This window comes from Halichoeres trimaculatus, unplaced genomic scaffold (genome assembly GCF_033239565.1).
Source record: "Halichoeres trimaculatus isolate MK-OKI-2021-1 unplaced genomic scaffold, fHalTri1.1 fHalTri1_scaffold_20, whole genome shotgun sequence".
NCBI classification, from domain to species: Eukaryota; Metazoa; Chordata; class Actinopteri; order Labriformes; family Labridae; genus Halichoeres; species Halichoeres trimaculatus.
Genome location: NW_027437198.1, coordinates 28262362 through 28333646, shown reverse-complemented (window position 1 = coordinate 28333646; position 71285 = coordinate 28262362). Strand labels below are relative to the sequence as shown.

General features: G+C 43.8%; 3 protein-coding genes across 3 annotated transcripts in view; all 3 read left to right on the top strand.

Annotated features, from left to right (window-relative positions):
- LOC141809644 (protein kinase C beta type-like) overlaps nucleotides 1–6028 on the top strand; it is an 88583-nt gene extending 82555 nt beyond the window's left edge. Inside the window, exon 17 of the mRNA XM_074696762.1 lies at nucleotides 4867–6028. Coding sequence (XP_074552863.1) covers nucleotides 4867–5019 — 153 coding nt within the window. The 3' untranslated portion in view covers nucleotides 5020–6028. The remainder of the gene's footprint in view (nucleotides 1–4866) is intronic.
- A 9352-nt stretch (nucleotides 6029–15380) lies between these two features.
- On the top strand, nucleotides 15381–34745 carry cacng3b (calcium channel, voltage-dependent, gamma subunit 3b). The gene is made up of 4 exons (XM_074696763.1): nucleotides 15381–16682; nucleotides 27836–27919; nucleotides 29551–29691; nucleotides 32288–34745. The coding sequence occupies exons 1-4, from the start codon at nucleotides 16466–16468 to the stop codon at nucleotides 32788–32790; spliced, it is 945 nt and encodes a 314-aa protein (XP_074552864.1). The 5' UTR covers nucleotides 15381–16465; the 3' UTR covers nucleotides 32791–34745.
- Nucleotides 34746–50572: 15827 nt separating this feature from the next.
- LOC141809404 (uncharacterized) lies at nucleotides 50573–69458 on the top strand. Its single transcript, XM_074696397.1, has 19 exons — nucleotides 50573–51124; nucleotides 52729–52837; nucleotides 54386–54437; nucleotides 57587–57631; nucleotides 57733–57815; nucleotides 57916–58006; nucleotides 59014–59153; nucleotides 59255–59427; nucleotides 59504–59607; nucleotides 59724–59900; nucleotides 59984–60132; nucleotides 61355–61436; nucleotides 61525–61570; nucleotides 61660–61927; nucleotides 62090–62206; nucleotides 62323–62457; nucleotides 64312–66390; nucleotides 68000–68075; nucleotides 68228–69458. Exons 1-19 carry the CDS (start codon nucleotides 50959–50961, stop codon nucleotides 69062–69064), a joined length of 4929 nt encoding a protein of 1642 aa, XP_074552498.1. The 5' UTR covers nucleotides 50573–50958; the 3' UTR covers nucleotides 69065–69458.
- Nucleotides 69459–71285: the final 1827 nt, after the last annotated feature.

The window sequence follows — 71285 nt, the reverse complement described above, 5'->3', positions numbered from 1 at the left end:
CCACTTGGTGGAAACGGGGTTTCAGAGACCCCTGCACCAGACGGCGGTTGTTCTCACGTCGAGCGTTTTTTACATTTACATTTCTGAGGGAAACAGCCAGGACATAAAAAGTTTCTTTAGGTGTTTAGTACAAGTTTATCTAAAAATAAAAAAGACTGCATCAAACCAGAACGTGGAGACCTGCTCTGACAGACTTGGACTGACTCGGGGTTGTGGGTCAGAACGGGTTAAGCTTGTCGTCCACTTCCTGTTTCACCTGAGGTCTGAAGCGCTCTGTCAGAGGACCTTAAAGTCCACCTTGTTGACGCCTCCCTGTTCCTCCTTATGCAGCTGAATTTATGCTAATGAGGAGCAGCAGCAGGAGCACAGCAGCAGCAGCAGCAGCAGGAGCACAGCGTTCCAGCACAGCGTTGTATAAAGTTTGCATGGCGTGGATGTAATAGCCATGTACACAGTAAGCCGCAGCGCTGCTGGAGTGTGTGTGATAATTAATTCCAAATGTTGCGGCCCCCAAATTAAAGCCAGTGGCTTCAGCACAAAGCCGCCTGCGCTTATCAGCCCCAAACAGGTCAGCGCTCGATAGCTCCCTTCATTCAGCCCCTCTCCTCCTCTCCTCCTCACCTCCTCTCTCCTCTGTAGCGCTCACTCCCTCCCCACTCCCTGGGCTGACATCGTCTCCCACTAATCCTCTCGTTACTGAAAAGAGATGGGCTGAAAGAGAGGCCGAGGTGGGGGAGTGACGCAGAGGAGGAGAGGGGAGGAGGAGGAGGAGGAGGAGGGAGGACTAAATTAAAGACTTACAGTCGTGCTCCTCCATTAAACCTCTGGAGCTGGCAGACCAGGAAATAATTGTTTTCTCCACCTCGTGTTTGCTCGGCGGTTGGAGCTTTCTATCCACACATCTACACCCAGGGCCCCTGATCTCTATCTGCCCCCCCCCCGTCCTCCCCCGTCCTCCCTCTGCCCATCTCTGTCCCTCTGCCTCACAGCGCTCACTGCAATCCAAGCGTGTGGAGATGGAGCACATGATGAGCTGGCCTACATGGCTGCCAGCTGTGTGTGTGTGTGAGAGAGTGTGTGTTTATGGGACACAGAGATAATGTGTGTGTTTTGGGTGATAAATATCTGTGTGTGTGATATTCAGCCGTGAGTTAAACAGTGTTGATATGAACGCACACACACTCATCTTTCAGCTCGATCCTGGACTTACAGTCAGTTACGCTGGATTCAATCAGCCTGATGGAGAAATAATTAGACTGAAGGTTTTCAACCTGCAGATATTAGCTTTAAAAAATATTATTAAAATAAAGATTTTTTTTTTTTTTAACAAGTTTTACAGCCCTGGGAAGATAAAGAAATCTACAAAAAGACTAATATGGAAGAAAACACAGATTTTAATTCAGTGTGGATGGATTCATGTTTACAGGCTTGATATGTGGCTAGACATCAGCAAGCGACAAAAAATGATGAGTGAAGCAATATTATCAATAAATGTTACCAAATTCAAGTATTTTAGGAAATTGTTCAAATATTTGCAGATTTATTTCATATTTCAATTTTTTTGATGTTTGCAAATTTTTTGATTTTTTGTATTGTTCCAATTTAAAATATTTTTTTAATTTAAAAAAATCTAAAATTTTTGCAATTTTTGCAATTTTTAATTTTTTATTTATTTATTAATTTTTGTATATTTTTGAAATCTTATTTATTAATTTTTGCAATTTATTGAAAGTTTCGTTTTTGTTTTTTTTCCATTAGGTTTCACATTTTTAAAAAATGTATGCATTTTAAAAATCTAAAATTTTCCATTTTTTTTCAAATTTTATTTATTTCTTAATTTTAGCAATTTTTGCAATTTATTGTAATTTTCATTTTTGGTTGTTTTTTATTTTATTTTTTTCCCATTAAGTTTCACATTTTTTTAATTTATGCATTTTTTAAATTAAAAAAAAAGGAAAAGAAAAATAACAAGACATCACATGCACAGTTTCAAAACTTCAAAATTAACTTTTTGTTTTGATGTATTTTTTAACTGGATTTTAACCATGTTTAGAAATTTATACACCTTATATTTTTTGTGGAGATAAAGTAGATTTTGTGGCTCTGAATGACTTTAATCCAGGTGAGCTGAGGTAAAACTGCTCCTATGAAAGTAAAGGTTGCAGACCCCTGAATTAACAGCTGACGTCAGGATGATTTGAGAAGATGAGGGTTTTGAAACTGCGCTAAACGACAACACATCTCAGCTAACAGCTGCTAACAGCTGCTAACAGCTGCTAACAGCTGCTAACAGTCTTGGTGTAGCTTAGCGCTCCTGACCCAACATACACAGGTTTCTCAGGTTTCTTGGGTTTGGAGACGACCACTCTGGCTCTACATGCAGTTTTTGGATCCTAATGTCAAAGTTAACCCATCACAGTCCTGTGAGAGCTCCACCCTTCTCCTGGAGTAAGGTGGGGTAGATGTGGGCCAGCGGTGGATGGAGGGAGCTCCTGACAGGCGGGTGAAGGTAGGAGACTCTGAAACCCTCTCCTGTCCCTCCCTGTCCCTCTCTGACCTGAGTCTGGATCCTCCTCCTGGTCCTGTCTGCTTCTGTTTCTCCTCCATGGTTCCTCCTCCATGGTTTCTCCTCCATGGTTCCTCCTCCATGGTTTCTCCTCCATGGTTTCTCCTCCATGGTTCCTCCTCTATGGTTTCTCTCAGATGCTCTGACCTTATGGATGTGTTTGAGTGTTTTATAGTTGTGAGGTTACACTCTGTGTCTGTGACGGCTCCTCTTTAAAGTGACGTGAGTGTTCATGTGGGAAACTCGTACCCAGTTCATCCCTACCTGAGTCAGACCTGATCCTTCTGATCCTGCAAAGACCGGTGCAGGGTTTTATTTACAGACACACCAAACCCTCTCTGTGTCAGTCGGTTAAAGTTTGAACGACGTCGTCTTGACTCTGTCTGCATCAGCTGGTTGATGGGATCACCAAACTCTGGTTCATCTGACGCTGCCTTTGAAGGACCCACCAGCAGCCAAACGTGGCGTACAGAGATACCAGCTCCTCCCACTCTCACACACCGAGTCTTAACCATGACATCACCCAGCGAGCACGCTCAGCACGCTCAGCACGCTCAGCACGCTCAGCACGCTCAGCACGCTCAGCACGCTCAGCACGCTCAGAGTTAAACCTCCAGCTCCAGCGTCAGGGAATCCAACGTGCCCCTCCCCCACCCCCTCCAACACACACACACACACACACACACACACACACACACACACACACACACTCCTCCATTTTTAACACTCTGCTCTCTTCTTGCCTCCATCCATCCATACACCCACCAAGCCAAGCAGTGCATTAACAATGCCCTGCCCCAGAGAAACCCTCCACTACCACTGACACACACACACACATACACACACACACACACACACACACACACACACACACACACACACACGCACACACACACACACACACACACACACACAGCTTTTCCTCACCTCCTACACACAGTCACAGTTTCCTGAGTGTCTCCGTCTCTTCGCTGAGTCTTAGCATCTGTTTTCCATCCTCCTGCCTCTGTCTCCTCCTCTCCTCTCCTCCTCTCCTCCTTCCTCCGAAGTTTATTCACCATCATGTGTTTTAAAGCCTCATATTGTGGGACATTTGTTTTTTTATGATCAGTATCTTTTCACTGAGACGGATTATAAAAATCATAAACAGAGACGACCGTGTAAGACGAAGGTGCTGCGACCGTTAGCGTGACTTACCAGTCCTGATTCTTCTTTTTTATTATTTTTTTAGTACTTGCGTTGAGAAACATATTAAGGCCTCTGTAACATCCTGCTCTCCTGTCAGGTCAGGTGTGGGATGTCTTGTACCTGTCAGAGAAGACGAGGGGGGGCTGTGAAAATATCCTGGTGTTCACTTCACAGACTTTGCGAAAAAGAGACAAGAAGGAAACACAAACGTCTGTTTCTGTTTCACTTATTACAGATCAATGACAGGAAGCTATGATTGTCCTAGCTTAGCTTTAGCTTTAGCTTTGTCCCTTCTTCCCCTTGGTCTCTGATTTAAGGGCCAAGCGGAATGAGTAAAAAGTCAACTTTAAGAAACGAGACGCCACTCGATCCCCGCTACGTCATCAGCCCTGGATGCTAGCTGGCTGTCGTGGTCAGAGCGACAGTTTCTTCTCTTCCAAAGCGAACGTTTTCTTACAAAGTGATGATAAACTGACGTCAGATCAGGGCGACACATTCACAGCAAACAGACTTTACTACCATTAACTGGATTACATGGGTGATGAGACAGCTAAGCTATGAAAAGTGAGCGTTAAGCTAACGGTAAGATTCTCCAGAGCTTCTGAATACTGTAAAGTTAGCTTATCATAGCTTATGAAGCTAATTATGTTATGCTTCATTGGAGTGAAGTCTGCTGTGAAAGTTTCAAGTTGGTCTGACAGCGTTGTTGCTAATGTTAGCAATAGCCATCAGAATAGCAGCGTTAGCTAGATTGTTTCAACGAGTGATTTCAAAATACAACCAACGTCAAAACATGGCTAATGTTTACAGAGAGGAGCAGAGATTGGGTATGTGATAAAAAATATCTAGACCATGGGAAATTTGCACCCCAAATCAGCCTTTTCAAAGCCTCTATGCTAAGCTAACTAGCCGCTCAGTCCATCACATGTGTAAATGATCCATCCAACGAACCAGTAAACCTCTGTTGAAGCTCGTGTTCGTCTCTACGCAGACGATTCTCTGCTATCAGTGAAATAACCTTTTCTCTTCTCCTCCTTCTTCACCATCCATCACATCCACCTCACACACCGCCCCTCCCCCCTCCATCATAACCCCATGAACTCCACCTGCAGAGGAACCGCCGCGACACCTGCAACTTCGACAAGGAGTTCACCAAGATGACCACGGACCTGACGCCGACGGACAAGCTGGTCATCATGAACCTGGACCAGGACGACTTCCTGGGCTTCTCCTACACCAACCCGGCCTACGTGGCTCCTAATTAACCCACAGCTGATCCCGCTGATGGACTGAACAGGCAGATAGGAAGGCAAACTAGCACTTAAACTGTACTCTGTGTTTGTTAACGTCTGTGTCCTTCAGAGGGTTTGTCCAACACAAGCACAACATCAGGTATCACTCATCAAACTGTCAAACTGGACCAGACGCTGAAGACTTCAAATTAACCAATCAAACGAGGCCAGTGGACAGGTGGAGGCTGCTCCAACCGCTGACGATTCATCATTTCCTTACAGCACGATGACAAAGACGGCCCTGACGCCAAACACACCTGTCCACCCCCTCGTTACGAAGCGTTATCTGCTCATTTTCATGATTCTTCATGGTGTCATTTCAAGTTTAGCTGCATCATGTGACCTCAAACTAAATTATTTTAGTCAAGAAACAAAAAAGTGGACTTTAACTTCACACAAGCAGAAGTTAAAGAGGGGTATTGTGCTTTTTAGACTTTATTCTGTCCCTCTGGGGCCCCCGTAGAAGCTTAACGTGATTTACAGCTCCACAAAAACAGATTTTTCTCACGCTTTGTTTCAGCTGCTGTCCCTTTAAGGCTTCCCTCTTCATAAACCCCCTTCCCTCTGATTGGCCAGCCTTCTGGAGGCCTGTTAAGGGTGTAACTTAGGACAAACCTTAGTGTTTGAGGCCCGCTCCTCCAGCATGTCATGAACCAGTCAGGAAAAAAACTCAGGAATGGGAGCAGCTTTTAATTTTAGTCTTTAAAGAGCAAAACAAGGAGCGATGGGACCAAACCAAACAAGAGCTGCTTTAAGTTTAGCGCAGACCTTTGGCTAGCAAGTGGACCAAACTGAGAAATGCTGCTTTGTTGCTAGCACGCCTGGTTCAGACGTTAAACTGTGTGAATGTGTCAGTGAGAGGTTGGACGTCCTGGAGCTTAAAGTGGCGTCAGGACGAGCGCTGTCCTCTGCAGCTGTTAGTGAAGACATGCTGAGCGTGCAGCTAGCATCACAGCTAGCATCACAGCTAGCATCACAGCTAGCATCACAGCACTGCCTGTTTAAACCGTCATGAGTTTCACTGTAACTCTGCTGCTCGCTCCACGCCCAGCAGTCAGAGCGACGTGCTTCATGAGCTAACGCAGCTTCCTCCTCCGCCGCCTCTCACACCCTCTGCTCTCGCCGTCATTTGTGTTTTTGTTTTGGCTCCAACTGGTTTTTCTGACAAGGCCGGCTACGACGCGGTGTCAAAACACACACCCACACACACAGCACAGGTGCGCTGAGTAAATGAGGAGCTGCTTTGACAACCCCCGAGTGAGCCGTCCCCAAACCGCCGCCATGAGTAATGAGCCGCGCTGCTCCTCTCAATAACTGATCTTAAAGTCTTCCCCCGACCCCCTATGGGGCTGTGTGTGTGTGTGTGTGTGTGTGTGTGTGTGTGTGTGTGTGTGTGTGTGTGTGTGTGTGTGTGTGTGTGTGTGTGTGTGTGTGTGTGTGTGTGTGTGTGTGGTTTGTCAGGCATCACTGGCTCGAGCCAATTACTTCAAATTCAGCTCAAATTCAACCAATCTGCCTTCCAGCTTCAAACCACATTACATAGGCTTTAATGCCAACACGCTTTGTGTGCTGTACTCACACTCACACACACACACTCACACACACACACACACACACACACACACACACACACACACACACACGTGCAGCCATACCGTCCAATCCATGACTGAGGGTTGGAATTATGAGGTGAAGCGTAACAAGGCGGACAATGACTGTGAAATGTTCGCTCCTGGAGGCACAGAAGACATATACTGTAGGTCCATTACACAGACCCCCCCCCTGCAAACAGCCCACATGGTTTCTATATACGGCACATATATGTGCATGTTTATACTTCCTGTATGTGTGCAGAAAAACACACCACATCCCTACTTACTTATTCACCTTTAGAGGAAACTGCTCTCCCTCATTTGGACGTTTATTCTGAGATTTAAAGTCAAACCTGTGGTTTTTGACCTGTGTGTTGTTCCTGTAGATCAGGGGTCTGCAACCTTTACCATCAAAGGAGCCACTTTGCTTCATCTCATCTGGATTAAAGTCACTTCAGAGCCACAAAACCGACCTTAAAATAACACAGAAGATCAAATTATATAGGTGGTAAAAAATAATGCATAGATATGTAAAAAAGAAGTTATTTGAATCAATAAAGTCATGGAACAAAAAGAAAAAAAAATGAATTTAATAGAATATATATTGGTAATGTAGCTCAACATCATTTTTGTCATTTTTGAAAACTCGCAAAAATTTCAAAATTTCAGATTTAAATTTTTTTGAAATTTTGAAATCTAAAAAAATCTGCAAAAATTCAAAAAATTTGCATAAGTTTAAACAAATTGCAAAAAAAAAAAATGAATTAAAAAAATCTGCATTTTTTTAAATTATAAACAATACTTGAATTTGATGACATAAATATATATAAATTCTAATGCTTAACTCATCGATCTGTTTGTTGTTCGTTAATGTTTTGCCACATATTAATCATGAATATTAAGCTGGCATGTTGGCAGTTAAAAAAAAGGTCACATAGAATTAAAATCTGTATTTTAAAATAAAAATTTGAAATTATCTGTAAACAAATCATTTTATACTTTGAATCTTTTTTTCTTTTTTTTCTTTAAATTTTGGAAATCTAAAAAATGACTAAATAAAAAAAAATGCAAAAATTAAAAAATTATTCAAATGTTTTGAAATGCCAAAAATTTGGAAAAATCTTAACAAGAAAAAATTTAAACAATCTGCAAAAATTTCAAACAATTTTTAAAAAATACTTGAATTTAATAACATTTATTGGTAATATTGCTACACTATTGCTATACACTATCATGTATATTAAGCTGCCATGTTGTCAGTTAAATGAATCCATCCACACAGAATTAAAATCAGTATTTTCTTCCAGATTAGTCTTTTTGTAGATGTAGTTATCTTCCCAGGGCTGTAAAACTTGAGGTTAGCCACAGGTGCATGGAAAGTTGGTGGGCTGTTGATGTTGTAGGAGGTGAAGTAGAGCGGTGGCAGGCTTTATTGACAGATGGGATGAAGATTTAGTTCAACTAAATGTTAACACAGGATTTTATTTAGTGTCAGTGTCTTTAATCATTGATACCCTCTGGAAGAAAAATAACAACTCTTTATTTCAATCATGTTTTTTAAAGCAACAAGGAGCCACTGGTTGCAGACCTCTGCTGTTAATGTTGTAAATATCTCTAAATGTTGACCACGCTTACTTTAACATCTGCTGTAGGATTAGGAAACGCTTAGGAAATTAAAAGCAGTCAACAGCTGATTTGGAGCAAACTGAGCAGTTTAACCTGAGGTCTGTGGCCTGTTATTGTGCAGTGATCAGTCCATTAACACCTCCACACTGTGCTTGGTTAAACACTAACTCTTTGTATCATCCTAAGTCACAGTTCTGCTGATCTTTCTTCCTTCTCTTTGGTTTCTCTTCGTAAACAAACTGGAAACGAACTTGTTGGACTTTCTTTGATCCTCAGTCTGTGGATCCAGGAACCAGGAACCTCTCAGCTGTTCGGTACCAGTGATGACCTGTTCTGTATCCACAGTAACACAGTTCCCCCATCATCTTTTAGAGTTAAAGTCCTCCATCAGGACCGTTAGGAGTTAATCTATGCATGCATGTGATGATCTTTATTTCTCTTTATGGTCTGGATCCAGATCTCATGGATGGTCTTAGTGAGGTGTTGTTGATGGACTCTTCTTTATTAGACATTATTAGAGTTTATGTTGTAGATTAAAGTCTGTTTCATGTTGTTATTATCTTCTTATGATATTATAGGAGAGCTGTGTTCACTCTGTCAGTCTTCCATCTCTGTATGAACGATGTTTAGAGCTGAAAAAATCAGTCAGCTGCGATAGAAACGTGTCAAACAGCTTGGTTTGAATGTCCGTCAAGTTTTGGGCCCAAAGTGATGTGTCCTCCCTCCTTCACTCCTTCTCTCCTTCCTTCCATTTTTGCGACCTTTCTCTGACGGCGCCTTTTCATCCATCATTTGATTTTCCTCTCTGACCTTTTCCTCTCCTCCATCTTCTCACTCAGCGTCCTCGTTGTCTTCTTCTCACCTCATTTTCCTTCCTGTGACCTTTACCCCTCTCAATAATCACAGCCCGTCCTCTCTGCTGTTTCCTCCTCTCTGCTCTCTGAGCTCCTTTTCCTCCTGTTTCTACCTGTTTCTACCTGTTTCTACCTGTTTCTACCTGTTTCTACCTGTTTCTACCTGTTTCTGTTGGGCTTCATTTCTCTCCTGATTTGTTCCTCACTGTTTCCCGTCGCGTCGGCCTCTTTCCTGCTGAAACATGAAGCTTTCTTAAGGCTGACGTCAAACTGTAAATAGAAAAGTAATCAGTGCTTTGTTTTGATTTGCTCTTGAACTTCTGCTTCTCTTCAGACGAGCTTTGTGCCAAACAAACCTTAGTTGAGCATCTTTGTGAGGATAATTCCTCCGAGCAGAGATTCTGCAGAAACGTATAGGAGTGTGTTTTGTGAGATAGTCGCTGATAAGACGATGTGTATCGTGGTGTTTCTCTGACTGTAGAAGAATAAATGTTTCAGTTCAATCTGCTTCTTGTGTTTTCCTTCAGCTCCGAGCACAGAGTGGAGATAAGTCTGGAGCTGGATACGGTTACAGAGCTGAGACTGGACCAAAGCTGCTGGGCCAGAGGTCAAAGAGCGGGCAGTTAGCGACTATCAACGGCTCCACGCTGAGTCTGATGTTTCTGAGGAAGAGAAAGGGATGGACTGAAGGAGACAAGATGAAGGGAAGGAGACAGGATAATGGGAAGGAGACAGAGATGAGGGCAGGAGAAAGGATGGAGGCAAGGAAACAAGATGAACTGAAGGAGACAAGATGAAGGAAAGGAGATGGGGAGGAGACGGGGTGAAGGGAAGGAGACAGGATGAAGAGAAGGAGACGGGATAGAGGGAAGGAGACAGGATGAAGAGAAGGAGACGGGATAGAGGATAGGAGAAAGGATGGAGGCAAGGAGACAGGGTAAAGGAAGAGGGGCAGGATAGAGGGAAGGACACAGGATGGAGGGAAGGAGACAGGATAGAGGGAAGGAGACGGGGTAAATGGTAGGAGATGGGGAAAAGAAGGAGAAGGGATGAAGGGAAGGAGACAGGATGGAGGGAAGGCGACGGGATAAAGAGAAGGAGATGAGATGTAGATAGGAGACAAGATGAGGGGAAGGAGATGGGATGAAGGGAGTCAGCTCTGTGTTTATTCAGGGATCTGACATTTCAACTTTGTCCAGCCCAGCTCATAAACAAAGACTAAAATGAAGGATTAAATTTGAAAAAAGAAAATTGATTTCTAAACAAAAAATCCTGATACTACAGTACAACAATTTTAACTCTGTCTGTGTGGCTGCTCCGTCATATCACAGCTTTTACGTGGCCATCCTGTTTCTGACAGAGGCGGAGCTGTGACACATAAATTCAGTGTAGAGAAAATCAAGCAGGACAGGAAGTTGTGACCGGAAACTGTCTAAAGACACCCAGAGACTTTCAAAATAAAACAACCAAACCGTGTCAGAATCAGTTTGTATTTATCTTGACTACAACAACAAACAGACGTAATGAGCGGAGCCAGACCAGGAGTCAGCAGGTTTAAGATGAAGACTTATCAATGGAGGGGGAAGGTGGGGTCTGTCAAACGCAGTCGGACTGCAGACAGATCTGGTGGATTTGAGCCGTAAGGTCTGGTTCCCCTCATGGGACACCCCATCCCACCCTGTGGACACGCCCCTGCTGCTGCTTCCTCTCTCATCTCGGAGTCCTTCCCTTCACCGAGCGCTCTCTGTTGCTCAAAGAAACCAGCCTGAGGCTGTATCTATGGATGCTGAAGTCATAAATCACAGTTTTGACGTTTTATCACCACGCCAGATTCATGCCTCATCACCATATGTCCTCGCTCTGCCCGGAGACGTCCCCATCTGCCGAACCACCCCGACACAAACAAACACAAACACAGACGCACACACAGAGGAGAGGAACAGACGAACTGTTAGCATCGTAAAGCTACACATGGTCTGATGATGCTAACACCTGTCCCTGAGGCGTGGGCCTCCTCGCTCCTGCTCCTCTCTGCAGAGTGTCAGTCAGTCAGTCAGCTCCTCTTCCTCCAAACACTTCAGCTACTCCTCATTTCCTCTCACTTCTTCCTCTCCTCTCCTCCTCCTCCTCCTCCTCCTCCTCCTCCCTTCAGTCTCTGAGAACTGGCCAGAGGCATGAGAAGGTTCCAGCTCACTGAGCAGAAGCCCTGCAGTCCTCCTCCTCCTCCTCCTCCTCCTCTATTCAAGACCCAGCCTGTCCCTCTCTCCTCATCCTCTTGTTTCACAGCCAACATCCGAGGGAAGAGGAGGAGAGAGGAGGAGAGAGGGAAATACAGAAAAGGAAGGAAACAGAGAGTTAGAGGGAAAGAGCAAACACAGATACTCCAGCTTTAAACACACACACACTGACTGTTTGGAGAAGTTTAAACTGGGTGGACTCAGTGAGGTGAAGTCAGCGCAGCGTGTAAAGAGTTAAAACAGTCATCATCAGTAGAGAGGGGGATGAAGAGCGAGCTGTGACTGATTCCTTCATCTTCTTTTTCTGCTGCAGACGTTTCTGGCTCAGGTGGCCAAACCCGGGCCCGGGCCACCATCAGACCTTAGCTCCGGCCCTGGAAATGATCCTGATCTCACTTTAACACAGAGAAACTCTTGAAATGTCATTTCTTGAACTCAGGGTTTCCCCTCCTCTCTCCTCTGATGGTGCTTCATTTCTTTCATCCTTCAACACCTTCCTCCTGCTCCTCATCCTTCCCTCCCTTATCTATCCTCCCTCACCTCCTCCCCCTCTTCCTCTCCTGTCCTCCCGCGCTGTCACTCCTCCTCCCTCCCTGCCTCCTGTCTCTCAGCCGAGGTGAAACGCTGTACTTCTCTTCCTGAAGTCATTTCTATGTTAATGAGTCTCCTTGTGAGATAATGCAGGCGGCAAAGGCCTCGGACACACACACACACACACACACACACACACACACACACACACACACACACACACACACACACACACACACACACACACACACACACACACACACACACACAGGCAGAGCTAGTGAGGAGGATGATAGGACCTGTCACTGCTTCCTCTGTTGATCTGTTCATGCAATTATTTCATTATAAACTGTAATCCTCTCCCTGCTCCGACTGCCTCCTCTCTGTTTGTTTTCGATCACTTTCATTCTTCGGTTTCATTCGTAGTCCGTTCCACAAACTCCAGTTTGGAGCGACCCACTGCCCCGTCAATCAGCACATCATCCACCCCGTCTTTCAATTATTTACAGCCGGAGAGTCAAGCTGTTGAACTGCCAGGTATTAATGCGCTGCACTGAAGCAGACTAACACCTCACTGTGCTCACAGTGTGCTCCCTCTGAAAACCTGAAAACCACAACGTCTCTGTGTGTGCAAGAGAATCTGTCCTTACCCACATCTACAAACACGCAGAGTTTAGAGATTAGTCTTTATTAACACTGAACAGAGGTACAGAGTATGTCAGGATAATGAAACTGGGGCACAGCTCTCCTCTTTGTGCAAAAAGTGTATATAGCAGGGGCGGCATCATGGGTGGGCCCAAGGGTCCCAGGCCCACCCACTTTCTGGCAGGCTGACCTCAAACTTCTCTTTAAAAAGATATTTATCTATTTTTAGATCAGTTTTAAATAAGAATACTAAGAAAAATCACTTTACACTTGTGTTATTGTTAGATGCCCTGTCTTTATAAAACGAGCGAAGTCAGGTTTTCTTTTCCCCTTTTGGTAAAAAATAAAGACTCATTCAGCCTCATGTTATACTTATCTGAGAATAATTTTGGGAAAGACTGAAGACTGTGGTTAATGTTGCTGCTCTTACAGCCTTTAATACATGGAGAGTTGAGGCAGTACAGCCCATCGGTGCGTCTGATGCACGAAAATTTTATTAGATATTAAAGAATCAAAAAGCAAACAAATATGCTTTAAGATATACATAGTACCAGTTAGTAGTTATTTACTTACTTTTTTAATTCAAAGCCCATTCAAAATTGAAATCCTGGCTCTGCCCTGTTATACGGCGGCGCTATATACAAATTAAATGACTATAAACAGACACTTTGCTGAGGACAAGTTCAAGTGAAGCATTGTTCAGGACCGGCCCTTGATATAGGCGATCTAGGCGGCCGCCTAGGACGCCATTGGCTGGTGGGGGCGTGAATAAATATTGGTTTGGTGTTCATTTGCTGGCGTGAACTAAAAGAGGAGGAGGGATGTCTGACCGATGCCGACTTGGCCCTTTTGTTGCTGGACTTGTAAGAACTTGTTGATTATTTACCATCTGTTTACAGCATTCTTGAGAAAGTACCAGTATGTAGTTTTGTTTAGACCTATTTAAAGTGTGTGATGTCACCAGCTCGTGGTCGTCTTTACTTTTATTCACTTCATCGCTTCAACAGGACGAGCGCAGGGGCGACTTCACAGTAATAAAACCAGTTGAATTTAGTGATTTTAAACATCGTCATTTAGTCTAAATTAAATAAATGACCTCGTCGCTATCCATCCTGCAAACAGCCACTGTAGACAGAAGAAAACTTCTGAGTGAAGGCCTGGCTTCTGTGATTCTCCTACAAAACAAATGCACGCGACCGGCACATCTGTACCTTTACGGCAGTATGCACGTGCTAGCGCTCATGGGTAGTTGAGTTCTCTTTCCTGTCAAGCGGGGATCTTTTGCACTAAACTTGGAAGTGTTATTTGTTTTTATTTATTTTTATTATGGTTCGAAATATTCCAATGATGTGCATTTTTTTGCTAATTGCACCGTTTCGACAAGTTTTAAGATTTGCTGTATTGTTTTTATTTTCACAAAAGTTCTGTTTGTAAGGTTTAAGTGCGCATTGAAGTGATAAAGAATGTATATATGTTTATCTTCACAATTTATTATGTATTTGTTTTATTGTATGGAAGTTAGTGTGTTTGCCATGGAGGGCGGTGGGTGGTGCGGTTTTGTCTTTCGCCTAGGGCGCCTGTTGAGCTAGGGCCGGCCCTGGTCACAGTTATTGAGCAAAGGATGATTTATTGCACACATCCGTTTTTAGACAATGATTTCTTGTTTTTTTGCTTATTGCTCCTGACCCATGGTTGAAGGATACAGGATCGTGGCCTTGTAAAAATCTGTCTCTGAGTCTGTTTCCTGTATAAGTGAAATATTTGAGGTTTAACTTCCTGATGGGGTGAAAAGCTGTCAGCCAATAACTTAACTAAATAAAGGTTAGAGCAGAGGAAACAGCATCTATCCCTCCCTGCAGGCCTCTCAGCCAATCAGCTCTATTAGTCTCCAGGGAGGGGGCGGGGCTTCCGTTCATCGCTGTTTAAACAGGCGTTCCAAACCGCTCGAGCTGCGGCACACACGCACGTGAGCACACATGTTCCTATACGTCACTGTGCTTATACACTGTGACGTCTCGAGAACGTGCACACACGCTCGCGCGCACGCTCCCTCACCCGCAGACCGCCTTCAGTGGGAGCCTCGCTGGAGTGGACTCATTAAAAACGCTCCGTGGCTCTTTAAGCGGCGGCTCCGCGGCTCTTCCGGGCGCGATGCTTCATGCTCCGCTTCTCTCTGCCTCCAATCAGCGCGGAGCAGGAGCTGGGAGCGGAGCAGGGAGGCGAACAGGAGGGAGAAGCTCAGCTCCTGATCAGCACCGCGGACAGCTCCTCCTGCTCTGCGGAGGCCCCGAGCTGCAGCTCCGCGCTGACTGCATCAGGCTGAGAGGAGCTGTCAGGGTTTCACTTCACATATAATGATGTTTTAACACTTCCACCTCTTTAAACCCGGGTCAGTGAACTGAAGCTGCTCCAGCGGCCACAGCCCAGCATCTGTGACGTCACTAACATCAAAGTTTCGCCTCTCATGTTGTAACTGTGTGTGTGTGTGTGTGTGTGTGTGTGTGTGTGTGTGTGTGTGTGTGTGTGTGTGTGTGTGTGTGTGTGTGTGTGTGTGTGTGTGATGAGACAGGAAGCTCTACAGATGATCTCCTCTCCAGCCTCAGCCTCTCATGCTCCTCACTGCTCCTCACTGCTGCTGCTGCTGCGGTGGTGGGCGGGACCTGACGCAGTGGCCTCACATGATTGGCTCCAGATGTGCGCTGTCACCCACGCGCCCAGTCCGAGCAGAGCAGCTCGGCTGTGGGCGGAGCTAGAGGAGACGCGCGGTTAGTTTTAGTTTGTGTTGGTTGGACCGAGAGGAGGAGGAGGAGGACTTCGGGAGGGAGGAGGAGAGGAGAGGAGGGGGTGGAGGAGGAGGAGGCGACGGCTGTCATTTTTTTCATTTGTACCAACGGGCACGTTTCTCGGGAGCAGATCCAGGCGGGTGTAGCTGCACAGGCTCCGTCAGCAGCAGGTTTATCGGACGGAGCGTCCGGGTGGGGGCAGAGGGACGGAGACGATCCGTTTCTGGACGAGGACTCTGATCTATACCCGCGGTTTCTGCAGGTTGGACTGAGAAAGGTGAGTTTATCAGAGGAGGGAGGAGGAGACACATGTCAGAGAGCGAACAGCTGGAGCAGAGGAGACACGACGGAGCTCATCCAGCGTCTGTCGGAGCTGAGGAATGGGCTTCACCCCGCACCGTCCGCGCCTTCAGTGAACCCGGGAGGACACATCTGGACCGTCTCCGGCGCTGCTCGGAACCAGACTGTCGAAGGAGATCCTCCTCTGGTCCAGGCACCCCGCGGTGAGTGACTAGAACCACATCAGAACCCCTTCCCTCAACCAGACCAGACCAGACTAGACCAGACCCCCTTTCTGCTGCTCTTTAAAGATGGAGTCCCTCCTCACAGACCCTGGCTGCTAACGCGGAGCAGATTAGTGAGGGGGCTGTTTGGGGAAGGAACTAGGAGGGAAGGGAGGAAGGAAGAGAGGAGGAACGAGGAGGATCTGTGGTGGATCACGGCTCACCCTGGGACTCGGTCGTGGCAGCAGGGGGCTGAGGTGGAATGAGGCTTCACCGTGACTGTGGGCTCTGAGTGGGCAGTGTCAGGCTGAGCACAACCGGTGGTCGGTGAACCCCGCGGTGTGAGGGTGGTGGTGTTTTTGGTGGTGGTGGTGGTGAAAACCGGTTTTTGATGCGCGAGAAAGTGACGCGCCGCCCTCCCACCTTCCTGCCCTTTGCCACGAGCCTCGCGTCAGCTCCACGGACACGCTGAGCCGGGTCCACTCCCCGTGAACCCTCCACCTTCACCTGCTCTGCTCCCATCCCTCATCCCAAATGGCTCCCTGCTGAAGCGCCCCTCTTTGGCCAAGTCTCGCGGGATATTGAGGAAATTTGAGGGAGAATCTGAAGACAGTCGTGCAAAGACCAGGTCCACCCGGAGCCGCCTATATGAAGATGCTGATGTGTGACCGCGGCGTCCAGATGCTCGTGACGACGGTGGGCGCGTTCGCCGCCTTCAGCCTCATGACCATCGCCGTCGGGACGGACTACTGGCTGTACTCGCGCGGGGTCTGCCGCGTGAAGAGCAGCAACGACAACGACACGAGCCGCAAGAACGAGGAGGTGATGACGCACTCCGGCCTCTGGCGAACCTGCTGTCTGGAAGGTACGTGATCAGTCTGCCTGCCTGTCTGTCTGTCGCTCCGTGTGTGTGTGTGTGTGTGTGTGTGTGTGTGTGTGTGTGTGTGTGTGTGTGTGTGTGTGTGTGTGTGTGTGTGTGTGTGTGTGTGTTCATACGAGTGCTGTGCGCGTGCGTGAACACATCTCTCTCCATGTTTATGAGGCTGTCTGTTTAACTCAGGACTCTGCAACCGTTTTTCCTCAGCTCACCTGGATTAAATTCATTCAGGAGCCACAAAATCTGCTTTATCTTCAAAACAAAGACGAAAAAGTACAAAAAAAAAACTGTAAACATAGTACAACTCGTGAAAAAGTATCGAAACTAGAAGTTTTTTGTGTTTATAAAATTGTGCATGTGATGTCTTGTTTTTTTTTATATTTCATAAGTTTGCAGATATAAAAAAAAATCAAAATAATTGTCTATCATGCATTTCTTAAATTTGCAAAATTTATTAAATTTTGGTCAAATTTCGCAAATTAAAAAAAAAAAAGATATTGAACATGTGATAAAAAAATAAAAAATTCCCCAAATTATGAAATTTAAAAATTTGCCAGATTGTCTTAATTTGCCCAAAAAAATGCAAAAAAAATGAATTCAAAGAATTAGCAAAAATTTTCGAAATTCAAAACATTTTGAATTTTTTATAAATTTAAAACAAATTTATTTAAAAATTTCAAAAAAAATAAAAATGTCAAAAATAATTTAAGCTCTATTGACAGATGTGATGCATTTTTAGTTTAACAAAATGTTAAGTCATGATTTTATTTAGTGTCAATGTTATCAATCATCAGTACCCTCTGTAAGAAAAACATTAATTCTTTATTTTAATAATATTTTTTAAAGCTACAAGGAGCCACTGCAAAGGGCCGCATGAGGCTCCAGAGCCACAGGTTGAAGACCCCTGGTTTAACTCTCTCTGTTTTCCTCGTGTGCTCTACACACACACACACACACACACACACACACACACACACACACACACACACACATACTCACATTATTTTGTTCCCAGTGTCTGCCTCTATCTGTCTGACACCAGAAGAGCACTGGCGCTGAGCCCAGTGTGTGTGTGTGTGTGTGTGTGTGTGTCCTTCCCTGAGTTCACTGTTGCCTCTGTTCCTCTGCAACACAATAAAGCTGAATATTAATTAATGTGATGTTGTTGTCGACACACTCCGTAGCTGAAGGCACAAATAAAGCTCCAACAGGCTCCAACACACACACACATGGGCAGAAACACACACACATGGGCAGAAACACACACACACGGGCAGCTGGCAGCGCCATCAGTCAGAGCAACACTAACCAGTACCTGGAGCTGCTCTGTGTTTCTGGGAAGTCTCTGCTCCGTGTTGGGGAGTCGGCCTCTCGTCTGAAGCCATCTTGTTGTCCTGCAGCTAACGCCTGAAGACTCAGAGTCAGGGCGAGTGTGAGGCGTGTGTGTGGACACCAACAGCTGAGATACACCCAATGGTTTCTGGAAGAGCTGCTGAATTACACCCTGGGTGAAGTCAGGATGTCAGAGAGGCCTGATCAGAGGAGATCTTTCTCTTCCTGGTGTTAAACGTTGGATTAATGATGGTCTCTGTGAAGAGCAAACGCTGTCTGCAGATTGGACCGGGTGGAGTTCAGCAAACGTCCAATCAGACGGTCTGACACTACCTCAGCTCCAAATGTTGGAGTGTCCTTTAGTGAGCTACTTAACCCCAACCTGCCCCAGGTGTCTAATCCAGATTCACACATCAGTCTCTGGTGTCAGGATCAGAATCAGGATCAGGATTAGACTTTATTCACCAGGTGCCTTCAAGAATACAAGAAATCTGACTCTGGTTTGAACTGCTCTATCTTGGGACAACTATTGTGATTAAACAATAAATATTACAAAAATAGAAAAAAAAGAGCTTAAGTGGTGAGAAAAAGATGATAATAACTTTGTACAGAGGAGATTAGAAAATAAATACACCTCAGAGTTAAAATAGTGCACTGAATAAGACGTCAAAGAAATGTTCAGTTTGCAATAAAAAATGAAAAAATATAATAAAATGAAAATAAATGAGTGTGTGTGTGTGTGTGTGTGAGAGAGTCATGTGACCTATGAGAGCTTCATTTAAAGAACTCTAACAGGTGTGGTGGGCGGAGCTTGTTTGAATTGGATGGTTTCTGTTTATGCTGCAGGTGAAGTGATCTGAATCTGATGTGAGTCCTTATCTGCTTTGTTCCTGACAGCGTGAACACTCTCAAATAATGAACTGAATCAGATACGTATCAGATTTTTTTAAGTCGACAATCGTCTGATATCTGGTACCTGGCAATCCATACCTGTACTCAGCGGTACCAATTTTCAGTACTTTTGTGTGTTTATGTGGTAATAAATTTTAATTGGTTCAATTATAAAATCTTAATTTTTAAAATTTTTTTACATATTTTTTCCTAACATATAACCCTGTAATGCTCTGTTGATGTCCAGTAGGAAAATCTCCTATTCTCCTATGCATATTTAGTTTAACAAAATGTTAAGTCATGATTTTATTTAGTGTCAGTGTCTTCAATCATCAATGCCCTCTGTAAGGAAAATAAAAATTCTTTATTTTAATAATATTTTTTAAGCTACAAGGAGCCACTGCAAAGGAGTCAAAGGGCCACATGAGGCCCCAGAGCCACAGGTTGAGCACCCCTGGGGTAACAGGTTTAGACTTCAGCAAATGTGGTGATTTAATCTGAGCCACATTCACCTGAGCAGTCCAGGAAAATGTCTGATTTTAAGATATTCAAAGACAAAATGAGGTCAACAAGTCAAAAAATCTGTCGACTGAGTTTCCGTCAGAGACGCTGAGCGTTCACCTGTAGCTCTGTGACCTCCTGCTCAGGCCCGGTCTGCACAGCTCTGGGTTAACCCTGTGATCCCTGGTCCTGTCTGATGATCAGAGAGTGTGTTGGATGGTAACACCGTGTGTATCTGTTCGTTTGGGGTCAGGAGGTTTTTAGGTCCAGTGCAGACTGACATCTCTGTGAATCGAGACTTTATTCTCGGTGGATTTTGTCGTCTCTGAGCCTCTTTCCTGCTGAGGATCACGTCGGCTGCAGGGACAATCATTAGTGAGCGTTGTGACAGAGGTTTGGGTGCAGATCCAGGTTACACAGCGTGGAGGACGCTTCATGGACAGAGCAAAGCATGGAGGAGAGGCACCGTCCAGTTTTTAGATCTTAGAGCATGAAAGACGTGAGGTAGTCTTTGGTTTCAGGCCTGAGAGGTTTTCCAGGGGATAAATGTTGTGAAATATTTCAGATCACTTCCTCAGGTAAAGCTCGTCCCTTCAAAATAAGATTTAAGACAAAGATGAAAAATTTCTCCGTCCTTCATTCGGCTGTAAAACACAACGCAGTGTGAACGATTCGACTTTGATCCTGAAAACCCTCTGCTTTAAAAACTCTGTTTTCAATTAAAAAAGAAACATGGCCTGGAGGAGGAGCATGTGTGAGTGTGTGTGTGTGTGTGTGTGTGTGTGTGTGTGCAGCCAGACATAACCATCTCATTCTGGGGGGCATAGAAGGCTATTACAGGGCCAGATGGTACAGGTATAAGCTTTATTGAACACACAGTCTCATTTACACACACACACACACACACACACACACACACACACACACACACACACACACACACACACACACACACACACACACACACACACACAGACCTATAATTGAATGAATAAATAGACAAATTCGAGGATATTCCCAAGCCACCAAATAAGCACAGCTGCAGGAGCAGCACGCCAAGTTAACACAATGTCAGCACAATGTCAGAACATGCACACACACACACACACACACACACACACACACACACGGAGGGAGAATTAGTCCTGGTTCCTGACTCGGTCCGTCTTATCCCCTTCGCTCTCTGCTTGTCACGGCTCCATAATTCATAAACGCCTCATAAAGCGACAGGAAATGGATGTCTCCGGCTCGTCATGTGGCTCCACATCAGAGAGCAGCAGAGTGAGGGGTGGGGGGGGTGGGGTGGGGGGGGCGTCATGTATGCAGGGTTCGTACGAGAAAATGTACAGAGCGTGTAAGGAGCAGGGAGGCGTGAGGGATGAGCAGCATGTTCGATGGAGGCAGTTAGTCTGCGTGGACGGACGGGCAGACAGAGATAGGAGTGAGACCAGGGGTGTTCAATCTGTGGCTCTGGGGCCTCATGCGGCCCTTTGACTCCTCTGCAGTGGCTCCTTGTAGCTTTAAAAAATATTATTAAAATAAAGAATTTTTGTTTTTCTTACAAAGGGCACTGATGGTTGAAGACATTAACACTAAATAAAATCATAACTTAACATTGTGTTAAACAAAATATGCATCACATCTGTCAATAAAGCTTTACATTTTTTTGACATTTTTAAAATCAAAAATTTTTAAATTTATGAAAAGAAATTCAAAATGATTTGATTTTTTTTAAAATTTTTGCTAATTCTTTGAATTCCTTTTTTTTGCAAATTTTTTCTTTATTGCAAATTCAGACAATTTGGCAAATTTTTAAATTTCATAATTTGGGGATTTTTTTTCACATTTTAAATATCTTTTTTTTAAGTTTGCAAAATTTGAAAAAAAAAATTAAATTTTGCAAATTTAAGAAAAGCATGATATTACACTTTATTTTGATTTTTTTAATATATCTGCAAATTTATTAAGTATAAAAAAAGACATCACATGTACAATTTTATAAACACCAAAAAATTCTAGTTTCGATAATAAGAGTTTTACTTTGTTTACAATTTTTCATTTTTTCGTCTTCGTTGAAGATAAAGTAGATTTTGTGGCTCCTGAATGAATTTAATCCTGGTGAGCTGAGGAAAAACGGCTCCTATGAAAGTAAAAGTTGCAGACTTCTGAGTTAGACTCTGAGAATCATCCTGAAAAACTGTTTTTACACAGCTCGTTGTTTAAAGCTGAAGTCAGAGAAAGCTCAGGTTTTACCTCCATGATGTGCTGCTGTGACCACGTGTCCATGAGGCCACGCCCCCTCAGCCTGAGGCGAGCTCAGCTTCATCCTTAGATCTCCATGGTCCATGGTCCTGCAGCAACAAACCGTTTCCACGCTGTCGGGGATTTCTCACGTGCAACAGATCGGTTGTTGTGAGGCTGGGCAGGTGAACCGCGGCGTGATAAATGAGCATGAAGGAGCGAGGAAATGAGGAGAGAAGGAGAGGAGGATGGAGACGCAGCATGAATGAAGAGGGAGCAGAGAGTGGGGGGGAGTGGTTGGAAAGTGATGGATGAGCCGTGCACGGCCTCTGTTTCAGGTGAATCTCTGGGGAGAGTTTGACCGCGGCGAGGATCTAAATGATCACCTGGTAATAGAGAGGAGGAGCAGGCTCTGAGTGCAGGGGGGTCGCCCAGGTGGCTGCAGGAGGAGGAGGAGGAGGAGGAGGTTAACAGAAGCATGTGAACACCTCTGTCAGAGATTAAAGACTGATTCCCATTGGTTAGCTGACTGCATGCTGCATGGCGAGGTGGTGGTTGGCGTGCAGCCTCACAGGAAGAAGGTCAGCAGGTCAAATTACAAGGCGACGCACCGCGTGATCCTACGTCCCTAGCTGAAGGCTGTCTCTGATTGGCTGTTGCCATCCTCAGTGAAAACCTGTGGTGTAATCATCCTGATTAATATCAAACACATCTGAAATTACGGGGGCAGTTCTGATGAGTCTGTGAGCCGATCTCCATCAGGATGGGAGCGCACAGCGCAGCTCTGTGCTGCACGGAGCCAAACCTGGAGTCCTGGTCCAGGTTTGAGCCCCGTCTGAGTTTAGTGGGCGTCAGCTAAGAGGGATGAAAGTGAAGTCAAAGTCAAAGTTTGTCTGGTTGATCTGAAACGGGTTAAAGCTGGAGGCTGAGGCTGCACATCAACGTGTTCAGACGAGAGTTTGATGCAGATTAACGTCGCTGTGCAGAGAGGGATCAGTGACCGGGGAGACGAGGAGACCTGGACAGAAACAAAGAAACGTTTGGAGGAGAAGAAGAAAGAGCTGATGGAAAGAGAGCAGACTGACAGAGAGGAGGAAAAGAAAAGAGAGGAGGAGGAGGAGAGGAGGAGGAGGAGGAGGAGGAGCAACCAAGCAGAACCTGTCCACTTCTCTCTCATCAGCCATTACTGTGGAAACCAGCCTCTTCCTCTCCTCAGTCCTCCTTTCCTCACACCCCTCTCCCTATCCTGTGTGTGTGTGCGTGCGTGTGTGTGTGTGTGTGTGTGTGTGTGTGTGTGTGTGTTTTCTCTCTTTTTTGGGGTTAGTTAGATAATAAACATCTGAAGTTTAATTTCTTAGACTGATAAAATAACAATTATGGTCATGTTTTGTGCGATATTAGATTTTGGTTACACCAAGTTAAATTTATCAGTTTCACCGACTGACCATGACTTTAACCAAATCATTTTTGTGCAGCATCAGTTTAATGTCAGAGTAGTTTAAGAGACAAACTTGATGAACTTTATTTTTTTGTAGTTAAGTGTCTGTTAAACTCTGCATCTGACTTTTATTATTTCAAACACGATAAAATTCAAAAGTTGTTTTTAATCAGAGATAACTGTGAATATCAAAATGTTGTGATATCGTGACCCAAGTATTGTGATGTGTATCTTAACATGAGGCTCTTACCAATACTTACTCCAGATGTGTGTGTGTGTGTGTGTGTGTGTGTGTGTGTGTGTGTGTGTGTGTGTGTGTGTGTGTGTGTGTGTGTGTGTGTGTGTGTGTGTGTATGTGTGTGTGTGTGTGTGTGTGTGTGTGTGTGTGTGTGTGTGTGTGTGTGTGTGTATCTGTGTGTGTGTGTGTGTGTGTGTGTGTGTGTGTGTGTGTGTGTGTGTGTGTGTGTGGGAGCGATCAAGGACACACAGCTGACTCCTCCTGTCCAGCTCTGACTTGTTGATTTGTGTTGATCGCTGTGTTTCTGTCTTTGTCTCCTTTTTACCCTTGGTTTGAGGCGTTTTCTGTTTCTGCTGAAAAGTTCAGATTTTTAGTTTCTACATCTGCAGCTCGACCTCGCTCTGCCTCTCTCTACCTCACTTCCTGTTTCAGTTACAGTCCGTGTTCAGAGCGTCGTTAATCTGAGCTGCAGGTTTTCTGCTGTTGGAGTGTGTGTGTGTGTATGTGTGTGTGAGTGTGTATGTGTGTGTGAGGCTCTCATTTACAATGCTTTGTTTGGTCTTGTGTGCCCAGTGTGTGGTGTGTTTAGTGTGAGTGTGTGTGGTGTGTGTGTGTGTGTGTGTGTGTGTGTGTGTGTGTGTGTGTGTGTGGTGTGTGTGTGTGTGAGTCACCGGCTTCTCTTTGATGAGATCATAGGCTGGTTGTGACACTTGACATGAGTGTGTGTGACAGCCCCTGACTCACACACTGATGCAGCATAGAAAGATAGCTGTTCAGAGCCGCGTGTACACCTGCACACACACACACACACACACACACACACCCCTGTGTATCAGGCTGCAGCAGAGGAAGTGGGGCAGTGTGTGTTTGCAGGCTGACAGGTTTACAGACCCTGTTTCATCTGCTCAGACTCCACTGGTCCTCTTCCTCCTCCTCTTCCTCCTCCTGCTCTGGCTTTGGGACTTTGGGTTTGGAAACAGTTTGGATCCATCGACGCTCCACGTTAATACGACAGGAGCTCTGTCCTTTAGTTCCTATAACACGACCTGTAGAGGAAAGATATCAAACAGGAGAGTTTGACCTCAGAGGAGCAGAGAGGAGGAGCAGAGAGGAGACGCACAGAGGAGACGCACAGAGGAGACGCACAGAGTGACCGTGGAGCGTTTGTTGCTGTCAGACTGTGAGCGTGTGCCTCTGTAATAAAGTTAAAGCGTGTTTTGACCCGTAGCTCTCAGGTTAAAGGTCAAATTTGTCCATGTGACCCAGAGTCATTTTCATCTATTTTTTCCAAGGAGCTCCTCCTCCTCCTCCTCCACCTCCTGGTCAGGCTCGGCTCATCGTGTCCGTTTGTTGTTGTAGTCGAGTTAAACTCAGTCTTATTTAAACAGTTTGTTTTATTTTGACAGTCAGAGATCTGTGTGTAGGTGGTCTGAGCTCTATCTCCAAACATCTGTAACTCTGGATCACTCAAAACCAACTTTTTCAAAATAAAAGTCCTGTAACACATGACTCTAACATCAGCCATCCCCTGTACGTCATACAGGATTATTGTGTTATCAGTGTAGCTTTCACAGCTACGTCCACAGTTTAACTCTGAACAGGCGTCTTTAAGATTTTTATTTCCTTCCTTTAAGCAGCATCGACTCACAAACACACAGTAAGAGCTGCAGGACAAGACACAACAAAATAAATCATTATCAAAACAAAACGAAAACACAAGACAAGTCAAAATGACAAACTCCACGAGTTAATAACAGTTAAAATTTCACACACATAACTGCTAAAATATCCAGCAAACAAAACCTCAAGATTAACGTTATTCCCTCAAATCACAAATGACTTGATGGGCGTGGAAAGTCCCCAGAAAACAAACAAACAAACAAACAAACAAACAAACAAGCAGAGCTAATTCAGACGGCATCAGATACGAGCTAAAGAGAAGCTACTCTGCCGTAGCTTCCTGGGTTAGCTTAGTGACAACAACGAGCATCAGACACAACATAAACAAAGTGGTTCCTTCTTCCTCGCTCAGCTGGGAGCTCTCTGAGGTCATGTCCACATGAAGTTGAGTATTTCCAGAAACAAAAATATCCCTCCTCGTTTATTTTTGAAGATACTTCCATCCACACGCAGCGGGTAAATCCGCCGGTTAGCGTGTCTTGAGGCACGCCAAACCGATAATGAGCAGCATTTTTCAGACATGTAACCTGTGTCAGCCAATCAGAATGAGCCCCATCGTTCAGCTGTGACGTTTAAGATCTGAAAACTCTGTTTACCGGTGTCTGCACGAAACCATGAAACCAGAGTTTTACAAAATCTTCTCTTTGGCCGGATTTTTTATAAAACACTGTTTTCGGTGACGTACTGCGGTTTAATGTGGACGACAGGCGTAAAGGTATAAAGATATGTGCGTTTTCCTAAATACCTGCTACGTGTGGACATGGCTTTACTGAAAGATTCACCTCAAACATCACCGTGTACCACCTGGCAGGACGTACCTATGAGCATTGTTTTATCTCATTTCCTGTGTACCCACACTGAAATGAGCCTTTAAAATAAAAGCCCAACTTTGTTTCATCAATACGGAAACAAAACGATAAACAAACAAGAGAAATAAACAACCATAGAGCAAAACATCACGACTAACACCTTTAATACCAAACAACAAACACCTGCTCATTACAGTCAGACTGATTATTACTGACAGAAAACCTCCGTCTGCAGCGTGAAGGTCTGATTTACACTGAGAAACTTTGGGGTCAAGATGATCCGGATCAGGATCCCCCACTGACCCTCTTTCCTCAGGACTGAATCAGTGATTTTAAACCAGGAGCAGATATGAAGAGTGACAGGATGAAAAAGCAGAAACTCTTTAAATTCATGGTAAAAATTGACAGATTGTGCCTTTATTAGAATCAGATATTTCACACTTTAAACGTCGTCTCTGTCAGAGTTCAGTCTGTCCCTGCTCTGCATGAGCTGCTGAGTCAATTTATGAATGAGTGTGTGTGTGTGTGTGTGTGTGTGTGTGTGTGTGTGTGTGTGTGAACCTCTTCATATGTAAATCAGCAATTAGCGAGCAGTCGTCGTTGTTCGCCTCGTTCCTCTGATTCTCCTGCGTCGTTTCACCACCAAACGCTTTCAACCAGCACTTCCTCCTCTTCATCCTCTTCATCCTCTTCATCTCACTCTGCCTCCTCTTCCCTTCATCCCCACAGAGTGCACACACACACACACACACACACACACACACACACACACACACACTCACACACACCTCTCATACATCCCCTGTGGTGTTGACCATGTGTGAGAAGGACTGAATGATGGGCTGGCATAGAGTGTACACACACCAACAGATGTGTGTGTGTGTGTGTGTGTGTGTGTGTGTGTGTGTGTGTGTGTGTGTGTGTGTGTGTGTGTGTGTGTGTGTGTGTGTGTGTGTGTGTGTGTGTGTGTGTGTTGGAGGATTCTTACTAAGGAGGATGACTCACTCTCTCTCTCTGACACACAGCACACTCGTGGGAGACTGCATCCTTGTCAATACAACCAAACACACACACACACACACACACACACACACACACACACACACACACACACACACACTGATTGAAGGAGTAAAGATAGAAAAGGCTTTTACTTACACACATGGTTAGTGGTGTTTATTTATCAGTAAATGAGCTCTCATGATGTGTGAACGCCTGATGTTTGTAGCTGAGGTAAGTGTGTTTATGTGTGTGTGTGTGTGTGTGTGTGTGTTCACGTCCTGGTTAGGGATGGGTACCTTTCACATTTGAAACATACAGTACTGATACCCTATACCAGGCAATCAGTACCGGTACTTTTTTGTGTTCTTGTGGTAAAAAATATCAGTTTGTTGAATTTAAAAAAAAAGTATATTATTTTTTTCCATTTAACACATTTGTTACTCAATATATAAGCTTGTAATGCTGTATTTATGTCCAGCGTGGAAAATTGCCTTTTCTTCCTCTCCCTCACAGTCACAAGGATGCGTTCAGGTACCCAAACATGATACCTTTTGATTTTATGTGAATCATTACCTGGTGCTTTTGACAGGATTCAGTCGGTGCCTATAAAAGTACCTAATTCGGTACCCATCCCTAATCCTGGTACAGTGTGTGTTCACATCCTGGTACGAAGTTTGTTCAGTGTTGTGTGTTCTGGCACCATCAGACAAAAACTATGAATATTTGACATCGATCCCTAAAAAAAGAAGATTCATCCTAATGTGAAACCGTCAGTGTTGACAGCTCTCTGCTCACGGTTCAACCTTGTCTCCTTAAAATATGATCTTTACACACACACACACACACACACACACACACACACACACACACACACACACACACACTGTTCCTGTATACTAACAGCAGGTCTGTCTCTAAAGAACCATGGTCGGTCTCTGAGACAGAGCAGATTTGATTCTGCAGAAGGTGATGAGTGAAATGTCTCTGACTTCCTGTTTGTCTCCTGCAGGAACGTTCAGAGGAGTGTGTAAGAAGATCGATCACTTCCCAGAGGACGCAGACTACGAGGCCGATGCTGCTGAATACCTGCTCCGTAAGTCTGAAAACAACACAAGCACAACATCAGTTTTCTGTTTTTTACTCTCTTTTTACTTTATTTAGTTAGTGAGTTATTTTTTTTTTGCATAAGCATCAGACTTTCTTAATCTTATTTAACTTCTATATTTGAAGTAAACTGTTCCTCCAGGCTGTGTGGTTTTGTATGTGTGAATTAAAGTTATTGAGTTATTGCTCTGATGATTCCTTTCATTTATTCTTTTTATCTTTTTTTATTCACTTTCTCATCTCTCATCCCTTTGTTTCCTTATTTATTCTTTATTTACTTATTTATTTATTTTTTTGTATTGGTTGTTTTTCAATGTAATTTAGCCTCTGTTATCCTCACTGTGACCTTCTCTGTTATATTTGTTAACTTCATGATTTACCAGTGTCAGGATGCTCTTATTCATTTTAACAGCAGGAAAAACTTTTGTTGTTTGGATGCCAAAAAATTAAACACAAAGAAAACGGTGGATTATGAGTATGAAATAAAAAAAAGATTTTTCTTAGATTAGAAAAGAAGCTTTCATGATGAGAGTGGCTGTGAGTTTGGTTTTCTGTCTTGTGTGACTCTAGTGGACGTTAAACGCTGCTCATCTGTCTGATTAGCTGCAGAATTAGCATGATATGCTAACAAACAAACAAACAGGAGCTCTTAGAGCTGAGGCAGGTGAAAACAGGGACAGGGTTAAACAGAGAGCCGGTGATGTTTCTAGAAAGAGTCATAAGACTCAGGATGAGAGGGAGGAAGAGGAGGAAGAGGAGGAGGAGGAGGGAGGAAGAGGAGGAGGGGTGGCTCTGTTTTTCTCTGACAGTAAACGGCGTACAGAAGGACGGAGCCAGAAACAGATAGAAGAAAATGTTGGAGGGGGGGTTCATCTTTTTCTGTGCTCCACTGAACACAGAGCAACATCCCCAGAGGCAGCCAATCACAGCTCAGGCCTCTGAGCCGGCCAGCCAATGGGACGCAGGGACCTAGTGACCACCATTGCACACAGCCCAAGGGTGTGGGCCATGGGGGAGGGGCTTACACGCTAGGCCACACAACGCCGCTGGTCGCAGCAGCTGACATGTCGAGCTCGCAGCGTTCAGAAACGACAGAAACGAAGACGCCGCTCGGATGTTTCCGTGGCGCCGGCTCCAGCAGCAGCTGAGGAAGTCAGAGCGGCTCAGCTCGACAGCCTGTTTGCAAATATCCTCCAATATGTTCTCACATCAGTCACACAGACGGGCCCTGACAGCGCCTCACTCCCACTGCAGCCGCGCTCCCATTTCATCAGCTCGCCATTATTTCCCTCACATATGTGTCAGCGTGGCTCTCCATCTGCCTCGCTTCCTCTCCACCCCTCCACCCATCCCTCCATCCTCCTCCTCCTCTCTGAATGCTTCACCGTGTTCAGGCCCAGCCGAGCGTGCAGACACACTTTGTGTTTGTGTGTTTCTCGTGTGAGCTGACACACTTTCCAGCGCTGAGGATCAGAGTCAGACTTTAACCTTCGTGTTCTGGCGTTTAGCTGCACACCTTAGCCACGCTAACGTCATGCTACGTTACGTGCTAACGTGTCCGGTGTTAACTCCAGGCCGTGCTGAGCTGGAGGAGTGACTGCGTCTCCTCTCTGTGTGCAGGAGCTGTGCGAGCCTCCAGCATCTTCCCCATCATGAGCGTGGGTCTGCTGTTCCTGGGCGGGCTCTGCGTGGCCGCCAGCGAGTTCTACCGCAGCCGCCACAACGTCATCCTCAGCGCAGGGATCTTCTTCGTCTCAGCAGGTAAGTCTGACCTTCTTACTCTGAGAGGAAAATGTCTTTAAGATCTAACCTGAGCCACAGTCACCTGAGCAGGCCTGAAAAATGAAAAGTTTCTTGTATTAAAACATTTTTCTAGTTTCAAGCAAATTTTCGAGCAAATTTCTCTTCTTCCATTGGCAGATTTTTTTACTCAGACCTCATTTTGTCTTTAAATAACTTGAAACAAGACATTTTTCTGGACTGGTCAGGTGACTGTGGCTCAGATTGAGTATAATAAGACATTTTTAACTGAAATAAGACAAAAATACTTGCTAAGATTTGAGTTTTTTGCAGCAGAGCTACAAAATCTGCCAGAAACAGAAGGAGAGTCACTGAAACACAGTCGAGCTCGTCCTTTTCTCCCAACTTGTGATGTCAGCTGATGACGTCCGTGAAGTTACCTGGAGCCTGTCCTATGAAGCTGGATTAGCTCTTAGAGAGATAACTTCCTGGATAAGTTTCGGGTTTTCCGTTCTATGAATGTGGATCTCTTTTTATCCAGACGTGTTGCCACGGTAACTGATGCTGAACGCCATACCTAGTCTGGAGCAGGTAAAGTTCCAGGATAAGAGCTGGCCCCAGGAGTGTTTCAAACATCACACACACTCACCCAGGAGACCCAGCTGGTGGTGATTTAGAGGCCGTTTACACAACAACGGTTTGGGGATGAAACACAAACTTAAAAACGGCCTCCAGAGTGGACTTTTATCTCAAACGCTGCAGACACCGTTGCCGTGTCAACAGTAAGCCGAGGTTTTCAGTGGAAGCGCTGACGTCATGATCGTGCTCGATGATCACCAACACACCAGATGATCGGCCCAACTCTACTTCAGAGGAGATCTACCAAAAGCTGCTTCAGGATGAGACAGTTATAGCGCCACCTACAGGCCTGGCATGCTCACTACAGCGTTTTCAGTCCCTCAGAGTTTCTGTGTAAACGCAGGTTTTTTTCTCTGATTTTTTGCGTTTTGGGATGAATCGTTGCCATAGAAACGGGGCCTGAGCTTGTGTCTGGGTACCGCTACCCCACCCACAGATCTCCTCTGATGCACAGCCTCAGTAGCCTCCATGACGGCCTTTCTCCTCCAGTGAGACCCAGCTTGTTCCCTGCAGAGGGACTGGCCTGTAGACCCTCTGTACCCTGTACCCCCCTTAGTGGGGTGACGTCTCGCTCTCCACCGGTTGCGTTGGCACTCCTCCTCCAGCTCCTCCTCCTTCCTCCTTGATGCGGTCTCACTGAGCTCCAGGAGAACGATCTGACGAGGTGGTTTTGGTGTTCCTAACTCTAACCCTAACCGAGTCCTGATGGTGATGGTCTTCCTGACTGGCTGAGGTTGAATCCAGATGGTGTTTGCAGTGGACCTGAAGACCTGGTCCTGAGCAGAGCCCCTCACCAGGATCAGGATCAGGATACGCCTCAGGTCCCTCTCCTCTGTCCCTCTGCAGCTCCTGTCCCGGGTCATGTTGATCTCTGAGCGTGTGTTACGTTGATTAACTTCCCCTTCAGTGAGGAAACGTCCACATCAGACGACTCACTGCTCGACACTCCTGACCCACAGGGGGCGCAGGGACGCCCGCTGCTCAGGCGTGTGTGTCTATGAAGCCACGGCACCACCTCAAACAGAGGACGGGTGGCGCTCAAATATTTGTGTAAGGAGCCCGTCAGGAGTCTACAGCTCACAGAAGAGCGGGCGCCATGTGCCAGAGCGAGGAGACACAGCGGCTCATGAATCAATCAGGCAGACACGGCAGCGAGCGTGAATACACACACACACCCTCACACACCATCTATCACATGCATGCTGACACATAATTACATGTAAACACACACTCGTGCTCCTTCCCCTCGCTGTAATTGCTGTTTAGTGGGATGTGTAGGGTCCCATCGGGTTTTGTCGTGGATTTATGGATCCAAATTGGTAATTATTCACCCGGCAGTGTGGGCTGCTCCTGCTTAATTACAGCCCGCTAATTCTTCCTGTTCTGTGGCTCCAGCACGCCGCACGAGCCCGGACGCTTCCCGGACGCTTCCCGGACTAATGATATGGATAAGAGAGCCCAGCTGAACGCTCTGACTCTGCTCCTCCTCCTCCTCCTCCTCCTCCTCCTCCTCCTCTTCTCTGATACTTCACTGACTCCTCTGGCTGTCCCTCATTTCTCCTCCACACGCTTTGTTTCCTGCGCTTTGATTTAGACCGGCTTCAGGTCAAACCGGTGATGAGGCACAGAGTCAGAGCTGAGCTGGGCTCCATGATCACCTCCTCCTCCTCCTCCTCCTCCTCCTCCTCTGTCTGTCTCCACATTTAGAGGAGTAGGATCCTCCCATCGTTCCCAGGTTACAGGATCCTGAACGTTAGCATCTTTTGATTGTTGCTAGCTCACGTCTCTGAGGGTCTCTGATGGTCTGTGGTGGTCTGTGGTGGTCTCAGGTGGTCTCTGATGGTCTGTGGTGGTCTCAGACGGTCTGTGGTGGTCTCAGACGGTCTGTGGTGGTCTCTGATGGTCTCTGATGGTCTCTGATGGTCTCTGATGGTCTCTGATGGTCTCTGATGGTCTCCTCTCTCCTCTCCTCCCTCAGGGCTCAGTAACATCATCGGGATCATCGTCTACATCTCGGCCAACTCAGGGGACCCGGGTCAGAGCGACAGCAAGAAGTCCTACTCCTACGGCTGGTCCTTCTACTTTGGCGCCCTGTCCTTCATCATGGCGGAGATGGTCGGCGTGCTGGCCGTGCACATGTTCATCGAGAAGCACCGCAAGCTACGGGCGAAATCCCGCACGGAGCTCATCAAGAAGTCCGCCTTCAGCCGCATCCCGTCTTACCGCTACCGCTTCCGGCGCCGCTCCAGCGTGCGTTCCTCCGAAGCCCCCAGCCGCGACACCTCCCCGCTGGGGAAAGGCGGCTACACGGGGCCCGCCGCCTCCGAGATGCCCATGTACACGCTGAACCCGCGCGAAGCAGGAAGCAAACCCGGCGGCGGCGTGGGCGGCCTGCTCAACTCGGAGAGGGAGTTCCTCCAGAGCAGCACGCTCACCAAGGACTACGACAAGGACTCCAACCGCAGGACCACGCCCGTGTGAGAGGTGGGGAATCAGCCAATCAGCCAATCAGAGAGGAGGACGGTGATGACGGGGACACACAGGGTCACGGGGAGGGGGCGGGGTTTGATAAACCATGACTGTGAACTGTGAACTTTTAGCCTTTGAACTGTTCATGCTGAGCCCTGTGAGGGTGGTGTAGGGCGGGCGTAGCAGGGCGTAGCAGGGCGTAGCAGGGCGTAGCAGGGCGTAGCAGGGCGTAGCAGGGCGGGCTCAGATGGAGAAGTTGTTCCCGGCTCCACAGAGCCACATATCACTGTAACGGTTCCTGAAAACCCGGGAAGAGGGAACTTTTTATTTCACTCATGAATCGTCCTCTCGGAGACGCAGAGCTCAGCGTGAGTGGTTTCCTGCTCGGGGCAACTTCTCCTGAAATCTAAAAATAATGTGAACTAAAGGGAGAGGAGGGAAAAGGTGGGAGGCTCTGTGACCTTTGACCTCTGACCTCTGACCTTTGAGCATCAGCAGAGTTGTGTTAGTGCAGGGAAGCGGTCTCTGAAGCCCCTTTCACACATGGACTCCTGACGTTTCCCAGACCGTCTCTGATGTTTGGAGTCCCGGTCTGAGCTGAAGTCCTGGGTTTTGAGGAGCTATAGGGAGGGGGGGTTTACGGGTCAGACCAGGGCGGGGTCAGAGAATCCCTGATCCGTTGGCGCCATGTGTGAACGGGGCTTCAGATCACTGAACGTTTCAGGATTCAGGTCGATTCACTTTCAGTTCCTCTCTGATTGGAGTGGAGACGGTTTAACCCTCCATGGCGTCACTTCCTCTTCCTGTCCATCCTCCTGTGTTTCTACATTTACTGATCCGTCTCTGGACCTGAACTGAAACTGGATCGAGCTCATCCTCGCTGACCCCCATCCCCCTCTGCTGTTAAACCTTAAAACTTTTGTTAACGAGGGTTAAAGTTTGATCACCGGTGCTTCCTTTTCCCTGTTTTCTGCCACAAGCGCCATCTCCTGGTTTCTGTCCCTCCTGAAGGAGATGACCCGTGTCCGTTTACGCCTGTCACCTGTCACCTGTCACCTGTCACCTCCCACTCTCCCCTGTACAGCCCCAGACCCCAGCACTCCTCACTGCCACCCCCTCATCTCCTCCGCCCGTCTGTGTCCACCTCCTGTTTCCTGTCGGCGTACCATGAGTTAGGGTTTCTGGTTGTTGGTTCAGGAGACCGCTGAGCTGTGAACAAACGTAGGGGCGGAGCCAAAAGACGCCAAACGAACAGATAGATTTTTTTTTGTTCGGCTGCTACCTCTCACTGAAAATCTTTAGATGTTTTCCCGTAAATTTAATCTGCAGAGACAAACTGCTCACTTCGTTTTGAAGCAGATATCTGCTGGAGGTGGAGGATTGATCAGTGATATTTAGTTTCTCTCAGATTTGTGCTCCTGAGCTGTCACACACAGCCTCTCCTCCTCAGATCACTCACACACAGTTATCATCACCAAACACACTCCAACCCCACAAACCAGAGTCCCAGTGATCTCACTCTGTGATCTGAAGACGCGTTTAAAGTCTGAAAACGTTGGTGTCCATGTTGGAGGTACTGGCTCCAGCTGAAACAGGTAGAGATAGATTTCATCGATCAGTTTTTATTTATGTCGATTCAAACACCACAGTAGTTCAACATTCAGCAGAAAATCATATGAAAAGTCAGGATAAAGTAGAGATGGAGCGATGTGGTTTTTCAGGGCTGATGCTGATTATCAGTAATGAAGGAAGCAGATAACTGATATTTGGTGCCAATATTCATTTGCAGTAAAATTAAAAAAAATATTGGCACCAAATTTGGGATAATCTGAACTCAAACACCTAACTTAGTTTAAAGCCTGTAAGCATTTGTTTATCAAACAGCTCCCAGGCTCAGCAGCTGTCTATTAAAGGTTAAACTTTAAAAAATTAAATAACTCCCTAAAGTTTAACTACAAGAAGTCAAGTTGTTTACACTGTTAATTTTTTCATAATTTAATTATAAAATTTTATTTATAATATAAATGTATTTTTTAATTATATTTATTATTAATTATTAATTATTTAATAATTTAATTTAATATATATTTAAATATCATATATTATCATATGATTTTACTATTAAATTATATTTGTATATGTATGTGTATATATATATATAATTTTCTTATTTATATTGATTTATAATATATATAAATAATATAATAATTTAATTAATTATCAATTATTATTTAATTATTATTTTTTAAATAATTATTATTTTTTACATTTTTATTTTTTTAATTTAATTGATTAATATAAAATGTAATTATTTTTATAGTTTGATTTGCCAATTTCACATCAGGAATATTCATCACACGGTTACCATGGTGATCTCTGCGTGATGACTCATACAAACGCAGGATTTTAGGATTTCAGACACAAGGAGCACCTGTTCGTAAAGCATAGTCAGACTTAAACCAACCAACCTAAACTAATGCAAATTAAATTAATTAGTTTCTTTCCTGATTTGAACGAATTTATCCCAGTTTGGGAGCCTGAGGTGCATCATAGCTTTAACACTACCTGCCTGTGCTGGTGGAAAGGTTGCCATGCAAGTTGTTTATTGATAACAGATCAGCAAAACCTGAAGAGTCCATTTCATCCAAACTGGACCAAACCCTTAGCTCAGCAGCTAACAGACCCATCATCCTGCCTAACAAACGATGGTTAAATCCTCAAAAAAGCATCCTCTTTGTGACAGGTCATATGTGAGTCCAGGAGACATTAAAGGAGCATTTTTCACATCAACAGACCCAAACAGAGGAGGAGAGGGCTGTGACAGAGTGAGACGGAGACAAAAATCCCCCGTAGTGAAATTTAGAGCCGTGAAGAGAGAGCACAAGTAGCACTAGCATTAATGCTAAGTTTTCCAAACTGTTTCTGGGACTGTGAGAGAAAAAGGAGCTCGAAGACGAAAGAAAAACACTCTTCTGTTTCTCTCCTTCCTTCCAAAGCCACCATTGCACTGTTTTGTACAAAAGGAAACCTGAAGCAGTGAGCTGATAGCCTCAGCGCTCCACGGAGACCCCGACAATAAAAACGTTTCTAAACCTCAGTCACTGTTTAATTCATGACGCTGCTGTTTAACTTCTGTCTTTGACGCCATAAATGGAGCTTAAAGGGACAAACGTGCACCACCGCGGACGAGCTCTCGCTGTCCTCTACGTGTAAATATTAATTTTGCAAGCTAACTACAACATCAGCAGTTGTCACGGACTGTGAAAGGGAAAAAACTGCTTTTCTCAAAGCAAGGGCTTTAATATTTAAAGGACAGGAGCACACAAGGGCTTTTTATGCTCAGCGCTGCGGCGTTGTCTTAAAGGGTGTTAGCGTGGAGCAGAGGAAGGAAAGGCAAAGTACATTTGCACAGGAACAAGCGTTTTTAAAGCAGCTGAATGGCTAACGAAGGGAAGGACATGCTCCAGAGGAGAAAACACAAAACGCTACTCCTCTGCTACAGGTTAGCTTTAGCCTTAGCCGCTTCTTTTGCAAACTTTAGCTTAGCTAGGAAACTTCCTGACATAATCAGCGTTTCTCAGTATCGCCTTAGGCAGAGGTAGGAAACAGTTTTACAGTGAAGTTCTTTGAGTTAGCTTAAGGATCCGACATATATTAGCTCGATATCGTTAATCATACTTGGTGCCAAATATTACTCCGAACGTATCCTGTAGATCATGGCCTCCAGGTTAGCTCTGGATCGCAGGTTCACATCTCTAAGTACTCAAAGGTTTAGTGACTCAGCAGAAGTAGCCATGTAGCTCAGCACATCCCGGGCCCCCAGGACCCCCAGGGTCCGAGGGGTCAGGCTTCAGACCTGCATCCATGAGCCATGTCAGCATCGACCTCTTCAACCATGCATGCCATATCCATCCGCTTCCAGCGCTAACATGGGCTGTATCTGTCACCGAGTCCCACACAGCACCCTGACCTCCAGACCCTGGACCGCTCCTTTCAAAGACGCCTTACAGAGGGTGTGAGGGCCCGGACGCCTGCTGTGTACTGATGTTTACTCCAGAGGAGCGCGGGGTGCTGTCTGAGACCTCCTCTTTCTGCCATACAGCTTTGATACTCGATATCAGCAACAGATAATTGTATTATTAGTAAAAAACTCTAAAGGTGCCACTGTGCAGAGGAGCACACACTCTGACACACGTTATAGTTACTCACCTGTTCCTGGGGTTAGAGACGGGCAGCGTCGGGGAGCAGGGCTCGTAGTCTTTGTAATAATCTATTATTCTACTTTATTTTCTACTCGATGTGCTTTGTGAGACTGTGTTTGTTTCAATCACATCTGAAGCCTCTGAGAGGAGGAGGAGGAGGAGGAGGAGGAGGAGGAGGAGAGGACGGAGGAGCGCTCAGATGTTCCTCGTGGACATTAAGCTCACCTCACTGGTGCCGGAGGTCACTGAACACTGAGATCACACACACACAGACACACACACACACAGGAGGGTTACTACACTTGTGGGGACGTATAGAGCCAAAGTTCGACAGGTACGATCAGGTAATCAGAGCAGGTGTGAGCGTCAGGGTTAGAAAATATCTGTGTGGAGACAAACAGACTCAGAATAATGGGATAAAAACTAAAATCAGCCTAAAAACTGCAAAAATCTGAGCCGAGCAGTGTTTACATCTGCAAACATGTTAAAGCAGGGGTTCAACCTGTGGCTCTGGAGCCTTATGTGGCCCTTTGACTCCTTTGCAGTGGCTCCTTGTAACTTTAAAAATATTATTAAGATAAAGGGCTTTTAATATCTTAATGATAACAACACAGACACTAAGTAAAATCATAATATAAAATTTGGACTAAAAATGCATCACCTCTTGAAACAAAGCTTTAATTTTTGTGATTTTTTTTTTGTAGTTTTTTTTTTTTTTTCATTTCAATTTTTGACATTTTTGCAAATTAAGAAAAATAATTCCACATTTTTTTAAGATTTTGCAAATTTTTGATTTTTTTTTTATATAAATCCCTCTTTTTTTGCAATTTTAGAAAGTTTTGACAGTTTTTGGAAATGAAGCAAAAATTTGAAATTGTATTATTTAGGTTTTTTTCTTTTTGCAAATTTATGACATTTCATCAATTTCTTTGAATTTTTGCACATTTTTTAAATTCATTTTTTATTTTGCAAATTTTTGATCTTTTTTTGCAAAATTTATAAAATCTGACATTAAAAATTTCTTTTTTTTCTTAAATTTGCAAATTTATTAAAAAATAAATTAAATAGATTAATAAAAATAAAAAACTAAGAAATCACATGTACAAATTTATAGACACTAAAACTTCTTGTTTAGATAATTATTTACCTGATTATACACTTTTTTTGTCTTAATGTGAAGCTAAAGTAGATTTTGTGGCTCCTGAATGACTTTCATCCAGGTGAGCTGAGGAAAAACGGCTCTTTGGAAAGTAAAGGTTGCAGAGCCCTGGGTTAAAGTGTTCAAACTAACATCAAATCTGGACCAGAAGCTGCAGCGTGGGTGAGGTGTAGTCCGTCTCAGAGACATTTATCATTTTAAACAACATAAGCAATGTGCACGTTCTGTGCAGATGTGTAGCTCAGTTTTAAAGATATTTTTTGGGGGTGTCTCAGCTTCAGGAAAGACAGGAAATTAAGCATTTCAAGCGAGCATCAAGTGGCTGCTTGAGGAACTGCACCTGTTAGCTACGAGCTCGACCAAAACATTCACAGAAACAAAAAGAAACGAGGAGAAAAACTCAGTGAACTGTGCACCAAACGTCCCCATAAGTGTAGAAACACACGTTCAATAACAACACACACACTCATCAATGTTCCCAGACATGTAACACACACTCATACAACACACACTCATACAACACACACTCATACAACACACACTCACAGCTTCAGCTTTGCCCGGCGCCGTGTGAGGAGCGTGTGTCATGTTAGCAGAAAATCACTGTGTCATGTTTGGACGGAGAAAAAAACTCGTCCTGCGTCTTTTCACGGAGGAAAACCACAAACTGTTTCTGACCCGACGGGACGACCCCGACGGGACGACCCCGACGGGACGACCCCGACGGGACGACCCCGACGGGACGACCCCGACGGGACGACCCCGACGGGACGACCCCGACGGGACGACCCCGACGGGACGACCCTGAGCCAGCTCATCCAACATGGAGGACCAGAAGACCTGTGTGAGAAACCTGATGGAAAACATGTTTGATACACACTCCACATTTACTCACACACACACACACACACACACACACACACTGACGCACACACACAACCACTGAAACGTACAAGGTTACTGTGTGAGGGGGGCTTACGGTGTGTGTGTGTGTGTGTGTGTGTGTGTGTGTGTGTGTGTGTGTGTGTGTGTGTGTGTGTGTGTGTGTGTGTGTGTGTGTGTGTCAGCCTCTCCTCACCCATGCACCCAGTGCCTGCCTGTCCTGCCTTCAGAAAGCTCCCAGTTCAGCCATGGGGCTTCCAGTTTAACCTCCTCTGTGCTCCCACAGCCTGTACTGGTTGTACTGGGACCAGTCCAGAGCTGACTGCCCCGATCCTCCGTCAGCAGCCATACCAGGTCCACGGACTGTTCTGGAGGGGGTGGTTTCTGGATTCGTACGGTGTTTGGGTCTCTGAGAGGGGAGAGGTGTTTTCCTGGCTCGACTGTTGGCCTTCCTGTCCGATCAGCTGATCCTCTGACCCAGCGCTTCGTCTCCTCCTGCGCCGCTGATTCAGGACTGGCAGAGGGGACTCAGCAGCAGAGACTATAATCTATCAGATCCCTAATGACAGCTGGTCCTGAATCAGGACCGTTTGGAGCAGCCCGCTGGTTTCTGATCTTCCTTTGCCCAGCCTCATGAAAAGAGTCGTCTACGTCTGTCGGCGCCGAAACGACAGAATTTAACTCTTTGAGACGAGAGAAGACGTTTTTTAGCGTGTACTGCCAGTTAGAAATAATAGAGAGAGCATTAGCAGGGGTGTGTCCAGAGAGGAGGAGGCCAGGGGCGGCACGGCCCCCCCAGGTACCACCCAACAATCATTTTAGGGTCACAGTCTGCAGCTCAAACAGCCTCTGTTTTCATTTTCATCACAAACACTCAGTGAGCGGAAAGACGGTGAAGATTGTTCATCAGAATTTTGAATTCGTCCACAGGGGGGCGACAAAATCATCCCAAACTAAAACAGGATGTTGATTTTTTGCGCTCCAAAAATGAAACACTGACGTATCATTAGCTGTAATTTGTGTTTGGATGCTTAGAGACGTCTCCAAACCTGCAGGGGTCCTCGTCTTAGTTTGGCCACCCTAGAGGAAAAACTCTGGAAACGCCCCTGAGCCTGGTCCAGGACTAAATCTGGCGTTGACGCTTGTGAAGCTCGTATTTAGCTTCTGCTTTCTTTACAGTTTCTCACGTCTGCGTCCCAGAGCAGACACGAGCCCGGCGTGGTCAGTGGCAAACTGTTGAACCGGGCGTCGAGAGTTTCGCTGTGCGTCGGGTGTGTTCAGGCTCGAGCAGCAGCTGTAAGAAGTAGACTCACTGCAAAACTTTCCATAAAAGTTTTTCCCATTTTATAAAACGAATCCCAGCGTGGGGTCAAAGTTTGATTAATATCAGATCACAGCAGACAAAACAACAGTTTGTTTCAGATATCCACAAAGATCTTTTCTTAAATTTACTCCTGTAGGTCAGATTCATGACTTTTTTCCCAGAATCCTCGGTAAATGAAGCCTGGTCTCATATGAAACAGGTTGTGGTGATGGTGTTAGCATGTAGCGTGAGGGTAGAGCACTCCAGGCCCCCGGCTCCTGTTTTTAAGCTAATCTCAAACTGACCTGAGGACTGTTACAAGCTCCAGATCACAAACTCAGGAGAAAAGAAGGAAAGGAGGAGATTTGATCTTTTTATGTTTTTCTACGTGAGGTGTTAAAGTGTACAGAGACAGAGTTTATGGTTACGTCTTCTCTTCATGCTAAGTGTAGCAAAAGGCGAAAAGCAAAACTTTATTTTGTCGTGGAGAGTTTATGGCAGGCAGTGTAGCAGTTTACTCTGAGGTGAAGGAGGTGAAAGGCAACCAGCTGTTTCCTTTTTTTTTTAGTTTGGTGGAAACTGAAAAGCGAAAGAGGAGAGGGAAATGTGCAGCTGGAACCTGAAGTAGCATTAACGAAAAAAAAAACTGTCCCCACAAAATGTGAGCTGTAATTTAGAAACACTCCAACCAGAGTGAGGGCGGTCCACGCCGAGAGGATCCTGAAATCTGTGTTAATGGGCAGCTCTTTATCCTGCTCCATTACACACACACACACACACACACACACACACACACACACACACACACACACACACACACACACACACAAGCATGCAGAGACATACTGGCACTCACATTTGTCTCTCAACACACGGCACTCTGACTGTATAACACACACACACACACACACACACACACACACACACACTTACAGACACACACACACACACACACACACACACCTGCCAGCCAGTTCACTGTATACTTTCTGATGTAAACCTCCAACTAACAGCGGTCTGACACGGATACATGCTGTGAATAAAAGCACACTTTTACCTAATGATATAAATATGATTACCTGTATCTAGACAGAAGGAATATTCTGTACAGTATAATAACTAGAAAATAAAGAGTCACCTTTTCAAAGCGCCTGTGCTCCGTTCATTCTGTGTGTGAGTGTGAGTGTGTGTGTGTGTGATCTGAGGGATTGTTTTAGGTACCAACTGGATCCTGTCTGTAGCTGTCTCCGCTTCCTGATCTGGTTGGTCGGGACCGGATTGATTTACGGTACGTCTCAGTCTCCATGGCAACACCACGCCAGCTGATGAAGCTTATCAGAGAGAAGAGAGATCTGTGTTTTTCTCTGCTGAAAACAATTTCTGTGATTAATTTTGTAGTGATGATGGACACTGGAGCCTAACTGTCAGACAGAAAAAGGACAGAAGAGCAGAAGAAAGAGAAACAGGAGAGAGATAGAGCACGAGCTAAAGGCTAACAACGAGCTAAAGACTAAATGTTAGGTTAAATGCAAAAATGAAGACTAATGGCTAAAACATGAGCTAAAAGCTTAAACACAGGCTAAAGGCTAATACACAAGCTAAAAGCTAAAAAATCAGCTAAAGGCAAATACAAAGACAAAAGGCTAATACACAAGCTAAAGGTTCAAACATGAGGCAAAGAATAATACACGAGAAAAAGTCTTAAACATGGGCTAAAGGTAAAAACACTAGCTTAACACTTAAACACTAGCTAAGGTCCTAAACATAAGCCAAAGGCCACAACAAGGGCTAAATGATAAAATACTAGCTAAAAGCTAAACACAAGCTAAAGGCTCAAACACAAGCTAAATGCTTAAACATAGGCTAAAGGCTAAAAAAAAAAAAACACCAGAAAGTTTTAACACAAGCTTAAGGCTACAATATAAGCTAATGGCTTCAACAATGGTTAAAGCCTTAAACACTAGCTAAAAGCTTAAACACAGGCTAAAGGCAAATACAAAGACAAAGGGCTAATACACTAGGAAAAGGCTAATACACAAGCTAAAGGTTTAAATATGAGGCAAAGACTAATACACAAGAAAAAGTCTTAAACATGGTCTAAAGGCAAAAACACTAGCTTAATGCTTAAACACAAGCTATAGGCCTAAACATGAACTAAAAGCTAAAAAAAAAAAAAAAAAAACAAGCTGAAAGATAAACACAAGCTAAAGGCTAAAACCAAGCTAAAGGCTTAGATGTGGGCTAAAGACCTAAACATGAGCTAAATGCTAAACCCCAGGTTAATGTGTTTGTGCTAATGTTGTCTCCAACCCACAGTCAGCAGTTATTCTGCAGTGGTCTGTTCAAACTTGAGAGTCTATCAATAAAATGAAGAGCCAGGTTACGTTAGCTCTGCTTGGTGAGGTTGGAGTTGGTAGATGAGCTCTGGTAGGACAGAACCAGGATTCACTAACGTTACACGTTACAGACACGTCTCAGAGCACCGGGCTGTGAGTAGAGAGAAACATAGCAGCTGCTAAACTACGCTACAAACTGACAAAGTTAGCTTGTTGTCAGGTTTCAAAGCGCGGCTTAAATAAATACCTTTACCTTACTTGGCGTTACTTGGATTTGGTAAAAATTTGACTTGAACAGAAGAAAGTTTTTTCCAAACAAACCCACCTGGTTAAAAGTCACATCCTTACCACAGTGTGTGAGACTCCGAGCCAGAAGGTGGCGCTGCAGACACATTAAAACAGACTCTCTCTCTATTGCAGCTCTAAATTGAAAAACTTTGAGATTTTATTAATGAAAAAAAATTAATATTTGTTTCAACATAAACACACATAGAAGTACTGAAAACTGGTACCATGGAGTACTGATACTGATTACCAGGTGTGTATCGTTCCAGATGTTGAAAGGTCTCCGTCCCTGGATTTTCCTGCAGTTTGAGCGATGAACGTGGAGTCTTCAAACCTCCTGTTGGTCAGAGAGCGGGGTAATTAACAGACTGAGGGATCAGTGTGTCTTTAGTTTCAGATCGTCGATGTCCCAGAGTTCCCTGCGGCTGTGAGGGTCTGTGCTTCAGAGGAAGATTCAGAAGAGCTCACATTCACCTGATGAATATTCATGGAGTGACGTCACCTATGGAGCTCCACGCCGTCGTCATAGCGATAAGAGAGGATGACGGGATTATGGGAGAGTCTCCGACACTCTGGGATTTTTCTGCCACTCTGCTTTTATTTCTCTGGACGGCCTTTATGTTTGTGTTCGTCTCTCATCGCTCCTGCTCACAGAGATATCAGGACCATCACCACGTTTCATCCTCCTCATCCTCACCCTGACTCCTCCATCTCTGCTCCTCAGTGATCCTCCTCATCCTCCTCCTCACCCTGACTCCTCCATCTCTGAGCTGTGTCTCCTCCTCCACATCCCTCTGTCTGTTCAGCCCACCCTCCCATGGAGCCGCTTCCTTCAGCACCATCAGCCCAATAAGAGCTAACGGCCCCTGTGCTAACAGCCCGTAAAGACACAGAGCCGCTCCCACAGGAATCAAACCTCTGATTATTTCACAGACAGGCCAACGTCTGAGCTCCAAAAATAAAACAGGAGAGAGCCGCGCTTCTCAACGCTGAAGGTCAGAGAGTTTGTTCAGGACAGAAATACTGAAAACGTCCCAAACTCCAGCTTCAAAGACACACACACAAACACACACACTGCTTACAGTCACACACACACACACACACACCGCTTACAGTCACACACACACACACACACACCGCTTACAGTCACACACACACACACACACAAACACACACACCGCTTACAGTCACACACAAGTGCAAGAATCTGTGTTTGTGTGTGTTTGTGTCCCAGTTGGATGCTGCTCTAACAGCTGTTTGTGACTGAATGAGGCTCAGAGGGAGAGCTGCTGCCAGCTTTGATATCCTAATTATCTGTTTCTATCTATCTATCTATCTATCTATCTATCTATCTATCTATCTATCTATCTATCTATCTATCTATCTATCTATCTATCTATCTATCTATCTATCTCAGCTCAGTTCGTCTTATTTACATTCACTTTTATTTAAGCTCCAACTTCGCCTTCAAAATAAAAGCCCCAAATTTACAACAAAAACAAAGAAATTAAAAAATCAAACCTTAATCAGTTTCCATCTGAAACAACAGGAAGTTGGTCTTATGATACAACATGAGCTCACAGTTATCTTTAAAATAGAGATGGGAATCGAAAACCGGTTCCTGTTGAGAATCGATAAGAAATGTTTCAGTCCATGGATATCGTTAGCCTTTGTGCTTAACGATTCCCTTATCAATTCTTTACATTCTGCTGGAGCCGCCGGGCCTTACGTCAACTAGTCTGCTGCAGCTAGCTTAGCTTAGCAGTTAGCTAATGTTTCCCAAGAAAACTCTGATTGAGGATTTTCAGCTTGAAGTTTTCCTGAGGAACTGACTTCATAAAGAAATGTTCATCACTCTCTCTCAGGAGATTCATATTCAGCACATTCAACATGGTATAAATCACCTCATTTACCAAAATAACAAAACAGCGCAAGCTTGATGCTAACGTATATGGGAAACTGCATTGATATGCTAGCAGTTAGCATACATCAGTATAACTTCAGCTTCAGAATCACAGAAACATATCACATCAACTCAAAAGCTAACAGGCTAATGAAAGGCTCATGGCTGACTTCATAACTACGGAAAGGTTCCAAACAACTTAAACCATTGCTATAACCACTTTGAGACACTAGATGGCCTACTTGAATTATTAATATATTATAACACAGAACATCAACGTCACATTGTGTGAAATTTTGACCTGTTTCTGTTTAATTATGTCCAGAAATATCCAGACTCAGGGACCAATTACATTTTATTCACTTACAGTATAAACTCAATTAAATGTTATTGACACAGAAAACCTGTAAAGATACTTTTTGTACCAAGAAAATTCACAACAGGAATTGATAAGGGAATCGATATTGATAAAATCTTATCAATTCCCATCTCTATATGAATCTAGTTTTTGATGTTTTGGGTTAGCATCAGCTGTTACTCTGTGATACCGAGCCCTCCACCATGACGGGGAGATTTATTGGACAAACGCTGAAAACATCACCTTCCCCTGTGCCGATAATCTGCCCAAACACTCCACATTCACGGCTTGATCCGGATTGTTCCACAGTCTGAACTTTCAGCACCAGGATGAGTTCACAGACCGTCTGCGAGTCCAGCTTCTGAGGACAAGAGACTCTTCTGATCCCTGAGAAGGACAAACACAGAGAAGAGGAGTGTGTGTGTGTGTGTGTGTGTGTGTGTGTGTGTGTGTGTGTGTGTGTGTGTGTGTGTGTGTGTGTGTGTGTGTGTGTGTGTGTGTGTTGCTCCCTGAGTGGCAAGTGGCGCAATGGCGATGTGCATTGTGTAGAAACAGCCTTGGAGCTGTGAACGCTGCTCAGGCAGAGACAAGACGAGTGGAGCTGAAGAGGAGGAGGAGGAAAGGAGGAAGCTAAAGCAAATATTTAACACCACACACACCACACTCACACTCACACAGTGTCAAACTTCAGACTACAGGTGACCTTTGATTCTGATCAACTGATGACCACTTAGGCCAGGGCTCTGAAACCTTTACTTTCCAAAGAGACGTTTTTCCTCAGCTCAGCCTGATGAAAGTCCTTCAGGAGCCACAAAATCTACTTTATCTTCACATTAAGACAAAAAAAAGTGTATAATCAGGTGAATAATTACCTGAGCGAGAAGTTTTAGTGTTTATAAATTTGTACATGTAATTCCTTAGTTTATTTTATTTTATTAATTAATTAATTTAATTTAATTTTTAATAAATTTGCAAATTTAAGAAAAAAAAAGAAATTTGTAGTGTCATAGATTTTATAAATTTTGCAAAATTTGGAAATTGAAAAAAAAGATCAAAAAATTGCAAAAAAAAAAAAAGAGTTTTAAAAATGTGCAAAATTTCAAAGAAAATTAAATTATGCATTTTCAAAATTTTGCTTACTTTCCAAAAACTGTAAATTGCAAAAAAAGAGGTATTTATATAAAAAATTCAAAACTTTGCAAAATCTTTAAAAATGTGGAACTCTTTTTCCTAATTTGCAAAAATGTCAAAAATTGAAATGAAAAAAAAAAACTACAAAAAAATCACAAAAATTAAAACTTTGTTTCAAGAGGTGATGCATTTTTAGACCAAATTTTATATTGTGATTTTACTTAGTGTCTGTGTTGTTATCATGAAAATATTAAAAGCCCTTTATTTTAATAATATTTTTAAAGCTACAAGGAGCCACTGCAAAGGAGTCAAAGGGCCGCATGAGGCTCCAGAGCCACTGGTTGAAGACCCTTGACTTAGGCCAACACCATCAGTCAGATCCACATCAGTCTGGACCCGTTCATTGACTCAGATTCGTCCATTTTTCACAGTTAGTGGCCTCAGAGAGACAGACTTGGTTTTTCAAAGTCAGAACATTGAGGATCATTTCCATCTTTGCTGATCATCTGATTTTTATCTGACGTTAAATTATCTGAGAGAATAAATCTGATTTTCCTTTTCCGGCCCATCGAGGGCCTCTTCCCCACTGGGCTCTGGGTGGTCAGTCCCACATTTCTCTCCACTTCAAAGCTCATGATCCACACACACACACACACACACACACACACACACACACACACACACACACACACACACACACACACACTGAGGGTATAATTGTTTCCAAGCAGCTCTTTGATGGCTGAGTCACTGAACATGTCCTGTATCACATCTCGATAAGAAGAACATCAGTTTAAAGGCAGCAGCTGTTTCCCTTTCATCCCCTCTCCTCTCCTCCTCTCCTCCTCTCCTCCTCTCCTCCTCTCCTCCTCTCCTCCTGCATCTCTCCATCCTCCCACTGCTTTCACAATGTGCGCTAAGCCAGGGAAGATAGGGCAAATCCCTCCTCTGAGCTGGAGCAGGCTGCAGAGAGGAGCAGAGAGAAGAGCCGGAGCAAAACGCTTCCTCAAACACTCTGCTCTCATCTTTCCTTTCATTCCCTCCATTTATCAGCATCCAGCCAATCAGCACGCAGCGCCGCTAAACCGCTGTCTCCCAGCTCCACAGTGATATCCTCCACTCCCTGTGTACCACTGTGTGTGTGTGTGTGTGTGTGTGTGTGTGTGTGTGTGTGTGTGTGTGTGTGTGTGTGTGTGTGTGTGTGTGTGTGTGTGTGTGTGTGTGTGTGTGTTTGCTGCGAACCTGAAGTGATGATGTCAGAGAGGCTCCTGCTCTCTAAGCTTCCTGCTCCTCGTCTCCTGTCTCTTTTGTTTCTGATGTTTTGAAAGAAATCTTTGCTTAATTAATCAATTAGTTAATTAATTAATCAATCCTCCAGAGTCCTTCATGTCATATCAATGTCTTGTTTGATTGGTCGTGGATAAATTGAAATATAACAGTAATAATTCATAATGAGGATGAGGCTAAGGAGGTTTATTTTCTGGAGAACAGATAATAGTTTCTGAATAATCTGAGCAGTTAACAGACGGTAACCAGGGAAAACGACTCATCACCGTTTAGTGTTGAACAATTTAGTTGTAGTATTACAACAGCAACTGTTATCCAAAGAAAATCTCTTATCAACACGATTCAATGAGATTGATCGTAACACAAGAGGCACATTAAGAATTTTAAGATCAACAAGAGTGATCCATGACACAGTAAACAGTGAGGTGTAAATAGTTATTTATTTATTTATTTATTTATTTGTGTATTTATTCATTTATTCATTTATTTGTGTATCTTTTATTTCTTTATTTAAATATTTTTTACATATTCATTTATCTGAGTTTTATTTATTTAAATATCTATTTAATCATTTATCTGTGTAGTTATTTATTTGTGTATTTATTGATTTATTTATTTTTTTATTTAAACATTTTTTACATATTCATTTATTTGAGTTTTTATTTATTTAGATATTTATTTATTTAAACATTTATTTAATTTTTGTAAACTGACTGTGAAAGTAGGAACTTCCCAGCCGTCTTTGAGCTTCCAGCTGGAGCATTATTTAAAGGTAAAAACAGAATTTATTCATGTGCAACATCTGTTTTACCTCAAGATACCAAGTTCAACACCCTGTTTAACAAAGTTCAGAAATTCTGTTTAATAATGCTCACTGAGTGCAATATCTGATAAACTTGGCCGATCTTTCCCTGTATTACCTCTTAATGTAAATATATACAAATATATATTTTTTCATCTTTTTATCTGGTTCAGTACTTATCAATTATTTCATATTTACTGCTGCTATCACTTATTTTATTTTATGTACATTTCACATCTTATTTTCCAGCTGCTGTACTCTCTAAACAGATTATATATAATCCTAAATGTGAACAGACAGTTCCAGTTAACAGATGAGTAATTCAGCATCAGAAACAGAAGTCATTTCCTGTCTGATACAGAGAATCGGTCACTGAACGTGTTTTTTTTCTTGTGTGAATTTACATGTTGGACTGAGATAGATCTGAACACCGTGTGTGGCTGAGCTGTATCAGTTCACTGACTTTAATTCACTTTTTTCATGTGATTCCACAAAATATGTAGAAATATGAACCTTAAACACTGCATGAAGCTGCCATGAGGGTCAGCTGAAAAATGAAGCTTTGTCTCCTCTTAGTGGATGAATCAGGAAACGAGCTCAACGAACCCAAACTCAACTGTTTTAGACAATTTAAGGATATTTCCCTAAAACAGCTTCTGTGATTAAAAATATTTTGTTATGTTTTAAATCTCAGTAAGGTAACTACACAGGAGTGTGCTCCTGTTTTTATTTAACTAAGCTATTAATAACATGAAAATATGAACAGTTCATATTTCAAACAGGAGAAATACACAAGTGACAGGACGTGTTTAATCTTTATGAGGTGTAAATCTGGTTTTATTTTAGCGAGCCTGACCGTTTCCCCTGAGTCACAACAGGTGCACAAATCTGCGCGTCGAGGAAAGATGCTGCCTTCACGGACAGTCAGGAGAATTGGAAAAATCTAAACCGAAATCTTAGACGTTAGTTTAAGAAGATGTAATGTTACTATAAATCATTACAAATTGTTTTATGAGCAGTTGGCCTTATTGTGGCTAAATTTTTATTATAGATTTTCTCCTTTGTGTCAGATAAGAGTATGGATGTGTAAGTTTAGACTCATTTTTAATATAGTGTGTGAATTTTTCAGCTCTGAAGCCTGTATGCTCGAAATTAATTTATCTGTTCATTAATTTACTCACTTATAAAACTGCAGAAGCTGTTCCTTGTTTTGTTTTTTCCTCCACATACTTTTGACCACTTTCACTTCAGCAATCACAAGTTATGTTTTAAAATGAAAAATAAGAAGATCCCTACATATTTAGTACATTCAATAAAGGTGCTTATGTATTAGATCATATCAGATTAATTTTATTTTGATTTTGATTTGACTTTATTCATTTTAAAAAATTATAATTATATAAAAAAAGAAATTATACAGATAAATGAAAAGGAAACAGAAATAATCAAAGTTCTTGTTATATTTTCCCCTTCCCTCACAAAACAACACCTCATTAGTGCCCTCATATATAATAATAATAATAATAATAATAATAATTATTATTATTATTATTATTATTGTTATTATTATTATTATTATTATTATTATTATTATTATTATTATTATTATTATTATTATTATTATAAATAAATAAATAATCTATGAAAGATCTCTATGTAGTTTTCCCTATTTTCCATACAACAAAAAGTAATCTTTATTTTAATTTATCTGATCGTAACAGACTGATTTGATTTTGATTTGACATTATTTAGTATTAAATTCTGTCAATAAAATAAATATAACATTTAGTACAAAAAATATAAATTAAACAGATGAATAATAGGGAAGCAGAAATAAAAAAAAAAAATCTTGTTGTGTATGCCCCTTTACTCACAAAAAAATAACACTTCACTAGTTCCTTTCCTGAAAATAAAAAATCCATAAAATATCTCTGTGTAGACTTCCCTATTTTCCATACAACAAAAACTAATCTTTATTTTGACTCTTATTCCCATGTTTTCTCAGCATACTAGATATGTTAATACTTTAAAGATATACCATGATTTGCTCTCATTGCTCCTCCAATGAAGTGGCAGAAAACTTCGTTTTTACAGAGAACTATAATTTTTTCAATCAGCAGTTTTCCGTTGTCCGAGGCGCCCTGAACGCAGCCTCAGACGGTGTGTGCCCTGTGCTGACGAGCCGTTGCTTGTGGAAACAGCTGGTAGTTTCTGTCAGCGAACTCTCGGCTGGAGAGCAGCTTTTGGCAGGAATAAAAGTTGAAAGTAGTTTCCAAATTGCCTGAAAGCGGTTGTTTTGTCCTCTCTGCGGCTGCTCCCGCCGACGTTTGGAGATGTCACCCTGCCAACGCCGGTCCAGCTGGTTAATTAAATAGCTTGTTAGCGGCGCACCGCTGACGCTCGACGCAGCCGGTGGCTAAGAGGAGCTAGCCGGCTAACTTTGTAGTCCCATAGCAACATCTACCAGGAGACAGGAGCACTGCCTGAGGGTGTTTTCTGGCTGCGCAGGAGCAGGTTCAGCTTCACCTCACCATGACTCACATTCATTATAAATTTTCCTCCAAACTGAGCTACGACACGGTTCTGTTTGACGGGCCGAACATCACCCTGAGGGAGCTGAAGAGCCAGATCATGGACCGGGAGAAGCTCCGAGCCGGGTACTGCGACCTGCAGATCACTAACGCCCAGTCCAAGCAAGGTACCGACCCAGGAGTGTGTGTGTGTGTGTGTGTGTGTGTGTGTGTGTGTGTGTGTGTGTGTGTGTGTGTGTGTGTGTGTGTGTGTGTGTGTGTGACATGACAGTTCTGAACTTTGGAAGACAACACGTGGTCCTGGTTTGACAGCTCTGTGTGTGTGTGTGTGTGTGTGTGTGTGTGTGTGTGTGTGTGTGTGTGTGTGTGTGTGTGTGTGTGTGTGTGTGTGTGTGTGTGTGTGTGTGTGTGATGGGGGGTCCAGAAAAGTCAGACCACAACAAAAGCGTGTGATGAATGGGCCACATTCCTGCTGCATTCACGCCTCATGCTCTTAATCAGATGGCCTGATGGTCCGGATCAGCCTGTCAGTGCCACCAGGGAGAGGAGGTGGAGGGGGTGGAGGGGGGGGGGGGGATAAAAATAGCAAAGGTAGAGAGGACAGGAGAGCAGCTCAGGCATGACCACAAGGTTTAGGCTGAGCTTAAACACATGTGTGAACAAAACTGATCAATGCAGAGATCATGAGTTTGGAAAAGTTTCTGTAAAAGTTCAAAACATGCAGCAAACTGTTCATCAAACTTCACCCTGTGAGATTATTGGGTGTAACATGTAATTCAAAAATAAGATCTGATAAATATGTATAAAGGATTAAATTAAAGTGATTAGATGTTAGTCTTCCAGTAATGCTGCACCAAAGAGTCTATTGGAAATGGAAGGACTGTGTACATGAAATTAATAAATTGGAAAAAATGACAATAAAAATCAGAAACCAGCTCTGATTTTGAGAAAAGATGGGAGTTTCAACGATTTAACAATATTTAATTTCTTCTATTTCATGAAATGTTCATTTATATTTTATATTTCCAAAATTTTAAGAATGTTTTTCCTGAGTTACATATGAATTAAACCCTTGGACTCTCCTTATACTGATCCTAATAATTATCATTAATTCACATAAAGAGAAGTGTAGGCAGCAAATCAAAGAAAACATATTTAAATTAAATGAAATTTGTTGTCCTTTATTATTCTCAATTCTTTGTTTTCATTATTATTATTTTCATTTTTATGTCTTATTGTTTATTTATTTTTTCCTTTTTGATTGGGTTATGATACATCACTTTTTTTATCTGAATTATTTTTTCTTTGCATTGACTAACCATATCTTAAAATATTGACAAATGCAAAAATAAATAAACATATAAATAAAAATAAATTAATTGTCAACAAAGAATTAGCTAGTTTGATGAAATAAAGCATAAAAAATGAATGTGCAACCATCTTTATTCATTTTTATATATTTTTTAAATTAATTGATTAATTAATTAATTAATTTAGTAATGGGGTGGCACATAATCCATATTATGTACTGGAGTTTGTAACCAAAATAAGATACTCATTTATTCATACTTATTTATTCAGACTTAACTGTCCATAAATCACTGCCTCTTCCTAGTTTTTCTAAAGTTGTAAAGGCAGCAAAGCTAACCTGAGCTAAGCTAAGCTAACCTAAGCTAAGACTCCTCTGGTCTTGAGTCAGACTTTTCTCTCCAGTGAATCTTTTTCAAGCCGTGATCCTGGATCTGTCTCTGACCTGGTCTGTCTTCCTCAGAGTACGTAGACGAGGAGAGTCCGATCCCCAAAGGCTCCTCTGTCATCGTACGGAGAGTCCCCATCGCTGGAACCAAGTCCGGCTCGAACTGCAGCAAAACCCGCAACATGTAAATGTATTTTTTATTTTCTATAGAGAGAGGGGGGGGTTGGCAGATTGTTGTTTCTGTTGTTACTGAGAAAGTGGAGGATCGCTGCAGGAAACTGTGACTCAGGTGTTTTCTGGTTGAAGGTGAGAGTGGTCAGTAAGTATCCTCGTTCATACCAACACTTCCTGTCTCAGAGTGAAGCTGATCAAACCCATCATGGTCTTGTTGGTTCCCACCACAAACTGTAAGTTAGGGTGACTCAGCATACGTCAGGCTGACACAGCAGAGCCGGCCGTGGTGTGGGCTCCAGGTGTGGAAAGCAGAAACAACCTCTGTCATGCGCTCACCTCCATCAGCAGCGTGCAGACGGGCGGAGAGGAACGAGGGCTAAACAGTGATTTGAGCAGCTCAAGGGATTAAACGTAGCTCAGGAACCATCCAGCTGCAGGAGCACGTCACAATCACACAACCTGAGGGTGGCGCCGAGCTACGCTGACTCAGCAGAAAAGCTTCACTGAACTCATGTTTAAAGTTTTCAATCAAAAATTCAGTTTTTAAAGCTTTAAAATGCTCTTGATCAAGTTAGAATACCCACAAAACACACCTCAGAGTCTCATTGATTAAAAAAAGTGTTTTTGTCATCTCAGGGGCATTCTGGGAAATGTAGGAATCCACGATAAATCAGTTTAAACAGTGTCAAAGGCTGTAAGAGAGACAGTGTTTACAGAAAGAGAAATATTTTTAAGTTAAATTTTGATATTGTTGATTTTTTTTGTTAGAAATAAACTGAATGAAGTCAGAATTTATTTATTTATTAATGAGATAAAAGTTAAACAGAAATCCAAAAGTCACCAGAGCCAACAGAGCAGTCTGACACAGGCTGGAGCTTCAGGGCCGTTTGTTTGCACAGAGAGATAACTGTGTGTGTGTGTGTGTGTGTGTGTGTGTGTGTGTGTGTGTGTGTGTGTGTGTGTGTGTGTGTGTGTGTCCTCAGCTGCTGGAGGCCTGAGGTTACTCCTGTTTGTTCCCTCTCTGATTATTTACAGCTATAACTTCAGATAAATACGTTAGAGTTCACAGGGTGCAGACGCCTCTGGTGTTGGAGCAGAAGTAGCTGCAGTTCCTCAATCGTCCACTAGAGGCTCTCTGCTGAAATCAGCCTAATTTAGCTCACTTACATCCTTTTTCAAAAAGCGTCTGTATCTTCCTCACTTCTCCATGACAACTAGTTAATTATGTTATCCATGGCTGGGCGTCATTAGGGGCGTGGCTAATTTGACTGACAGGTGTGTGACTCCACATCTCTGCTGGCGTGTCTCTGTCAGCTGACAGGAAGCTGGAGGCAGCGTTTCCACACAGAGCTCCCAGTCTTTAGGCCTCTAACCGCCCTGAACCTCAGACTGTGTCCAATAACTCAGACCGTCTCAACAGGCTGACGGTGTCCTGGGCCGGGGTTTGACTCCATGATGAATTATTAAGTTCCTTATCCAGTGATAGTTGTGAAAAATAGACTGTGATTTCTGCCTGACTCTGGATCAGGGGTTAAAATGATTTCTCTCTGTGTTTCAGTGAGCGAACAGACGTCCAGCCACCGCACCGCTTCCACGGAGCCGACAGAGCCGTACGTAACCACAGCAAACACACACTAGACACACACTAGACACACACTAGACACACACTAGACACACACAAAACACCAAGGTAATAATAGCTAACTAAAACGAAAACTTCAATTTTAAATACATTGCAGTTAACTCAAACTAATAAAAACTAGAAAAGAAAACAAAAACGATAAGTAAACTAAAACTGTATCTTGTGTTCACTAAACTAACTGAAACTAACTAAAATCAAAGAGAAAATGTTCTTAGTTATCATTTCTGACAATATTAATATCCTTTAGGATTCAAATTAATCCGACATATTTTCCCAGCCAGTTTTAAGACAGTTTTCGGCAGTTGTCAGCGCCGTATGGCACCATCATAGCGACGCACTGGGACGTGCTTGTTTCCTGCACTGACTGGCTGTGCTCTGTGCTGAGACCAAACGTAGACGAGCAATGAATCAGAGCATCTGTGACAGTTTAATTTAATCTGAGTCTGACTTTATTGTTACAGAGTCCAAGTTTCTAATTATTAAAGCTCATATTATATTATTTCATATTATTCATGTTAACATTATTTTTATAAAATTTATGAATATATTATTTTTTATATTAATGATTACATTATTTTTATTTTATTTTATTTATTTTAACATTATTTTTAGATAATTAATGTTTATATTGTTTTTATTTTATATAATTTATGTTTATATGATTTTTTATATAGTTTATGTTTATATTTTTTATATCAAGTTTATATTATTTTCTTGTGTTTAAGGCAGCAGCCAACAGTTCAGTATCAGCATTGACTGAGCAGTGAGCTCTATGTTGGACTGAAAATAAACTGTATTACAAAATATTTACTCTGACCTTTTTGAATCCTGCACCTGGTTAATAAGGTATGAAAAACTAAAACTAAACTATAACTAAAACTAAACTAAACTAAACTAAACTAAACTAAACTAAACTAAGCCATGTTGCAAAAATCGAAACTAAATAAAAACTAGAATTTCCGCTCTGAAACTAATTCAAACTAAACTATAATGACAAATCCAAAACTGTTATAACCTTTGCAAACACACACCAAACCCACTCTGACACGTCTCCTCACACCACCCCACACAAAGGTCCTGTGGCTTTAAACAAACATTTACTCTGACCTCTTCTCTGTGCTGCAGGTGAAGTTTACACAGCGCAGAGGAAATACTCTGCATTAGAGTTTAGTGAAAGAAAATCACACTGCAAAAAAACTGAATCTTATCGAGTGTTTCTGTCTTATTTTGACTAAAAATTATCTTATTACTCTTAATCTGAGCCACATTCACCTGATCAGACCAGAAAAATGTCTGATTTCAAGGTAATTATAGACAAAATTAATCTGAATTGCTGTAACAAGTAAAAAAAATCTGTCGATGGAAGAAGAGAAATTTGCTTAAAACTAGAAAAATGTCTTAATACAAGAAACTTTTTTAACGTTACAAGCATCAGAGCTTATTTAGTCTTTAAATCACTTGAAATCAGACATTTTTCTGGACTGCTCAGGCGACTGTGGCTCAGATAGAGTCTAAAAAGACATTTTTACTGCTGAAAATAAAAACACTTGATCAGATTTCAGTTTTTTCAGTGTAGATCCTTCAGCAGGTCCCAGAGCTGCATTTCTATAACCTAGATATATATGATGATATGACCCAGCCTGACCTGGTCCAGGCTCTCAGCTGTGTGTGTGTGTGTGTGTTCGTGTGTGTGTGTGTTTGTGTGTGTGTGTGTGTGTGTGTGTGTGTGTGTGTGTGTGTGTGTGTGTGTGTGTGTGTGTGTGTGTGTGTGTGAGTGAGGAGCTGCTGGGAGGGTCAGACCTTATCGTCCAGGACAGCTAACAAACAGCTGATAAAACCAACCGTCACTTTCTGATGCTGATTGCACAGAGCTGTCCTCTGTTAGCCGCTGAAGCTAACGTAGCATGTAGAGACCTGTTAAATAATAATCCTAACACATCACCAGGCACACCATCAGCTGATATCACTGAGAGGAAATGTGATCTCCAGGCTGGATTCAGAGCGTCTCTCTGGATTCAGAGCGTCTCTCTGGATTCAGAGCATCTCTCTGGATTCAGAGCGTCTCTCTGGATTCAGAGCGTGTTGTGTTTGTTGCTGAAGCCACAGTTTGATGGTTTCTCTCTGAGCTCTGACTGTCTGCAGACTGATGACTGACCTGACCTCCCTCTCTCTGGTTTCTCAGTAGGAGAAGTGTCTGCCGCTCTGCTTAGTGCTGCGAGTCGGCCCGACCTGCTTTACTCTTTCCTCCTCCTCTCTAACCTTCCTGTTTTTGACCAATAAAGTCGTTTGGATGAAGCTGTCTCCTGTATTGTATTGTGTTTGATTTCACTGCAGGAAAAGATAATTATTCACTGTTATTAATCTGTCATTCTGTGTCTCAAAGCTTCAAACTGTCAGCTTTGCTTTTAAACCTGAAGGATAAATCACAAAAAGACGCCAGATTGAGACGTTTCCTTCTGTAAATGAACAGAACGCTCAGAAAAATGAGTTCCTACTTTATTCCTGGATTTGTTCATTTGATGAACTGAACTTAAACAGAAAACAGGAAGCTGATCTTTCCCAAAACAAACTGACTGGATTATAAATGAAGCAACATGCTAATGTTAGCATGTTAATGTGGTAACATGCTAACATGCTGCATTAGGCAGGTATGTTTACAGTGTTCACCAGATCAGCCTGCTAGTACGCTAATATTTAGCATCTGCAATGTCACGGTCAATGTCACAGATGAAACCATGAAAAAGGTTTTTTAGGATTCATGGTCAGGAGGTCAGGAGAGTCTGCAACAAAAACTGTCGGTTTGTCTCCATCAGTCGACCTGTTCATGCCACATAAAAACATCTGAAACTTGATGATGAAGATGAGCGCAGACAGTTTTTATCTTCGTACCATCTCCCAGCAGAGACGTGAGGATGCAGAGGAGAGTCAGTCGTTATGGGTCATTGTTTGGAAGTTTAGCAGACGCTTCAGTTACTTTGATCCAGGATTATAAACCAGAATATTTGGTGTTTTTTACCTGCAGTTAAACTCTAACACTGAGGAGTCAGATGAAGCAGGTGGAGTCTCTGAGGTCGACTTGTTCAGAAGTGAAACTGAGTTTGTCTTTAATCCCAACAGATGTCCGAGCAGACGTCCACCAGTGATCTCCTCTTTTTCTCTCAGGTACGCTCCTTTTTTCCAGCAGGTAGGTGTTGATCTGACATCATGCTAACCCACCCGTCTGCTCCTCCATCTTTGTCACATCCGTCTGTGTGTACCTGCAGATGTCTAACCTGGCCACTGCCGACGTGTCAGAGGAGGATAAGATCAGAGTCATGATGAACATGTCGGCCTACGACTCCATGAAGTGAGACTTCAGTTTTTGTTTTTCAGCCCTGAGAGGAAGGATGGCTTCGTCTGCACAGAGTTAATGCTTTTTCTCCTCCCTCTGCTCCCTGTGTCTGCAGCTACAAATGTGGAAACGCTCTACCTGCTAACTACACCTGTTATCGCTGTGGGAACACAGGACACCACATCAGGAACTGTCCCCACAGTAAGGTAAGACCAGAGTCTGTCCCCGTCCCTCGCTTTTGGATTACTTCAATACTAAACATGCACATAAAGTCAAGAGAGCATAAAAGATGAGCCATAAAATCTATTTGATCTTATAATAAAAAAAGGATAAGTTATATAAAACTGTAAACAGAGTTAAATGTAGTGAATGATTATGTAAGCTGAAAAAAAATGAATTTGTAATGTTGTGCGTGTGATGTCTTAGTTTTTTTAATTTTTGATAAATTTGCTAATATTAGAAAAAAAAAGGAATTTTCAAAAAAATTGCTAAAATTTCAAGAAATTTTAAAATTCTGAAAATTTGCAAAAACTTCAGAATAGTTTGAAATTAAAAAATGTAAATTTAAAAAAATAATAATAAATTTGCAAAAAATTCCAAAACAATTTAACTTTCAAAAATTTGCAAAAATATCATTTAAAAAATTGCAAAAATGTTGGATCTTTTTATTAAAAAAATGCTAATTTTAAAAATAATAATTAATTTGCAAAAATTTAAACCATTGAGAAATTTCTTAAAGTTGCAAAATTTTCCCAATTTTTTTTTTACTTTCAACATTGTGCAAAAATATCTTAAATGCATAAAATAAATAAAAAAATTGGCAAAAATTTCAAAAAATCTGAAATTTCTAAAATTTGCTTAAAACTTCAAAAATTCTCAAACAATTGAGAGAATTCAAAATGTGCAAAATGTGCAAAAAAATTAACAATTTTGAAATTTACAAAGCTTAAAAAATAATAGTAATTAAAAAAAAAAAGTCAAACAACCTTTGCTCACGTTTTGTTGACATATGGCTCGTGGCTACACTCATGGTCGCTTCACGTGTTGTGTCAGCTAAATGTTCCCTCTTTTATCTAATTTACTGGTAATCTGATTACATGTTTTCACTGTAACAGATTACAGTTACGTTTGTTTTTTATCCTAATTACATAACGCCGTTACATGGGACCTGTAACTCCCGTTACTGTGGGGTTAAATCTGTGTGCTGACACAGGATAAAAATGCAGAGACTCCTGTGAGGATCAAGAAGAGTACGGGTATCCCTCGCTCCTTCATGGTGGAGGTCGATGATCCCAGCATCAAAGGAGCCATGTTGACCAACTCTGGGAGATTCGCTATCCCCGCCATCGACGCGTGAGTCAAAGTGTTTTTCATATACTGTTCTGTTTTAGAGGGAAACAAGGAAAATTAGCTCTTCTTATTTTAGCCGTCCCCTGTTTGTCGTCTCCGCCCAGTGAGGCGTACGCCATCGTCAAGAAGGAGAAGCCCGCCTTCGTCCACGCCGAGCAGGAGGAACCGGAGGAGGAGCGGGATCCCATCCCTGAGGAGCTCCGCTGTCTGATCTGCCGTGACCTGCTGAGCGACGCCGTGGTCATCCCCTGCTGTGCCAACAGCTACTGTGACGACTGTGAGTGGGCGGAGCCTGAATATGACGGATCAGCATGTGACCTTTCCTAACGCTCCTGTCTCCTCCCTCTCCTCAGGTATCCGCTCCGCCTTACTGGACTCAGAGGAGCATGTCTGCCCCACGTGTTACACACCGGAGGTCTCTCCAGACGCTCTGATCGCCAACAAGTTCCTACGACAGGTGATTGAGAAACGTTTATTCAGACATGAGGAGGATTGTTTCTGTCATCTTTTCTGATTCCTGTCTGAAGTCTGAATTTAATGACCTGACGTTGATTCGTTGTTTTGTCCAAACAGGCCGTGAATAATTATAAGAAGCAGCTCGGTGGCTCTGTGGGTCAGAAGAAAGGAAGCCTGAACTCCACGTCCCAGAACCTGAACCTGACACCGAGCCTGACACCGAGCCTGACACCACCCACAGGTTTCCCACAGTGCCAACCCCTGAAGCCCCACCAGCCAATCAAAAGCCAGCAGGTGATCCTGATCATGAAAAAACTCTGTGCCTGTTGCTTTGTGTGTGTTTGGAGCAGCTGATGTTTGAACACGTCTGTTTTCAGGATCCTCTGCTGTACAGCTCCAAGGCTGCAGACACATCAGCTCCATCTCAGGAGACCCAGGCTCCTCCAGCTGCTGCAGGCTCCGTGTCTGCCTCCATCACACCCAGCAGGTCCCCGGAGACGGAGCAGCTCCACCCGGAGATCACTGAGTGAGTTTGATCCCTGAGGGACGCTGTGTTTACCACCAGGTCTGCTTAGAAGAAAAACACAACCACGAGCCCTGGATTATTTTATTTTACTTTTTATTTTGTCAAGTTTTACATTCATATGAATTATTGTATTTTATTTTATTTTATTTTGTTTTATTCCTTTTTTTCATTTCATTTTGTTTTATTTTATTTCATTTCATTTCATTTTATTTTATTAAATTAAATTTAATTTTATTTTGTTTTACTTTATTTTATTTTGTTTTATTTTGTTTATTTTATTATTTTATTTTATTCAATTTTGTTTTGTTTTATTTTATTCTATTTTATTTTATCATTTTATTTTATTTTATTTTATTCTATTTTGTTATATTTTATTTTGTTTTATTTCATTTCATTTTGTTTTATTTTATTTTTTCACTTTATTTTATTCTTTTTTATTTTGTTATATTTAGTTTATTTTATTATTTTATTTTATTTCATTCTATTTTTTTTTGTTTTATTTTATTTTATTTTATCATTGTATTTTATTTTGTTTCATTTTTTCTCTTTTATTGTATTTAATATTATCTTATTTATTTATATTTCATATTTATAAGGAATAACAGAACAAAGACAAAAACCAGAGGTAAATCATAGTTGAGGCTCATCAGGTTTGAAGAAAAAAAAAATCCAGTTGGAGTCATTTAAAGTCCAATGAAGTCACGAGAAGATCGTTTCCTTCCTCTTTGGGACACAGTTGATGTTTCCCACTTTTATCAAATGCTGCTCCTGTTGGTCTCAGAGAAAAAGTCAACTTTCCATTTTGTATATTTCTGTTTCTGTTTCCATCCCTTCGTTGAGGTTTGGGCGTTCAGGTTTAAACCATCTCTTAAAATTTTTAGAGGTTATGATTTTTATTTGATCAATTTTACTATCAAACCAACATACAGGAACTTTACATTAATCCATAACCAAGAATCTTCTCTAAAGTAACTTTAACCCAAAGCGTCTGGAGTTTCAGACCCGTCCAAACGATGAGGGAGTGATGGATCGTCCTCACCGTCTGCAGCAGGTTTGATGAGATTCAGAGTTTCAGCTTTAACGAGTGGTGTTATTAAAAACAAACCAGGTTCAGTCCCTGGGTTTCACAGCTGTGATCCTTCACTGTGCTGGTCCACAAAGGGGGCCCTTCATGGTCCAAAACCTGAGACCTGGACTCAGACATGTCTCTGTTTTTATCCAGAGCGAGCAGCGAACAGAGAGACGAGGACTCAGCAGCTGCTCCCCCTACAGGCCAGGAGTCAAACAGCACAGCTCCACCACAGGTGACACACACACACACACACACACACACACACACACACACCCTAGCTCCTTATAACAAAGTGTCCCTTTGTGTGTGTGTGTGTTCAGGTTGATCCTCCTCCTGTCGCTGTGAACCAGCCGGACTCTTCCTCAGGTGAGGGATGAAGACGTGTAGAGGTTCTGGTTTGTTCTGGTTCTGGTCCTGATCCCTGGTTGTTTAATCACGTCTCTCCTCTCCCTCAGGATCTCCTCAGCAGCTCCTTCCTCCCTCCTCCTCCTCCTCCTCCTCTTCATACCCATCAGCCCCCTCTCCTCTCTTCCTCCCCTCCCACTTCCCCCCGTTCCCCCCTCCCTCTGGGTTTCCTCCTGGTTTCCCGCCCGCCGCGCCCGTCTGGACTTTCCCCTCACTCAAAGGAGCTCCCATCTCCTCCCTCTGCTCCTCCTCCACCTCCTCCAACCCCTCGCTGATGCCCAGCGAGTGGTTCAGGACCCAGAGGGAGGGGACAGAAAGGTAAAGACCGGGTCGTGCTGGGGGGTCACTGTGCTCAGAGGAGAAACCTGACGTTCAGAGATCAGCTGATCAGACGATGATGTCACGGCGTCGTATCAACGTCCTCTGCAGCTCCAGTCCCCGTCTCAGAGTCCGTTCTCACGCCTTCTCTCTGTGACCCAGGTCCCCCCACAGAGGATCCTCCTACAGACGCTCCTCAAAGTCTTCAAAGTCCAAGTCATCTCATTCCTACCCTTCAAGCAGATCCCGGTCCCGGTCCAGGTCCAAAGGCAGATCCAGGTATTTTTCTGTCCAAACCCAAATTTTAACAAAGACACAGACTGGACTCAGTAAACCGGTTCCATGAAGACCAGCCCGCCCCCCCTCAGCTCCTGTCCTCTGTTTGTGTGACCCAGGTCCCCCCACAGAGGATCCTCCTACAGACGCTCCTCAAAGTCTTCAAAGTCCAAGTCCTCTCACTCCTACCCTTCAAGCAGGTCCAGATCCAGATCCAGATCAAGGTCCAGGTCCAGGCCCAAAGACAGATCAAGGTATTCTGTGTCTTTAACTTTTATAATGTGTAGATCAGTCCGGTGACTGTGGGTCCTCTCTGACCTGGACCGGTCCCCCTTTTTGGCCGTAGATTCGTTTAATGGTGGATTTTATAAATCCCCTTTAGTTCGTGTCTGGAGGCAGTTTTTAGGTTAAGTTTTTTCACTACATACAGAAAATAATGTTTTAATAAATGTTTGGTTTATTCAGCTGCTCACTGGTCTCTGAGAATCTTTGAGTATTTTTGTAGGATCCCTAAAAGGCCGGATATGGGTACAGGTACAGGAAGGTACAGCGGTGTGTGACGTATTTGAAAGCTGTACATGAGTAAAATTACAGATATCTCACCTGAAATCTGCTCCTGTAAGAGTGAAAATCACCGACTAAAATAATCACTGAGTGAAAGTCTCAAAGTCACTCAAGTTAAAAGTTTTTAAGATTAAAAAATAAAATAAAACACAGTACAATGAAAAAAAAAAACTGTTAAAAATAATCATTTCTCTCACAAGCAAAATGAATTCTCCTCCCTTCACCTCCTGCTACCTCTCTCCTTCTTTCTCCTCTTGCTCCTTCCGTCCTTCTTTCCTTCCTTCTGTCCTTCTGTCCTTCCTTCCTTCCTTCCTTCCTTTTCCTTTTGCTCCCTTCTTCCTTCCTTCCTTCCTTATCCTTTTGCTCCCTTCCTCCCTTCCTTCCTTCCTTCCTTCCTTCCTTCCTTACTTCATTCCTTTCTTCCTTCCTTTTCCTCTTGCTCCCTTCTCCTCTTGCTTCCTCTCTCCTACCTTCCTTCTCCTCTTGCTTCCTCCTTCCTCCCTTCCTTCCTTCCTTCTGTCCTTCTCCTCTTGCTCCCTCCTTCCTTCTGTCCTTCCTTCCTTCCTTCCTTCTTTTCTTCCTTCATTCCTTTCTTCCTTCCTTTTCCTCTTGCTCCCTCCTTCCTTCTGTCCTTCCTTCCTTCCTTATCCTTTTGCTCCCTTCCTTCCTTCTCCTCTTGCTCCCTCCTTCCTTCCTTCCTTCCTTCTTTTCTTCCTTCATTACTTTCTTCCTTCCTTTTCCTCTTGCTCCCTCCTTCCTTCTGTCCTTCCTTCCTTCCTTCCTTCCTTCTCCTCTTGCTCCCTCCTTCCTTCCTTCCTTCCTTCCTTCCTTCCTTCCTTCTCCTCTTGCTCCCTCCTTCCTTCCTTCCTTCCTTCCTTCCTTCCTTCCTTCTCCTCTTGCTCCCTTTTTCTTAGGTTTGAGGCTGAGTATTTCGAACACCATCGTTTTGATGTTTTTCAGTAAACACAGGAGCGTCAGTTACTCGCCATGAACACACGGCCCTGATGGTCGACACACGATGAAACAGATATTGTCACATTTTATTGTGTAGCGAAAAACGACGGTGGTAATGTAAAAGTAGTGGAGTTAAAGTAAAACGTAGTAAAGAAACTCAGTACTTCACTTCATTTATTTACACCACTGAGCAGGAGGTTTCCAGAAAACAGTTACCCTACTGTTCAAGTTTGATCTACAGCATGTGTGCGTATAAGTGTGTGTGTGTGTTTTTCAGTGTGTGTTTTTCAGTGTGTGTTTTTCAGTGTGTATATATATGTGTGTATAACTGGTATCAGGCTGTTCCTGTCACTTTTCTCCAGGGGATGACCTCTGCACTGAGGGTTTGATCTGTGTGTGTGTGTGTGTGTGTGTGTGTGTGTGTGTGTGTGTGTGTGTGTGTGTGTGTGTCTCAGGCCTTGAAGTGGAGCAGATAGCAGAGGGGGCTGATGGGAAAGTCTGGTGCTGTTAGTGAACTCAGTCGTCTGCTCGTGGTGTGAACGCAGAGACGGCTCCAGGAATAACGAGGTGATTTCATCTTTCCTTCCCAGGCCGCGCTCGCCACGCTCGCCGTCCTCCCGCCACAGAGATCAGCACCTTCGCCCCCGCTCCTCCCAGTCCTCCCAGTCCTACAGCTACGGTTACAAACGCCATCACTCTCCTACAACCTCGTCCTCATCCTCACCTCGAACGGGTCGTCACTCCAGACACAGGTCGCCATCAGGTCACCGCCATCACAGGAAGAAGTCTGCGACGAGCAGCTCCAGGTCCAGGAGAGGAGGAGGAGGAGGAGGAGGAGGAGGAGGAGGAGGAGGAGGATCCCCGGAGAGGTGGGCCGGCTCCGCGCTCCCTCAGCACGCGGGTCAGAGCAGCAGCCTGGAGCTGGACCGACAGCGCTACCTGCAGTGGAGGGAGGAGTACACGCGCTGGTGTGAGAAGTACTTGGACAGCTACATGGAGCACTTCCACCAGCTGCCTCCTCTTCCTCCCTGCCCCTTTTCTCCCAGAGGAGTCACAGGGAGGAGCAGGACTCACTCACACCACCAGCACCGAGGTCGGCGCTCCTCCCGCTGCCGCTCACCTGCGTCTCAGACGTCCAGTGACAGCTGCTCCCTGTCCTACCAGTCCTCCAGCAACAGCCGCTCCAAGTCATCGCCGTCATCCAGCGACGTCAGCTCCTCCCCGTCTCCTCCCTCCAAAAACTGTCCTTCTCCTCCTCCACAGCCCTTCAGCGACAGCAGGTTGGCTCGCTCCGAGGGAGGAGGTCCGGAGAGGTACCACACTGCTCCTCAGGACGTAGCTCCTCCAGACGCTGCTCCTCCAGACGCTGCTCCTCCAGACGCCGCTCCTCCAGACGCTGCTCCTCCGGACACTGCTCCTCCGGACACTGCTCCTCAAGACGCCGCTCCAACAGACACACGTAGAGAGGACCGAGCGGGAGGAGAAGGCCAGCCAGACGGCGAACAGCTGACGGTGAAGACCTCAGAGGGTCTGAGCCCCGAGGAGCAGGAGAGGAGGAGTTTAAAGGAGGAGGAGCCTGAGGCGGCAGAGAGGATGGACGATAACAGACACGCCGCTGCAGATCCCTTCAACGCCGGCTCCAACGAAGACAATCCAACCAGCAGAGAGGCCCCAAAACCAGTTCATCCACCCCTGAAAACACATCAGAGTCCAGATCAGGGTCCAGAAGGAGGCTGTGAGAGGAGGAGCCAGGAGCTGAAGGAGGTGGATGGAGAGGAAGAGCAAAGAAGAGACACACGTTCAGACTCCAGGAGAGATCCAGAGATACAGCACCAAGAAAAGTCCAGTAGGAAGACCCACAGGAGGGACAGAGACAGGGACCACAGAGCCTCTGGGTCCAGATCAGAGAGGAGCAGAAAAAGAAAAGAGGACGACGCTCAGAGGAGTCCTGATGATGCTCGAAGCAGCAAACACCTGAAAAGACAAACTACAGAGGACCCAGAAACCGTCCCAGAGGAACTCCTTCATCAGCCAGAGAGGAAGACGAGGCCTCTGAGGAAGAAGGACGTCTGGGAGGAAGGGATGACGGTGAAACCACAGAAGAAGATCAACATCAACATCAGGCTGAGCATCAAACCCAAAGAAGACCAGAATCAGAAAGAGGATCAGACCGAAGAGAAGACGGAGACCGAGCAGAGGGACGGAGCGTCAGAGGAAGAGGAGAGACACAGACGAGAGACGGAAACTCACAGAAACACAGACTCCAGCAGAGAGCAGGGAGGAGACGCAGGACTGACGCTGGAGGAGCAAACCCTCAGAGAGGAGACGGGAGGAGTCACAGAGGACGAAAACATCAGAGATAAAAAGGAGGAGTCACAGACACAGCGCGTCCCCGAAGGAGACAAGGAGGAGGAGGAGGAAAGGACAAACAGGTGGGAGGATAAAAACAGGACAGAGGCCTGCGAGGGAGGAGAGGTGCTAAACCAGAGGAAGAAAACAAGGGAAGGAGAGGAGGAGACCAAGGAGAGGAAGGATTGTGGAGGTGAAGAGACAAGGGGGCTGGTTTCAAACGTCCAGAGAGAAGAAAAAACTGCAGAGGAGGAGAAAACACACCTGAAGGAGGAGTCTGAGGCACAGGAGGCCGTGAACACCTCAGTGAGCAACGGCAGGTCAGAACCATGCTTCAGTTTTCATCCTGAAAAATATTAAACTCACGTTTTCATCACACGTTGATTCTTATTGTTTTATACAGCCTGTGTCAGGAGCTGTTTTTCCTCAGCTCACCTGGATTAAAGTCATTCAGGAGCCACAATATCAACTTTATCTTCATAATACAGAATAAAAAGTGTATGAAATTCTATGCAAAGTGTAAACCCAGTGAACGATTAAAAAAAAAAAAAAATATATATATATATATATATATATATATATATATATATATATATATATATATATATATATATATACATAGTATATAAATATATATATATAGTATATGAATATTTGGTATTCTAAAATTTAATATAAAATTATTAATTATCATAAAATTAATGTATAAAATTCTAAAATATATTCTAAATTTAAGAAAAATGTTAAAAATGAAATTAAAAAGAAATTGAAAAATTAAGTAAAAATTTGCCAAAATTTCAAAAGTTTGCAAAAAGTAAAAAATGTAATTTCATTTTGCTTAAAAAAAAAAAAAGATTTATTTTCTACATTTGAACAAATTTCAAAAAATTGAAATCCAAACACTTGCAAATATTAAAAAAAATGCAAAAACCTTCAGAAAATTTGGAAGCTTTTTTTATTGACAGATGTGATGCATTTATTGTTCAACAAAATATTAACAATTAATAATGATAAAAATTACTATTAATAATAATATTTTTTAAAGCTACAAGGAGTCCAGGGGCCACATGAGGGTCTAGAGCCACAGGTTGAAGACCCTAGGTCTATGTCTACCCAGACTGTTTGAATCAGCTGTTTGGGAAAACAAAACATTTGTAAAACATCACAGAGTGATGCTGATTAACCCCTTACTGCCTGTATTTATTAACACCTGTATAAAAGGAGTCAGGTCAGGAAAAACACTCACAGGAGGCCGTCTGCACTGGGCGCCGCCCACGACCCAAAGGCCAGGACGCCTCCATCAGGGCGCCCACCTTCATACAGGCCAGCAAGAGGCCCACAGCAGAGAGGCACTGAGGCAGACACCCCCACCATGACCAAACAGCCCCCAGTGCAGTGGGTCTCCTGCTGAAGAAACACTGGAGATATGAAATAAAAACAGAAAACCACACAGGCTAAGGAAATAAAGAGATCAGAAAAAGAGTGAACTTTAAACTGAATAAATAAACAGAGTAAATAAATTTTAAAAAGACAGTATTTAAAAGTGGGACCTGAGCTCTTAAAATATGAACGTCCTCTGCAGGGCTGATTGGTCTGATCCTTTCTGTGTGGACATGAACCAATGAGCATCAGTGGGACACAAAGGTCGTCTCAGCTGGACCATGACCTGACGCACTGTGTCACAAAGTCACTACAACCATCAACAAGGGGAGACGTCCTTTAACGAAGCTTTAAAACGATGAATTTCTGCCAAAGAAAAAAGAATAAACTGGAGAGACTGACGCCCCCCTGTGGACAGAGCTCTAACTGCACAGCTGATCTTTACCCTGGAGTCTACAGATCTAACACTGTGTGTGTGTGTGTGTGTGTGTGTGTGTGTGTGTGTGTGTGTGTGTGTGTGTGTGTGTGTGTGTGTGTGTGTCAAAGCAGGAGCCCCGAGGAGCGTCAGGAGAAACAGGGAGCAGAGAAAACTGATGTCAGGTCTGCAGAGGAGGAGCTCATTCAGGTGTGTGTGTGTGTGTGTGTGTGTGTGTGTGTGTGTGTGTGTGTGTGTGTGTGTGTGTGTGTGTGTGTGTGTGTGTGTGATGAACCATGTTGCTAACAAAGTGTGAAGAACTTCAACAACCACTAACAGAGCCCGTCCTCTCTCTGCCTCAGGTCCCTCGCTCCAGGTGGGAGGAGGAGTCGTCTGAGGAGGAGGAGGAGAAGGAGGAGGAGGAGGAGGAGGAGTGTGTGGCGTCCCGCTGCCTGTCTGTGACGGAGAGGACGGCGTACAGAGACGCAGAGGGAGGGAGAGACGGACAGAGACAGAGGTCAGTTAACACAGACAGAGACAGAGAGGAGGAGCTCAGCCGCTCTCACAGAGGAGTGGCTCCCTCTGGTGGCAGAGACAGAGCTGACACCTCCTCTCACACAGAGAGGAGGAGGGAGAAAGGAGGAGGGAGTGAGAGACAGAGGGACAGAGATAAGGAGGACAAAGTGAGGACAAGAGAGGAGGAGAAGAGTAAAGACAGAGGACAGAAAAGAGGTCCTCCGTCCTCCTCTCACTCACACCACACCAAGAGGAGGGAGCGGCCTCCTGACACCTCCTCCCGTCCAGCAGGAGCAGACAGACACACGCCGAGGAGCAGAGACAGAGACCGCTCCAGATCCTCAGGCGGGTCTGAGCCCAGGAGGCCCAGAACACGCAGCCCGGGTCAGGATCCCCCGCAGGGCCAGGTCAGGAAGGAGGGAGGACGGAAGGAGGAAAGGATGCAAGGAGTCAGGAGAGACAGGGCAGAGCATCGAGGATGGCCGCCGAGAGAGAAGGTCGACCAGAAGCCGACGGGACGGAAACATGGAGCCGGAGGGAGAGCGCCGCCGGAGAGGCCGAGCAGGAGCCACAGTTCATCGCCAAAACAGGAGGGCGGCACCAGAGAGGGCGGAGCCAGAGCCAGAGAGGGTGGGGTCAGAGCCAGAGAGGGTGGAGCCAGATCCAGAGAGGACGCCAGATGAGGCCGGATGAAGGGGAAGAGGAGGAATGACTCGCTGAAAACATGAATCTACTTGAACAGTGTTTTTCTTTTCTCTGTTTTTGTTTCCCATGATGCTTTTCACCACACATCAGACACGCATCATCGTACGAAAGAGGACGAACCGTGAAGGGAGAGCACTTTAAACTATGACACAGAGCTAACGCCAAACCTTCAGCTTCTTTACTTTGAGGATGTGCTCGCGCTGACAGACGAGGACAGACGAGGTCGTCAGTCGTCTGTTTCTTCACTCAGGAGAAATTATTTATGATTAACCAGAAGATTTATGATTCGTTTAAAGCTCAATGTGAATATTTAAGATTAGACCTCTGTGCAGTGTTTGATTTTCATTTCTGTAAATATTGTTTGAATGAAACCAGAGGAACTTTAGTTTTTTCCTGTTTGAAGGAAATAAAAGAGAAACATCCTTTAACAGTTTGGATCTCAGTGATTCAGAGTCGTGATAAACTTTATTTATTCAGCGCTAGCAGTTAGCCGCTTCCAGCTAATGCTTCAGCAAAGCTCTGAAGAGACGTCTGCATCATTTCTCTGGTCGTCACTTCCAGGTTAAAGCATCCGCTCGCCTCTTCCTGAGGAGTCTCAGCTTCACAGTAAACTTCACTGAGATCTCTTCAATCTGGATCCTTCATTTCTGACGCTTCGTCTGAGTCAGGGGTCCCTGTCTGGGTCAAAAGCATCAAGACTTCCTGTCGTCCCTCAGCTCGACCAATCAGCTCTGATGGTTTCTCTCAGGTGATGGGAGACGTTAAAAAACAAAGGCACGCAGGAGTCTGCAACCTTTACTCTCCAAAGAGCCGTTTTCCCTCAGCTCACCTGGATTAAAGTCATTCTGGAGCCACAAAGTGTGTAATCTGGTAAATAATCAACTAAACGAGAAGTTTTTGCGTTTATAAAATTGTACATGTGATTTCTTAATTTTTCTTTTAAATAAATTTTCAAATTTAAGAAAAAAAAAAAAAACAGAAAGCTGTAATGTCAGATTTTACAAATTTGTAAAATTTATGAAATTTTAATAAGTTAAAAATAAAAACAACTAAAAATATGCAAAATTCTGATATTTCAAAACATTTGCAAAAAAACCCCTAAATAATGCAATTTCAAAATTTTACTGAAATTCCAAAAATTGTTAAACTTTATAAAAATACAAAAAAGGGGGATTTATATAAAGAATTCAAAAATTTGCTAAATCTTGAAAAGAATGGGAATTCTTTTTTCTTAATTTGCAAATATGTTTTAAAAATAAAACTTAAAACAATTTCCAAAAATAAAAAAAAAATGGCAAAAAATCGGAAAATAATAAAAGCTTTATTTCAAGAGGTTATTCATTTTTAATACAAAATGTCACATTTTGATTTTACCTAGTGTCTGTGTCGTTATCATTAATACCCTCTGTAAGAAAAACAAGAAAAAACTTTATTTTAAGAGTCAAAGGGCCGCATGAGGCTCCAGAGCCACAGGTTGAACACCCCTGGTCTAGCGCCTACGCCTGATGTCTGTGTTGTGTGTGTGTGTGTGTGTGTGTGTGTGTAGAAGTTGGTGTGTGAAGTGTACCCAGGCTGTCCTCGCCTCATTAACTCTCTACAGGGAGGACGTGGCGCGGCTCCAGCCTCTCTGTGCGGCGCTCTGTGCGGCGCTCTGTCTCCTCTCCGTGTTGTGGTTGTGGCTGCAGCCTCCCGTGGTCGTGCCAAGGCATGCTGGGAGCGCGCGGGGACAAATCTGGTGGGTGTGAGGAAACTTGGCGCGTCTCCCAAACTGTTGGACTGGGAGGTCCCCCTGCTCGCCGCTCACTGGCGGTCAGTCACAGACGGGCGTCCACGGGCTTGCTGTGGGACGGCTGTGTGTCTCCAAGATGGCCGCCGAGCTCTCCTTGGTTCCTCCTGCGTCTGTTTCCTCTGCAGGTTTTGGCTCTGATAGGTCTGAGTGCTTTGTGCTGTGTGTGTGTGTGTGTGTGTGTGTGTGTGTGTGTGTGTGTGTGTGTGTGTGTGTGTGAGGGGAAACACTGCAGACACACTCAGACTGAAGCAGACTGTTTGTGGATATTTTTAAGGCTGGCCTTGGACGATAAAAGAGGGAAATAACTTCAGAGAGAAAGTCGAGATAAACACAGACAGGCAGACAGACAGGTGAACAGACAGACAGGTGGGCAGACAGGTAGACAGACAGACAGACAGGTGAACAGACAG

What these genes read in the sequence shown, in the direction of transcription:
- cacng3b (XM_074696763.1), top strand. Translation starts at nt 16,466, where the DNA reads ATGAAGATGCTGATGTGTGACCGCGGCGTCCAGATGCTCGTGACGACG. An exon ending in GCGAACCTGCTGTCTGGAAG is followed by an intron (nt 16,683 to 27,835) that starts GTACGTGATCAG and finishes TGTCTCCTGCAG; the next exon opens with GAACGTTCAGAGGAGTGTGT. An exon ending in TGCTGCTGAATACCTGCTCC is followed by an intron (nt 27,920 to 29,550) that starts GTAAGTCTGAAA and finishes CTCTGTGTGCAG; the next exon opens with GAGCTGTGCGAGCCTCCAGC.
- LOC141809404 (XM_074696397.1), top strand. Translation starts at nt 50,959, where the DNA reads ATGACTCACATTCATTATAAATTTTCCTCCAAACTGAGCTACGACACG. An exon ending in GGAACTGTCCCCACAGTAAG is followed by an intron (nt 58,007 to 59,013) that starts GTAAGACCAGAG and finishes GTGCTGACACAG; the next exon opens with GATAAAAATGCAGAGACTCC. An exon ending in GCTATCCCCGCCATCGACGC is followed by an intron (nt 59,154 to 59,254) that starts GTGAGTCAAAGT and finishes GTCTCCGCCCAG; the next exon opens with TGAGGCGTACGCCATCGTCA.